Source organism: Perognathus longimembris, chromosome 1 (genome assembly GCF_023159225.1).
Source record: "Perognathus longimembris pacificus isolate PPM17 chromosome 1, ASM2315922v1, whole genome shotgun sequence".
In the NCBI taxonomy this organism is placed as follows: domain Eukaryota; kingdom Metazoa; phylum Chordata; class Mammalia; order Rodentia; family Heteromyidae; genus Perognathus; species Perognathus longimembris.
In genome coordinates, this window is record NC_063161.1 from 55,340,523 (window position 1) to 55,411,054 (window position 70,532).

Consider the following 70,532-nt stretch of genomic DNA (forward strand, 5'->3'; position numbering starts at 1 on the left):
CCTTTAGTTCAAGTTTCCCAATTGCAAGCAAGAGAAATGGCTCAGCTGCTGCTGCTCATTACCCTCTCATCACACAGAATGTCTGCTGTCCTTGGTGCTGAAACCCATGCTCCATATTACCAGGGCTCTTCCCTCATCTCAAATCCTTTTTTTTTTTTTTTTTTTTTTGCAGTCCTGGGCTTGAACTCAGGGTCTGGGCATTGTCCTTGACCTCTTTTTGCTCAAGGGTAGCACTCTACCACTTGAGTCACAGCTCCACTTCCAGTTTTCTGGTGGTTAATTGGAGATAAGACTCACATACTGTCTGGCCCTGGCTGCCTTTGAACCATGATCCTCAGATCTCAGCCTCCTGAGTAGCTAGGATTACAGGCATGAGCCACTGATGCTCAGTTCTTGACTTTATTCTTTTTAATTTTTTTTCAGGCCTTAAAACTCCATTTGCATATTAAAACTCATACTTTCCAATAATTAAAATCATTTGAACGATGACAACAAAAAACAATCTTCTGACTAAACTGCATTTTACAGCCTGCAAGATGCCTTGACTTCTTTCCACCCAGCTTTCTTCCTTCACCAACATTCAAGTTCTTTTTATTTTATGCCAGCCAGCCAGACAGGAGAGGTAGGCTCAATGTAGACCTTTATTGTCCACAGTTCACAATTCTTTGGTGCAAAACGGGCAGAACAGTCATTTAAACTTGATCCAACCTCCTTGCATCTTACAAAGTTAAACAGAAGTGAAATTAGAAGGCAATGTTGTGGAATATACAGTGCATAGTGGAGGTGCACACCTCATTAGGATTCACCGGCTCACATCTCCTGTCCAATTGTTTCTTTGGAAGGCGGAAGATTTTTTTTTTCCCTTGCATTCTGTCTTCTTCAATTTCAATGTATCCACTTTCTTTTTTTTTTTTTTTTTTTTTTTTGAGGTTATGAACCGAACTCACCGCCCAAGGGGCGGGGGAAGGTTTTTATTATGGTGGGGAAGGCGGGAAGGTGGGCTTCGCTAATTGGCTGAACTGGGCTGTCTCGGTCAGAGTGGCATCCTGGGACTCCCCCCATGGGCTGACGTCACGCCCCAATAGGACCGCCCCTTGGCACCGGCGGCGCCATCTTGGAGGCATCCACGTGGGCCTGAGATCGAGACGGGAGGCGGGCCAAGCCAGAACTACTCCTTCCGGTTCCGGACCCGGGAGGCGTAGGATCAATGTATCCACTTTCTTGATCTCAGCCATATTGGATTTGTCAGACTTGGTTGCAGAAGGAGCAAAGTGAAGTGTGCATGAGAAGGGACTGCTCTGTGCAGTTGCTACTGCTGAATGACTTGATGATGATGATGATGATGATGATGATGGCAGTTGTGGGGCTTGAACTAATGGCCTGGGCACTGTCCCTGGACTCTTCTGCTCTACCACTTTGAGCTAGAGTGCCACTCTGGTTTTTGAGTGATTAATTGGAGATAAGAGTCTCACAGACTTCCCTGCTGGTGCTGGCTTCCAACCTTGATCCTCAGATCTCAGCCCCCTGAGTAGCTAGGATTACAGGTGTGAGCCACCAGCACCTGGCTTTTATTTAAGTAGTTGTACAAAGGGATTTTAAGTCAACATGCCAAGTTATGAGAATAATGTATCTTGTTCAATGTCACCCCTTCCATCATTCTCTGTCTCTTCCAAGCCCACCTATCTGCTCAAGTTTTCAGTTCCATTTTCACAACTGCACATGGAATGTTATGACTACATCTGCCCACCCTTTCTCCATGCATATGTTTTATTGAGTGCTAGGCAAGCACACTACTACTTGAGCCACACCAACTCCTCATGCTTTTTTTTTTTGAGACAAGATCTTTCTAGGCTGTCCTTGAGTTTGTGATACTTCTGCCTCAGCCTCTTGAGTGCTGAGATTACAGATGTGTACCACCATGCCCAAGCTTGCTTCCCTCCCTCCCTCCCTCCCTCCCTCCCTCCCTCCCTCCCTCCCTCCCTCCCTCCCTCCCTCCCTCCTTCCCTCCCTTCCTTCCTTCCTCTCTCTCTCTGTCTCTCCTTGTTCATTTTCCTTCTCCTCCCCCCTCCCCCTCCCCCTCCTCCTCCTCCATGTTTAGTCTTGGTCATTCTTTTGGTTTTTTTTGGTTCCCACACCGGGAGTTGAACCCCAGGCCACCTGGGTGAAAACCAGGAATCCTAACTGCTAGACCATGTGGGAGCATTGGTCATTCTTAAAGGGCAAAGATTCTCTGGTAGAGGCAAAATTTCAAACTTTTTTCATTGTGTTTAGCCTTTCTTTCTAAAACAAAGCCTTCTTTCCTTCTACTATTCATTGGTCTAACATCAATGACAAAAGGACTGAGATCTTGTTCAGAAGTGGTCTAATTGGCTTCCTCGGCCCTGGGCATGAGTGGTTTGAGCTTCTGACTTTCTTCTAAATGACCCCCGCTTCCCAAGGCATAGATTTTGTTTCTTCTTCCTTTTTTTTTTTTCTGCCAGTTCTTCAGGCTTGAACTCAGGGCCTGAGCACTGTCCCTGGCTTCTTTTTGCTCAAGGGTAGCACTCTACCACTTGAATCACAGCACCACTTACTTGTGGCTTTTCCTGTTTATGTGGTTCTGAGGAATGGAACCTAGGGCTTCATGCATTCCAGGCAAGTAACCTACCACCAAGCCACATTCCCAGCCCCCTTGTTTTTGTTTTTGAGTCACAGCTTACAGATTTTTTTCTAGTCAATTGGAGGTAAGAGTCTCATGGACTTTCCTGCCTTGACTGAACTACAATCCTCAGATCTCAGCTTCTTTAGTAACTAGGATTCCAGGCATGAGCCACTGGTGCCTGGCTATTGACTAATTAATGACTTGACCTTGATCTGATCCCTACCCCATTACCATGGCAACACAAGTTGCTTCACCTTATTCTTCACTTATATTCCGCTCTTCAGTCTTTATCCTAGTGTTTCAAAGGCCACTTCCAGTTGACTTTGAGAAGGAATCTAGGCTGCGATGGAGGAGGAAGCCAGAAGCTGTGTGGTTGCCTTCTGTGGGCTATGGGCTAGGACCCACTGCCTCCAGTCTGTGCAGAGCCCCCTTAACTTCTTAATTCTTGAGGCTGTAGAGGATAGGGTTGGCCAGGGGGTGACGGCTGTGTAGAGGACAGAGAAAGCCTTTTGGAGCAAGGGGAGCTTGTGGTCTGTTGGGGCCACATAGACCACAATAAGAGTGCCTTAGAACACCCCAACCACACTGAGGTGGGAGGAGCAGGTGGAGAAGGGTTTCCGTCTCCCATGGACCATAGGTATGTGCCGCACAGCCCTCAGGATGAACCCAGAGGAGGTAACAATCAACAGGAAGGGAGCCAGTGTCAGGAAGCCAGAGATGCTGACCCCAGCTCCCCACAGGACCCCCATATCCCCACAGAACAGTCCCACAATTGGAGTGAAGTCACAAAAGTGATGGTCGATCTCCCTGCTGCCAGGACAGAGCGACGGGAGTTGCCAGAGCCAGGGGGAAGGCAGAGAAGATGATGCCACTGAGCCAGGCACGAGTGGCCAGGCAGGTACAGAGCCAGGTGCTCCTGAGGACAGGGTAGTGAAGGGGATCACAGATGGCCCAGTAATGGTCATAAGACATGACGGAGAGCAGGAGGGACTCAGTGGCCACCAGGGAGGCAAACGTAGAACTGGACCAGGCAGCTGACCAGGGAGATGACTTCCCTCCCTTCTAGAAAACTCCCTAAGAGCTGAGGCCCTATGTTGGGGGTGTAGAGGATCTCCAGCTGGGAGAAGTGGTAGAGGAAGAAGTACATGGGTGTGTGGAGTGTCCGGCTGGAGGCCATGGCCACCATGATAAGGATATTGCCACTGACTATCACGACATAGATGGCCAGAAAGAGGACGAAGGGGACACAGCTCCCCGAAGCTCACTAGGATCAGCCAAAATGGTCTGGTTCTCCCAGGGACCAGTGGGAGAGTTCCTCACCTGGAGCTAAGGACAAGAGAAAGAGACAAAAGTAACTGATGTGTGGCAATGTCCGCCTATGCTCACATATGCCAGTATGGGATATGCATTCATTCATTTATGTATCACAGCATCCTGGGAGCCAGGCTTTGCACTCTCTCCCTTTCTCTTTCAAATATTTATTTATTTATTTGCCAGTCCTGGGGCTTGAACTCAGAGCCTGAGCACTGTCCCTGACTTCATTTTTTTTTTTTCTCAAGGCTAGCACTCTACCACTTGAGCCACAGTGCCACCTCTTCTGGCTTTTTCTAAATATGTGGTGCCAAGGAATTATATATGTGGTGCCAAGGAATCGAACCCAGGGCTTCATGTATACAAGGCAAGCACTTTACCACTATTCCCAGCCCCTCAAAATTTTATTTTGTGCTGGTACTCAGCATTGATTTTTTTTGTAAGTACTGGGGCTTGAACTCAGGGCCTGGGCTCTGTCCCTGAGCTTCTCTGTGCTCAAGGCTAGTGCTCTATCACATGAGTTACAGCACCACTTCTGGCCTTTTCTTTTCATGTGGTACTTAAGGAATGGAACCTGGGGCTTCATGTATGCTAGGCAATAAAGAAGAGAAAGTGAGCCCCAATAAATATAAGTAATTATTCAATATTACTAGAGTAGAATGATGATTAAAACTCAAGTGGGCTTGGCTCTGAAGCTCTCACATAATATACAGTTCCACAGTGGTTCTGCATCCTTCCTTCAGTGATAGAAATAGAAGAGATCATGGACACTCTTCCCAACAGCAGGAAACTATTTACAGGGGGACCTGGCTAGGTACCGATAGAAGATCCCTCTGGAGAGGTGGGGTAGATCTCCTGGCTCCTCTGAGATGTCATCTGATTCTCAAGTCATGAACATCCCAGAGGCATCCATGTTTTCCCTTTCTACAAAAATCAGATTCAGGAATCTGGATAGCCCATCTAGATCCTATACTTCAGAGAAAGGCAGTATAAACAAAGAGCAGAATTAGCCCATCTTCCACTGCCCTGGGAGGCCATTCTTTCTCCTTGGACAAGTGGCTTGGTGACTTGGCAAATCCCTTTCCAAACATTTTCCAGTCTCTGGTCAGTTTGTCAGAAGATAAGGGTTCTTTTTCTTGGTTCTTCTGTCCTATCTTCCCCATACAGGTCAAATGCTTGATGGATCTCACTGATCGTAGGGTCTTCAGAAACTTCTACCTTAATAGAGGCTGTCTCCTCTTAGGTTGGCCAGTACTAGTAAACTAGTAACTAAGAAAACTAGTCAGAGCCCGGTGCCAGAGACTCAAGCTATATAATCCTAGCTACTTGGGAGGCCAAGACCTGAAGATTGTGGACTGACGTCATCCCCCGGCAGGATGTGAGATTCTTATCTCCATGTAACCACCAACAAGCCAGAGCAGAGGTGTGGCTCAAGTGGTAGAGCACCAGCCTTGAACAAAAAAGCTCAGGGACAGATCCTGCTCTTTGATTTTGAGCCTCCAGGATCTGCAGAAAAATAAACAATAACCAAAACCAGACAACAAGAAGAGTCAGAAACTAGTAAAACCAACCCAACCAAGTACTTTGATTAGTACTGATGGAAAGAATAAAGAGCTGAACCAATGAGTTAATTACAATGAATTTTTTTGTCAGTCCTGGGGCTTGAACTTGGGGCTGTAATGGGGACCCCCCAAAGGGACGGGCCCACAATGTAACGGGGTCCGAGGGTGGGGGAAATCCCCCATCTCTCCAAGAGTCCACCACTCAGAGAGAGTCTCAAGTAAAAAGATGGATTTATTGGGGAAGTAAAAAGTATACTGACTGGCCAGGGTCACGGCCCAGACTCGGGAGCTGGAACCGGAACTGCAACCGTAAAAAGCAGGCTGGCCGGGCCAGGGCCACAGCCCAGACTCAGGAGCTGGGACCGCGCGCCGGGCCACACTCAGTTATAGGCAAACACCACACGGTCAAGCCTGCCACACGCAGGTGGCCAATGAGGTTACAACACTCACAGAGCATGCCCGGTCACACGCAGGTGGCCAATGGGGTTACAGTATGTCTCACAGTATCTGTTTGAACCAACCTATCATTCTAGTTAGAATTGGCACATGGATTTGGCGGGGCTCACATGATGCAGGTGGATATGCCTACTCATAGGAGGGCACAGGTTTAACCTTGAACGTTCCTTGAATGTTCCACAACTCAGGTGGTCAAGCAGTTTACACAACCTTATCACAGCGAAGGGGAACTTCCCTGGATAGGGTGGGGTGGATCTTAGTGAAATGGAGTTGGCTTCTGCTCTAATCTGACCTGGAGTCAGTCTGACGCCCCTTCACAGTTAATGATGGCACTGGCCAGATCTGACCTCCCTATTACAGGGCCTGGGTGTTTGTTGTCACTGAGCTCTTTTTTTTTTTTTTGGCCAGTCCTGGGCCTTGGACTCAGGGCCTAAGCACTGTCCCTGGCTTCTTCCCGCTCAAGGCTAGCACTCTGCCACTTGAGCCACAGCGCTGCTTCTGGCCGTTTTCTGTATATGTGGTGCTGGGGAATTGAACCTAGGGCCTCGTGTATCCGAGGCAGGCACTCTTGCCACTAGGCTATATCCCCAGCCCCACACTGAGCTCTTTTGCTCAAGCCTAGCACTCTACCACTTGGAGCCACAGCCCCACTTCCAGTTTCCGGGTGCTTAATTGGAGATTAGAGGCTCAAACACTTTCCTACCTAGGCTGGCTTTGAACCAGGATCCTCTGATCTCAGCCTTCTGAATAGGATTATAGGCATGAGCCACCAGTGCCCAGCCAAGTCTTTACATTTTTTTTTTGGCCAGTCCTGGGGCTTGGACTCAGGGCCTGAGCACTGTCCCTGGCTTCTTCCCGCTCAAGGCTAGCACTCTGCCACTTGAGCCACAGCGCTGCTTCTGGCCGTTTTCTGTGTATGTGGTGCTGGGGAATCGAACCTAGGGCCTCGTGTATCCGAGGCAGGGACTCTTGCCACTAGGCTATATCCCCAGCCCCAAGTCTTTACATTTTTAAAGTGAACAAAGCAGACTTTCCACATTTGCTGATGGCAGCAGGATCAGCAGAACTGTCTTCTCCCTGCCCTGGCTTTGGGGTTACATGTTCAGTCTTGCAGTAGGACAGAAAGAACAAACTGAATGCCTACCTTCTTAGGCACTTGAACGTATTTGACTGTTATATACTAGTGACTTTTTTTTTTTTTTTTTTGCCAGTCCTGGGCCTTGGACTTAGGGCCTGAGCACTGTCCCTGGCTTCCTTTTGCTCAAGGCTAGCACTTTACCACTTGAGCCACAGCGCCACTGCTGGCCTTTTCTATATATGTGGTGTTGAGGACTCCAACCTGGGGCTTCATGTATACAAGGCAAGCACTCTTGCCCCTAGGCTATATTCCCAGTCCTACTCGTGACTTCTTAAAGAGCAAGAGGAGACTTAAATTGAGAGTGAAAAAGGACACTTGATTTATCAGAGACAACTAAGGAAGAAATTTATAAAACTAGCCAAACCAACCTACAAGTCAGCTGACAACAAACTTCTCCAGTCCAGATTCTGAGTCAATGCTCAGGATCAAGATATTACTATTGCTTTTGCCAGTCAGTCAATTTGAAGTTGGTCTCTGGTGGGATTTTTACTATTTTGGGGTGATGCTGGGGTTTGAACTCAGTTCTCTTGCATGCTAGAGAAAGCACTCCACTGGAATTTAAGCCCTGTTTCCTGTAATATGGAGGTCAGATCTGGCCAGCACCATCATGGGCTGTTGAGGCATGGCAGATTGACTCCATCTCAGATTAGTTAAAAAGAACAGAAGCTGACTGACTCATCTTCACTAAGATCTCCCCCACCCTATCCAGGGAAGTTCCCTTCACGGTGATAAAATTGTACAAATTGCTTGACCACCTGAGGCATGGAAGGTTCAAGGTTAAACCTGTGCCTCCCCTGAGTAGGCATATCCACCTGCATCATGTGAGCCCTGCCAAATTCATGCGCCAATTCTAACTAGAATAATATGTTGGTATCAAACAGATAATGTGAGGGCTGGGGATATGGCCTAGTGGCAAGAGTGCTTGCCTTGTATACATGAGGCCCTGGGTTCGATTCCCCAGCACCACATATAGAGAAAACGGCCAGAAGTGGCGCTGTGGCTCAAGTGGCAGAGTGCTAGCCTTGAGCAAAAAGAAGCCAGGGACAGTGCTCAGGTCCTGAGTTCAAGGCCCAGGACTGGCCAAAAACAAACAAACAGATAATGTGAGACAGACTGTAACTCCATTGGCCACCTGCATGTGACCTGGCATGCTCTGTAAGTGTTGTAACCTCATTGGCCACCTGTGTGTGGCAGGCTTGACCATGTGGTGTTTGCCTTTATAACCCGACCCTGAGCATGGCCCGGGCGCACGGTCCCAGCTCCCAAGTCTGGGCCGTGACCCTGGCCAGTCAGTATACTTTTTACTTCTCCAATAAATCCATCTTTTTATTGAGACTGTCTCTGAGTGGTGGACTCTTGGAGGGATGGGGGATCCCCCCACCCTTGGGCCCCATTACATTGTGGTCCCCTCCCTTGGGGGGACCCCATTACATCCAACACTTTTTGCATTTAGATTATTTTTCAGATAGAGTCACTATCTCTCTCACAGTACTAGCATAAAAAGGAAAAACAAGAAGGAGCTAGAAGGATGTGTTAAACTTTCAAGAATAGAAAAAAAATAACATTAATAATAGGAGTAAAAAAAGAAAGAAAGAAAGAAAGAAGCTAGTTGGGTGCTGGTGGCTCACGTCTGTAATCCTAGCTGGTCAGGAGGCTGAGATCTGAGGACTGAGGTTTGAAGTCAGCCCAGGCAGGAAGGTCACTGAGACTCATCTCCAATTAACCACAGAAAACCTTGAGCTATGTTTCAAAGTGGTAGAGTGCCAGCCTTGAGCAACAAAGCTCAGGGACAGTACCCAGTTCCTAGTACCTGAATTCAAGCCCCATGACTGACAAAATAAAAGTGAAACCCAAATTGAAAAACAACAACAACAAACCGAGAAGGAGCTAGTGTGGTTTCTCAGGGTCTTGGTTTCCTGGAGGTGATTCTTGAGGAGCTATTTTAATTTACAAAATTACTTTGGGACATGAAAATAAGGCAAGGTTCAGGGAACCAAGACAGAGGCGAAGGGAACAGAGCTCCTTCCTACAACTAGAATTTTCTCGGCAAATATATCCTCATGTATTGCAACCTCCTGGAAAACAAGCAAGACATTCAAGACATCCAGTAAGCTCCCATTCGGATCTGTATAGCTGGGCCTGAGGGGAGCCTCTGCTGGCAGAGGCCTGCAGCTATGGCCTGACCTGTGACGGAGCTGTCGTCACTCCTGGTCTCAGCCCCTCTGCCAGCTCTGTGAGCTCGCTGCCTCTCCCATGTGCATGGTGCTCACAGGAGACTGCTGTCATCATTCTGTGCATAGTGTAGACAGGATGGCCTTTCACAGAGCCCCCTACCACTGTTCCTTTGTGAGGACTGCAAGCGAGCATCCTTGGAGACCTATGGCCCTTATTGCTGGCTGGAGCAGCTGTACCTGTGTGTGTGCTTCCAGAGGAATGGCCCGTCCAAAGGGACATGTCCAGTTGTTTTTCTGGAGTCTAACCATGCCATCTTTATGCGTTAGGCAAAGACTGGCTAGACACAGAATAGCCATAATTAAAGCCAGTATTGATCTCTTATCTGCAGATTCATAAAGGAAATAGGAGCTTAGCATTTCCTAATTATTCAGTTCTCAAAATGAATCTTCAGGTCAACTGTGAGCCTGCTGTGATGTGTTCTTGTAGCCTTGGACAGATTTTTCTACTGAGGCATGTGTGAAGACTCCTGGTTCTGCTTTGATCTTTAGCAGCAGGGAGGCAGGAGGGAACTCTCACTTTGTTTGCTCTGAGGGATTAACATTAACAGAGTAGCCTATTTTGAAGGTCAGCTCCCTTCAAAATAATAGAGGTAGCTAGTAAAATGCAGATCCATGATAAACGTGAAGAAGGAAATTCTGTTGTAGAAATACAGTACCATGTCTCTTCCATATGAAATCAGAGAGCAGGTAGAGACTAGAATGGGACAACTTGAAGTCATCGGCTAGGCATTCTTAGTAAAGGACTAGATGGGTCCTTCCTGGGAGAATTGGGCCAGGGTCTCACCTTGACAGAAGACTGGTCGATTGGAGAGCCCCAACAAGGAATGGGAACTTGTAAGGAAGCAATTAGCATATTTTCTTTGAAGAAGGAGCTGGGTTTGTGTAAAGAGCCTAAGGGATCTACCAGCTGAAAGAGAAGTCTTTTCTTTTTGCTGGTACTGGGGCTTGAATGCTGAGTGCTCACCCCTAGCACTCTACTACTTGAGCCACAGTGCCACTTCTGGCTTTTTCTCTGATTAATTGGAGATAAGAGTTTCACAGGCTTTCCTGCCTGGGCTGGCTTTGAACCATAATCCTCAGATCTGAGCCTCCTGGGTAACTAGGATTACAGTTGTGAGTCACCGGTAACCAGCTAACAGAAGCCTTTTCTAGGGAGAAGGGAAGCCAGAATGTGTTGACTTAGAATTTATAATAGTAGCTGGGCGCTAGTGGCCCATGCCTTTAATCTTAGCTCTGGAAGCTGAGATATGAGGATTGTGGCTTGAAGCTAGCCGGGAAAGGAAAGCCAATGAGAGTTTTTAACTAATTAACCAGCAAAAAGCCAGAAGTGGAGGTGTGGCTTAAAGATTAAGCTGAATCTTAAGTGCATTAATGGTCCACTAGTACAAAGCCAAATTTCTCAAAGGAAAATAACAAAATCCAGACAACAACAGAATATCTATCATACTTGGAAAACACAAAAACAATCCGTAGAAATACCAAAAAAGCAGATGAATGTGCTTATTATCTAGAGAAATAGAAAAGGACACCAGCAAGATGATACAAGAGGAAATCCCAGGTTCATTCCCTCCATGTAACCACAGCTTTCACACCAGATCCTCTTTGAAAGATACAGAGCCAGGTTAAGCGTTTCTTCTACCCAAAGGTAGCATGAAATCAACCTCATTAAAGCCAAATAGGAAAATTAGCCGCATTCATTCTAACTCTTTTTTTGCCAGTCCTGGGGCTTGGACTCAGGGCCTGAGCACTGTCCCTGGCTTCTTTTTGCTCAAGGCTAGCACTCTGCCACTTGAGCCACAGCGCCACTTCTGGCCATTTTCTGTATATTTGGTGCTGGGGAATTGAACCCAGGGCCTCATGTATACGAGGCAAGCACTCTTGCCACTAGGCCATATCCCCAGCCCCATTCTAACTCTTAACTTCTTTTTGGGAAGAGGAGGGAATGATATTAACAAACAGAATTTTTTGTTAATTTCTCTTTTGGAGTGGCACTCAGGGCCTAGTTTCTATATTGCTTGAATCTAAGGGCTGAAAGGAACAGGACATAAGGTATAGGTTGCCATGATTATGAACAAATGAAAAAACAATAGCTTGGTCTGGATCAGATTTGTAGTACCAGAGCCTTCCACTTGGTGGCACTATAGTACTATTGTTTTCTACAGCACTAGAGACTGCAGTATCACAGAATACAGGGCAGGGCTCCTGAGCCTGCAGGAGCTGGTCTTCAATTAAGAGATTGCATGTACAACTAGCCAAGATGAATGCAAAAAGTGATTGAAAGAAGTCCAGATTCTGTAGTGTGGCTGTATGGAAAAAGCCTCTCAGTATGAAACCTACCATCAAACATTACAAGTGATCATTGGTTTTCTTTTTCATTCTTTTCTCTTTTTTTGCCAGTCCTGGGGCTTGGAGTCAGAGCCTGAGCACTGTCACTGGCTTCTTTTTGCTCAAGGCTAATATTCTGCCACTTGAGCCACAGCACCACCTCTGGCCTTCTCTATATATGTGGTGCTGAGGAATTGAACCCAGGGCTTCATGTATACAAGGCAAGCACTCTTGCCACTAGGCCATATTCCCAGCCCCTCTGCTGTTTCTTTGTATGTTAGTGTTTTATTCTGGCAGTTCAGCATTAGAAAACCAATGATCAGGCCAATTAACAGAATTCAGCCCAACCTTCAGAAGGTCAATTCTGGACAGTGATTCTTCATTCCCACAGGCAACCAGTGTCCTTTTTAAAATTTCTTTTTTTGAGCCAGTCCTAGGGCTTGAACTCAGAGCCTGGGCACTGTCCCTAGCTGTTATTGGCCAAGACTAGTGCTCTACTACTCAAGGCTACCTAGCACTCGACCACTTGAGCCACAGTGCTACTGCTGGTGGTTAATTGGAGATAAGAGTCTCACACACTTTCTCACCATGGTTGCCTTTGGACTGTGACCCTCAGATATCAGCCTTCTGCATAGCTAGGATTACAGGCGTGAGGCACTGGTGCCCAGCCTCTTTCCTTTTTTTTTTTTTTTGCCAGTCTTGGGACTTGGACTCAGGGCCTGAGCACTGTCCCTGGCTTCTTTTTTACTCAAGGCTAGCACTCTACCACTTGAGCCACAGCGCCACTTCTGGCTTTTTCTGTTTATGTGGTGCTGAAAGCTTCATACATGCTAGGCAAGCACTCTACTGCTAAGCCACATTCCCAGTCCCTCTTTCCATTTTTTAAAATTTTACTTTTTATTATCTTTAAATAGTTCTACAGAGAGGTTTTAATTCACCATGTCAATTAATGAGTACAATGCATGTTGGTCATTGTTACCTCTTCCATCATTCTCTCTTCCAATCTACCTCTGTTACTCATCTCCTCAAGTTTCTAGTTCCATTTTTCATATATGTACATTGAGTATTATGAATTCCTCTTTCCATTAATCCCCCTCCCACCAAGCCTCACTTCCCTCCTCAGATAAAGTAGGTTTCAGCTTCCTGGCATTCACTTGGATAAAAGTGCCTGTTAATGGCTATTAGGAATTACACCAAAGGAAGTTATCTACTTCCGTGTATAGCATACTTTAGTCAATTTGAGTATGCATATGGCCCTATATGTGTTTTTAATGTATGTTTATGTTTTAGATCTAACTTTCTTTTTCTTTTTTTTTTTTTTTGCCAGTCCTGGGCGTTGGACTCAGGGCCTGAGCACTGTCCCTGGCTTGTTTTTTGCTCAAGGCTAGCACTCTGCCACTTGAGCCACAGCACCACTCTGGCCATTTTCTGTATATGTGGTGCTGGGGAATCGAACCCAGGGCTTCATGTATAAGAGGCAAGCGCTCTTGCCACTAGGCTATATCCCCAGCCCCTAGATCTAACTTTCACATTTGAGAGAAAACGTGTCCTTTGTCTTTCTGAGCCTGAGCCATTTCTCTGCAAACGATACAATGTTATTTTTTCCTGATGGATCAAATCCTGCTGCGTAAATATACGCATATATCACATTTTCTTGATCCATTTGTGTGTTACAGGACACCTGGACCATTTTTATAAGTTGGCTTTGGTGACAATTGCAGCAATGAATATGGGTGTGCAAACGTCTTTATTGGATAAATGTCTAAGAATGGCATTGCTGGATCATAGTTCCATGTTTAGTTTTGTGAGTAGTCACAAAACTTCCATAATGGTTGCACTGCTTTCTATTCCTACCCATGGTGTATTAGAGTCCCCTCCACATCTCTTGCCAACACTTGTTGCTCATATTTTTGATGATGCCCATTTTTTTTTTTTTTTGGCCAGTCCTGGGCCTTGGACTCAGGGCCTGAGCACTGTCCCTGGCTTCTTCCCGCTCAAGGCTAGCACTCTGCCACTTGAGCCACAGCGCCGCTTCTGGCCGTTTTCTGTATATGTGGTGCTGGGGAATCGAACCTAGGTCCTCATGTATCCGAGGCAGGCACTCTTGCCACTAGGCTATATCCCCAGCCCTGATGATGCCCATTTTGACTGGAGTAAAACAATATAATGTTTTGATTTGCATTTTTATGGCTTAGAAACACTGAGCATTTCTTCATGTACTTATTGACCATTTTTATTTCTTTGAGAAGTGTCTGTGTAAGTCTTTTGCCTATTTATGAATTGGCTTCTTGATTCTTTGGGAGTTTGGTTTGATTCAGATGTGGAGCATGGCGATGGGCCCTGTCTGGTGAGGGGAGTGTGGGGAGCAACTTTTCCTCTATTAGCTGCTATCCTGACACTTCCTCTTTCAGTGCTGTGGCCATTGTTTCTTGTTCTCGTTTGACCAGCTCCAAGAATCTATACCTTTCCCTGAATGTTTGCACTTGTGTCAATCAGACACATTTTAGCCGCTTTTCCAGATGACCCAGATACCCCATTTTACAAACATTTCTGAGGAAATAATGGCTCCTCTTGCCTGAGACACATTTAGTTTCTTTTGTGGACTTAGCTATGAGTTTTGGCCTGCATGTTGCTTTTTATTGATTACAGGGAAGGGCAGAGATACAATCAAATTATAGGTAAGTAGGCTGCCGCATGAGGTCATGACTTGCCCTGGTATTTCTAAGACCCTGGACAATCACATTACTCTATCATAGATACTTAGTCCATTGCCCAGGCTAGAAGACCTTTTATTCAAAACTCCAGTATTGAAAGATCAGTCTTCAAGGTTAGCTCTTCTTCTTTTTTATTTTTATTTTATTTTGGTACTTGTCCTGGGGCTGGAACTCAGTCCTGGGCATTGTCCCTAAGCTTTTTGCTCTACTACTTGAGCCACAGTTCCACTTCCAGCTTTTTGTTGGTTTACTAGAGATAAGAGTCTCATAGATACTTTTCTGCCTGGGCTGGCTTCAAACCACTATCCTCAGATCTCAGTCTCCTGAGTAGCTAGGATGACAGGCATGAGCCACTGGTGCCTGGTTGAAGATTAGCTTTTCCCTCTTTCTAACTTTCTGTGCCCAATCTACACATTTCTTTACTGATGAACAAATTCATTACAAGTTACTAGTCTTGGGTTTAAATTGGGCCTAAATGACAACGTAGTGTCTAGTTATGTTTAGGAGTGGTGGCTGGGGTTGGAGAGTCTGCTAATAGCTCACAGGATAGCTTAATACTTTCAATGTGTTTTTCACATTACTCATCTTTCTTTTTTCTTTGGTAGGGTGCTGGTTCTGGGGCTTGCACTCAGAGCCTAGGTGCTGTCCCTAAGCTTTTGTGCTCAAGGTTAGTGCTCTACCCTTGAGCAACACCTCCATTTTGGTCTATTTTTGGTAATTAATTGGAGGTAAGAATCTCACAGACTTTGCTGCCCAGGCTAGCTATGAACTGTGATCCTCACATCTCAGCCCCCGAGTAGCTGGGATTACAGGTGTGAACTACTGGCACCCAGCCAAATGACCCATCTTTCTAAATAGGAAGTCTTGGGATTGCCAGTCATTGATTCTCAGACTATGTCCACTGCTTCTCAGTCTCTATCCATGAACTGCCATACCAGAGAACTCTTCATAGACTTTGTTCCATGGCTGGGTTGGTCAGACAAATTCCAGGTCTGATCATGGGTCATCACCCATGACCTACAAATACCCCATTTCTACCTTCTGTCTGTCTTTCAGGGAAAGAAGGGAGTTGGCTGTGAACCTTTATTATATTTTCTGATTGCCTCACTTGTACTGCCCCTAAATCTCTCTTTGTTCCTGAAGTAGGTTTCATTCATCCTGATTCCTAGAAGTAACCCTACAAGAAGCAAAGATATAAATAAAGTGAAAGGGGAACTGTGGGTCATACATGGGTTCTCTATGGGCTGAGAACAATACTTAGTATTGATTAGCTATTGGGGGCAGGGGAGGAAGAAAAATAAGGTAAAATGATGGAAGGAAGCTGGCAGGCTCAGTGCTTTTGTCTTGGCACAGCTACTCTTTCTTTTCTTCCTGGACATAAGGCTTGATTAGAGGGCCCCTGAGGTTCTCCCCATGAATAAAAGCAGGCGAAGCTGAGTGGTGCCCCCACTTCAGGTTCTTGGGAGAAGCCAGAATGATGCCTTTTGTTCTTCTGTTTCTGGTGAGCGTCTTGTTCCCTGCCACACAGGCCAAGCAGCTGACGAAGTGTGAGGTCCCCCACGCGCTGAAGGACTTGGATGGTTATGGCGGCATCACTTTGCTCAAATGTGAGCTCCCAACGCCCTGGCTTTGTCCATGTCTTATCTGTCTTTCCCTCTTCTGCTTTCTTCACATCTCCTGTCCTCCACTTTCACATAATTATCTCATGGTTTTCTCATAGTCTTGGATTGTTTCTCTTTCTCTTTTAAAATTTTATTATTAAGTAGTTGTACAAAGAGGGTTACAATTCCACAAGTTGGGTTATGAACATACCACATCTTGATCAGTGTCAAACCTTCCTTCTATTGTTCTCCCTCCCACCCTATAATTCAAGTTATGTAGTTCACTTTTTACATGCTGTACGGTGACTATAATTACAACGTTTCTTCACCTTTAGGGATGGATTTTTAAAATATTATTTTTATCTCTACTTGTACAAAGGAGTTGCCATTCAACAAAGTAGTATATAAATACAATTTAATCTTGATCTCTTATACAGTTTGCTTTCCCTTCCTTTCTCTGATCCTCTGATCCTCTTCATGGTTTCTCTTCATCTCATCAAGATTCTCTATGCCTTGCTATCTTTGGAGATTGACTAGAAAATAATAATTTTTTTCTCCTGTCTGGAAACTATAGTTCATTGTTTATGCAGATCCTAGCCATCTCTGTGATACTTCTTTGTCATCTTTCCCTCAGGGGCCTGTATCATATTTCATACAAGTGGTTATGACACACAAACCATAGTCAAAAGCAATGGCAGCACCGAGTATGGACTCTTCCAGATCAGTAACAACTTTTGGTGTAGAAGTAGCCAGCTCCCTCAGTCCAAGAATGTCTGTGAGATCACCTGTGACAGTGAGTAGCCTCCTTCATGCTATTTCTCTGCAGCCTTCCCTGGGGCGATGTCCCTTTCAGCCCCGGGTACATCTTGGCTTTACTGCCACAAGCACTGTGATTTGAAGTAACAGTTGTAAGTAAGAAAGTTGGGACTTTTCATCATCATCGATTATCATAGGCCTAGGCACCCTGAGCTGAGAGCCTTGAAGTCTGACACTTTGCAGTTTCAAAGTGTCATTTGATGGAGATGATGGCTCTTCTAGGGATGTCCCATAGAAGTGAAGAAAGATCCTCACTCTGGAGAGCTGTTACTATTATTTGCCTTTTCATATGGAAAGATACAGACCCACTAGATTCAGAAAATAAAGGCTCTCACAATCTTTCTGGATAATATGTCTTAATTCTCACATTTCCTTTCCTTGCAACTCCTGCCAGAGTTAGTGGATGATGACCTCACTGATGACGTGAAATGTGTCCAGAAGATTCTGGATATCAAGGGAATCGACTATTGGTAAAGCCTCATTCAGTTGTCTTCATTCCCTGTTTTCCTTCCCTCTTTGGCCCCTCACCACTCTGCTCTCTCTCTCCCTCCTGGCCATTTAATCTTGTATAAAGGCTTGAGAACAAATCTAATATAGCTGACTCAGGGGTCCATTTTCCCTGCCCATGATATATTTAAGTATTTGATGTTTTTTTGTTTGTTTATTTGGTGTTTTTTTTTTTTTTTTTTTTTTTGCCAGTCTTGGGCATTGGACTCAGGGCCTGAGCACTGTCCCTTGCTTCTCTTTGCTCAAGGCTAGCACTCTTCCATTTGAGCCACAGCGCCACTTCTGGCTTTTTCCTCTTTATGTGGTGCTGAGGAATCAAACCCAGGGCTTCATACATGCAAGGCTAGCACTCTACCACTAAGCCATATTCCCAGCCCAAAGTATTTGTTTTTTAAATTTAAATTATTATTGTTTTTGTATTGCTCTATGCCCATGTAATAACTTTCCTAGTAAGGAGTTCCCATGCTGAGCACTGGTGATTCATGCCTGTAATCCTACTTCCTCCTGAAGCTGAAATCCAAGGATTGAGGCTTAAAGCCAGTACTGGTAGAAAAGTCACTGAGACTCTTATCTCTAATTAACCAGCAAAAAAGCCAGAAGTAGAGCAAGTTGTACAGCATTAGCCTTGAATAAAAAGCGCCCAGACCCTGAGTTCAAGCCCTAGGACCAGCACAAAAATAAAAGGAAATAAAAAGGAAAGTAAAGAAAAATATAAAACTATATGCTATAAACCAACTGTACAACTGGGGGGGTGGGGAGAGAGGGAACCGGGAAAGGGGAAGGTAGGAGAAAAATGAGGGAGGAGGTAACAAGTTTGATAAGAAATGTACTCACTGCCTTATGTATGAAACTGGAACCCCCTCTGTACATCACTTTGATAATAAATAAATTAATTAATAATAAAAAAAGAAAAGGAGCTCCCATAGTGGATGGTTGCTATCCAGGCCTCCCTTTACCTAGCCAAGACCCATACCTTAAAGCAAGCCCTTGGGATTATTGTACATGGTTTTCTAGCTCTAGAACTTTGTTGATTTTTTTTTTTTTTGTTGTTCTCCACCCCACTAGATGGGCATGGTAGCCCTTCCCATCTATGCAGGGAAGTCTTTGTGTGATTCCCATGCGAACCCTTCTACCCTATCCCTCTTTGGAAGCAGCTCAATGGAACTTTGACCTAAGGCTCACTTATCCCGCCACTTGGTCCCTCTCTCCCTGAGCAGGTTGGCCCACAAAGCTCTGTGTTCCGAGAAGCTGGACCAGTGGCGCTGTGAGAAGTTGTAGGCAGCTGCGGACCTTGTCGCCCAGGCCCCTTCCTCGCTCCTGGAACCCCTCTTCCCCAGTGCTACCTCATTTGCCTCTTTCAACCTCCACTGAAGCTGATTTGTCTCTGAGTCCCAGACCTTGCAGTGACACCCCTGGTCTCCCGAAGACTATTCTCCAAAGATTCAAGGCTGGTGTCCTGGACTTCAGACCTTTGCTCAGGGTCCCTGATGGCACATTCATGACTGCAAGAGATTCCACTTGTCTCTTGAATAAAGGCACTTGAATAAAGGAAGCTAATTCGGAGTGGCTGGCTACCTTTTCTTCCCATAGGGAAAGGAGGTAGGGTGTGTGTGTGCAGGGGTGGGGGGGTGAGGATATGGAGGTCATAGGTCATAGCCGTAGTACATCTCTACTGATACCTTTGGTATCAACTCAACCAACTCTTTATTTTTATTTATTTATTTATTTTTGGCCAGTCCTGGGGCTTGCTTGACTAAGGGCCTGAGCACTGTTCCTGGCTTCTTTTTGCTCAAGGCTAGCACTCTGCCACTTGAGTCACAGCGCCACTTCTGGCTGTTTTCTGTATATGTGGTGCTGGGGAATTGAACCCAGGGCTTCATGTATACGAGGCAAGCACTCTTGCCACTAGGCCATATCCCCAGCCCCTCAACCAACTTTCATTGTTCATCTATTGCATTTAAGGAGCCACAGAATGATTCAAAGTTTTGGTTTTTTTGTTGGTCCTGGGGATTGAACTTTGGGCCTGGGTGCTGTCCCTGAGCTCTTCAGCTCAAGGCTAGTGCTCTACCACTTTGAGCCACAGTGCCACTTCCGGTTTTCTGGTGGTTAATTGGAGATAAGAGTCTTATGGACTTTCCTGCCTGGGCTGGCTTTGAATGTGATCCTCAGATCTCAGCCTCCTGAGTAGCTAGGATTACAAGCATGAGCCACGAGCACAAGACTTAAGGGTTTTTAAAACGTTTCCTTCCCAGAGAACTAATAGGAGAGACAGAAAACATTAACAAGCTGGGTACTGGTGGCTCATGCTTGTAATCCTAGCTACTCAGGAGGCTGAGATCTGAGGTTGCTGGTTTGAAGTCAACCCAGGCAGGAGAGTCTTTGAGACACTTATCTCCAAGCCAGCAAGCAGAGAGAGAGAGAGACAGACAGAGACAGAGACAGAGAGAAGTGGAGCTGTGGTTCAAAGTGGTAGAGCACTAGGCCTTGGGCAAAAAAGCTCAGGGATGGAGTTGGAGGTGTGGCTCAAATGGTAGAGTGCCAGCCAATGAGTGAAAGTGTTGGATACCAAGTTGGAGTTTCAGTCTCAGAAAAAAAAAAGCTGAGATCAAGCCCCGGGGGGGGGGGGGAGAGAGAGAGAGAGAGAGAGAGATAGGTAGATAGATAGATAGAGAGAGAGAGAGAGAGAAAGTAGGGGCTGTGCCAATCAGCCTCAACCTCATAGGCCTGGCTGTGTTAGTTAAATTTGCTCAGAAATACTAGAGTAACTTATAAAGAGAAATAAAGGTTATTTAGCTCCCAGCATTGGAGGCTCACCCCTCTCCCACCTATTGGTTAGCCTCTCATGGAGGCCAGCACACATGGCAGGAGTGCATTTAGCATCCAAGGGCTTCCATTTTTTTGTTAGGGAAGAGGGAGATGAAGTGGGAGGAGTGTAAGAAGAAGGAGGGAGGACAAGGAGATGTAGGGGGAGGAGGGAGATTAGCAAAAAGAAAGTGAAGGTGAGACAGGCACAGAGATGAGAAAGACACACAGAGAGATCCAGAAAGAGAGAGGTATCTCTGGAACCCTACAACCTCCCTTGAGGGCACAGCTTCAAAGACCTAAGGAGGTCTTTCTAGTCCCCACCTTTTACATGTCCATAGCACCCCCAATGCTGCTATCATGAGGACTAAGCCTTCAGATATGGACTGTGAGGGAGCGGGAGACATTCTGTCTCCAAACATAGCACTGGCCTTCATCACACTGAGACGAGGAAAGGACGGGAATAAGGACAAGCATACCCATATGGAAGGCCATGATCTTCAGTGACTGGAAGGAACCTGACAAAGATTTTCTGTAGTGAAGATGTGGGAGGATCAGGAACAGATACAAGCCAGATAGCTGATATGGAAGCAGTCTTTAAAAATATTATTCATTCATTTGTTGTTAAATAGGTTATTACATAAGTGATTATAGACACTCTGCTATGTACATGTCCTATGGGACATTTTATTTTGGGGTCTACTTTTACCCAACTCAAATTTAGTATGTTAAATGTTAAACATTTATTTATTTATTTATTTTTTTGGCCAGTCCTGGGCCTTGGACTCAGGGCCTGAGCACTGTCCCTGGCTTCCTTTTTGCTCAAGGCCAGCACTCCGCCACTTGAGCCACAGCGCCACTTCTGGCCATTTTCTGTATATGTGGTGCTGGGGAATCGAACCCAGGGCCTCATGTATATGAAGCAGGCACTCTTGCCACTAGGCCATATCCTCAGCCCCAAACATTTATTTTTTTAAATTTTCTGTACCTGTTTATTTCAGGTTTATAAAATGTTATCTTGCAAAATGCTCACAATATCAAATGGGTTGCAAGATGGGACATACATAGTACAGTCTTAATTTTGTTTAAAAATATTTTTTACACATATAGACACCCAGAGGGGGAACTAACAAAACATAGTAATGGTATTTAGCATCTACAAAATTGGAATTTCCAGTTGGGGTATTAATACATATTCATTATATCAAAAGTTTTCCTGTATCTTCTAATTATTCTATAACTTGTAGCATAATAGGAAAAGAAAGCTATTTTAAAAGCCACAGGGGAAAAAATGTTATTTGAAAAAATACCTCATATACTTCCCAAGGAGACTTTAAGCCCAAACATTTACATTTACTCATTTTCTTCTTCATTGCCAAAAGAAAGGAGGCTACTGTTTTTTATTTGCTTTTGTGAGTTCTTTTTCTCTGAGTCCTGCTTATTTCCTTCATTTTCATTTGTTTTCTTCTTTTTTTGAGCTTGCGGTTAAACCTGAGTATTTTTCATCTGAGGTGCGCTTCACTGGTTTTCCATACATGATTCTCCCATGGGCTGGAGCTGATTCTTCATCTGCTTTGGCAGCCTTTATTTCTGCTTTAATTTTCATGACTTCTTCGGCTGTCAGGTCTCTCTTTTTCAAAACTACCACTTGGGGCTGTTCGTCATCTTTGTCACCGTGATCGCCTTCTTCGTCTGGGACCCGTGGCTGGATTCTCTTGGTCTCCACGGTGGGCCCTTCCTTGTAACCAACCCGCTCCTTGAAGCAGCGGGACAGGAACTCGGGCTCTGCCGGCCGCACATACGGCACTTGATTCCGCTTGCTCATGGCCGCGGCGACCCGGTGGTTTAAAAACTGTTAAACATTTAATTTGCTACAGTTACAGCCTCAGAGATGTCCATGTGTGGGAAATATGAGGGATCAGCTCCGTCAGGCAGCTGGGGCAGCAATGCTCTTAAAAAGCACAGTTGGAGGGGCTGGGGATATGGCCTAGTGGCAAGAACGCTTGCCTCATATACATGAAGCCCTCGGTTTGATTCCCCAGCACCACATATACAGAAAATGGCCAGAAATGGTGCTGCGGCTCAAGTGGCAGAGTGCTAGCCTTGAGCAAAAAGAAGCCAGGGACAGTGCCTGAGTCCAAGGCCCAGGACTGGCAAAAAAAAAAAAAAAAAAAAAAAAAGCACAGTTGGCCCAGGTGCAGGTGGTTCTCACCTGTCATCCTAGCTACTCAGGAGGCTGAGATCTGAGGACCATGGTTCTGTGAGGGCAGACAAAAGGTGAGACTGACATCTCCAATTAAACAGTTAAAAAACCAGAAGTGGAGCTATGGTTCAAGCCAGAGAACACTAGCCTTGAGTGAAAAAGCTAAGGGAAAACACAAGGCTCTTAGTTCCAGCCCCAGTACTTGTACAAGAAGGAAGGAAGGAAGGAAGAGCACAGTTGGGGTTGGGGTTGTGTTCTAATACTCAACAAGTCAAACAAATTTTTGTGTTTTGGGACAACTGACACTTTTAGGTATACAGTCAGTATTTAACTCTTGTTCCTACTTGTTTTTTCCCCCCATTGGCTTATGTATTTCTTTCAGTCACTGTTTAACATGGTATCCATTGAATTATGAATTGTCTTGAGAAAATAGATAGGTTGGCTTCTTTATCTAGTCATGTGGAACTAGATTCATCTTTATAACATACAGAGTAATTGGTAGCAGATTCTCTGTTTCTTTTCCTCCTCTTCCTTCGTCTAAGTAAAAGTTATATATAACTAATATATACAAGTTGATGTTTTGATATATGTGTACTATGAAATGATTACCACAATCACATTAATTTACATACCCATTGCCACATCGGTTGATGGTGTTTGGTATGAACCACCTGACATGATAAAACAGAATGATGAAATGGTGGTGGTGCTGAGGATTGAACCCAGGGACTCATACATGCCAAGCAAATGCTCTTCCACTAAGCAATACCCCATACACTAACACAAGCAGTCTTAACCAATATAGACCCACTGGTATTTAGGTGAAGAAGAAAAGGAAACTACTGCTTTCTTCTTGAGAACTTTCTTGGGAACTAAATGTATTGGCTTTGCTCTCTCTAACTCCTTCTTTTTCCTCTAGGCCTGGAATGAGATCCTGAAGCAGGCAAGAACCTGAAGTGGTCCCTGTACGCTCAGGTGTGAGGTGGGGAGGTTCAGGAGCATGACTGTCAGTGTATGGAGCATTTACTGAGCTCTGGTGAAGTCTTCTTCAACGATAGGGAGCTTCTGGCTTGTCTTGATGTCTCCTACCTGCTTCTGTCTTCTTGTGTTATGGGAATTCGATCACAAGATGCAGATATGTTTTGACACAAACACACATTTTGAGGGGTCCAATTGAGCATCTTTATTAGAAATCTGGCTACTGCAGGTCTCAAAGACCTACATCCCAGAAAGTAGCTTGCACAAAGCTTTTAAAGGCAAAAACCCAACCAAAGCAGACCATCTAGGGGAATACTCAGGGGCGAGCACATCAAACCATCTGGGGAACTAATCAAGAGCACGCGTTCTCTGTAGGAAAGCTTTACTGGGGGTAAATAATATGACACATCTGCACATTCAAAGAATGGTCTGTCTCAACTGTAGGGTTTTCAGAGCTGGGTGAAAAGCCCCCACCACCCAGGAAGGCACCAGGATGGGTGGTTACCTAGGCATGTTATTTAGGTCCAGTATTCCTATTTCATTCTGACACCTATCTTGTTGTGAAGGTAGGACTTTGAGTGCAAACTACTAAATGTTCATTTACATGCATGGCCTTACTCTCCCTTATATCTGTTCCCTCATTTCCTATTTACCTAACACAGACAACTGGCAGCAGGATGTATAGGCATGGGGGGCATAGAAGCTATTAGACAGAAGTCTGCTTCTGTTCTCTCTCAGAAAACCTTCATTTTGTTTTATTATTTATTTATTTGTGTGCGGGTCCTGGAGCTTGAACTCAGGGCCTAGGTACTGTCCTTGAGCATGACTAGCACTTGAGCTATAGCTCTACTTCTTGGGTTAATTGGAGATAAGAGCTTCACAGATTTTCCTGCCTGAGTTGGCTTTACAGTGTGATCCTTAGATCTCAGTCTCCTGAGTACTTAGTATTTTATTTTATTTTTCTTTATTTTTGTCAATCATGGGACTTGAGCATGCAGTCTGGGCATTGTCTTTGAGCAATTTGTTCAAGGCCAGTGCTCTATACTTTGAGCCACAGTGCCACTTCTGATTATCTGGTGGTTAATTGGAGACAACAGTCTCACACACTTTTCTGCCTGGGCTGGCTTTGAACCACAATCCTCAGATCTAGCCTCCTGAGTAGCTAGGATTACAGGTGTGAGTCACCAGTACCTGGCTGGAAATTAATACTTTAAAAGGGGGATAATCAGCTAGGTGCCAGTTGCTCACACCGGTAATCCTAATTACTCAGGAGGCTGTGATCTGAAGATCATGGTTTGAAGGTAGCCCAGGAAGCAAAGTCCATGAGGCTTTTTTTTTTTGACAGTCCTGGGGCTTGAACTCAGGGCTTGGGCACTGTCCCTGGCCTTCTTTGCAAGGCTAGCACTCTACCACTGGAGAGCGTAGAGAATAAAATTGTGACCATTATGCCCCTAACAGCTATTTTGCTTCTGTACCTTTGCTTGCTAACCCCATGGGGAAGTGAAAAATACCAGCAGTCTTCCTACAGCTACTCTGTAACCACACTCCCCCCCCACCCCTCTGTGAACTCTGTACTACCCAAATCTGGGCACTAAAAGATAATGGCCATCTGGCCTGGGACGTGATTAATTGTCTGCGCCTGAAGCCCACTCAAGGTTGGACATAACTAAGTGTCAGCTCTCAGACCCCGGTCCGGACCTGGGCACAGGAGATAGGAACTGCCTGGCTCCAGGAATATGGCTACGTGACCACTCCTGGAGGTCCACCCCCAGGGTTAAGGCCATCTGACCCATGCTTCAGTGGGAAGACCCAGGCCAATCCTGAGGCGACCGGTAAACTAGGGCAAATGTCAACCAATCGTGTACTTGTAATCATGTACTTGTAACTCATCTTCCCTGTACTTGTCTATAAAAGTTGTGCTGGAATTGTGCTGGGGCCTCTCAGCGTCACTGACAATGAGTGCAGGGGGGCGGTGGGACCGGGTTTGAACTCGCAATAAAACGACCCTTGCGGTTTGGCTTTGACTGTGGACTCTGATGGTTGTCTTTGGGGGCCTTAAAATCTGGGCATTACACCACTTGAGCCACAGTGCCACTTCTGTTTTTTTTTGTGTATTCGGTACTGAGGAATCGAACCAAGGGCTTCATGCCTGCGAGGCAAGCACTCTTCGGCTAAGCCACATTCCCAGCCCTCTGTGAGATGCTTGTCTCCAATCAAGCAACAGAAAACCAGAAGTGGAGCTATGGCTCAAACTGGGAGAATGCTAGCCTTGAGTGAAAAAGTTCAGAGACAGCACCCAAACCCTGAGATAAAACCCCATGGCCTTCCCCACCCCAAAATAGGGGACACTGAATTCTCCCATTTCCTAGAATCATACAAGAGAAAGGCTCTTCAGACGAGCCCACTACTTATCCTTCATTCATTTCTTAAGATGTCCACATATATATTGAAGATTTACTTTAGGTGCTTTTTTTGGAGAGGGTGGTGGTGGGGAATCCTGTCCTATGGCTTGAACTGAGGGCCTGGGCGCTGTCCCTGAGCATTTCCACCGCCCCCCCCCCAGGCAAGATTCCAACTCAGTACCTGATGCTTTGCTCCTTAGCTGGTGCTCTACCACTTGAGCCATGCCTATAACACCTGTTATGGAGGTTTCCCTATTTCCCTTGAATCCCTTTAGGAAACCAGGTCTCTGTTTCAGAATTCTGTGATGGCTGGATGGTGACATTTCTCTTCTCTCTATAACTCTTCCTGGGGAGGCAGGGTGTCTGGGTTAGAAGGTCAGCCTCGACCTCTTGACCAGCATCCTCTGCAGAGCTGCCTTTACTTCTTTGTTCTTCAGGCTATAGATGAGGGGGTTCAGCATTGGGGTCACCACACTGTACTGTACAGATAGCACTTCCTCCAGGACTGAGCCAGATGCTGGAGTCATGTACCTTGTAGGGAATTACAAAGAGTAGCAAATGGAGCTAGAGCAATGGCTACAAAGCTATTGTCAGCAATGGTTTATCCCATCCCTGCAAATCCTGCAAAGGGTCAGTGGGAAATCTGTCATTTCTGCTTTCAGATGCTTGCAAACATGTTAAGTCTCACACAGAAAGTTATAGAACTGGCCTGAGGCAAAAAAGAAATCTTGGAGCACATTAGAACAAAACACAAACTAGTTTCATGCTCTTAGATAGCACCAGATACTCTTCAATGCCTCTTGCTGAGGCTATGATGACAAACAAAATGAGTTTATGCTTTTAGTCCTCAGCTTATACAGAAGTACACACACACTGTTCTCATTTTGTAATGATTGTTTCTTGAAAAATTTTGTGCTTAGATTCCAAAAGCTGCTACTGTTTTCAAGATTCATGACTCTGGAAGCTACTGTTAAGATTCATAGCATAAGCTGGGTGCTAGTGACTCATACCTGTAATCCTGGTTACTCAGGAAGCTGAGATGTGAGGATCAAGGCCCAAAGCCAGCTAGGGTAGGAAAATCCATGACCCTTATCTCCAATGAACCAGCTGGAAGTGGAGCTATGGCTCAAATGGTATAATGCTAACCTTGAGTGAAAAAGCTCAGGGACAGTGCCAAGGCCCTGAGTCTAAGCCCTAGTATCAGCACATGCAAAAACAGAAGTATAGAATGGCCTACCTGGACATTCCTGAGCCATAAAAGATGGTGATCACAAGGAAGTGAGAAGAGCAGGTATAGAAGATTTTGCTCCGACCTGTGGCAGAGTTGACCCTCAGGGCTGTGACGATGATATGGCTGTAGGAACCCAGCAAGAGAACTAACGTGCCAAGTCCCAGGACCACCATGGTGATCATGAGGGAGACAATACTAGTGTAGGGATCAGAACAGGCCAACACAAGGACTGGGGGAATCTCACAGGCAAAATGGTGGATGAGGTTGTGGCCACAGAAGTGCTGCTGAGCTAGGAAGAGGGTATTAGTGACTGCAGTAATGATTCCCACAGCCCAGGATGCACTGATCAGACCAGTACATACCTTCCTGTTCATAGCTGCCATATATACAAGAGGGTGGCATACAGCTTGATACCGGTCATAGGCCATGACAGAAAGGAGGCAAGCTTCAGTGGCCCCAGAGAACATGACCAGAGAAATCTGGGTGAAACATCTGACAAAAGACGTTGTCTTCCATTGAGAAAGAAGGTTCTCTAGCAATTTAGGCACAATGATGGAGGAATAGACAGCATCCAGGAAGGAGAGGTGTCTCAGGAAGAAATACATGGGCGTGTGGAGGTGAGAATCAACAGTGATCACCAGCATCATCAGCAAGTTCCCTATGAGGGTCAAGAGGTAAATAACCAAGAATAGCACAAAGAGTAATACCTGGGTCCTAGGGTTGTTGGAGAACCCTAGGAGAATAAACTCGTTGATAGTGGTCTCATTCCTAACTTCCATGGGCAATCAAGATTCCTTTCAGAGGAGGAGAACTAAAAGCAATGTGCACAAGGGCTCCCTCTCTCAGGTGTTAGTCATAAATCTTCGTGCTGGGCACCAGTGTCTCACACCTGCAATCGTAGCTACTCAGGAGGCTGAGATCTGAGGATGGAGGTTTGACATCAGCCTTGTCAGGAAAGTCTGTGAGGTTCTTATCTCCAGTTAACAATGGAAGTGGAGCTATGGCTCAAGTGGTAGAGTGCTAGCCTTGAGCTGAAGAAGCTGAAGGACAGTGCTTAAGCCCTGAGTTCAAACTGCAAAGCTTTGAGGCTCCCCCAGGCAGGACAGATTATATGGCAGAGGTAGCACTGCGACGTCAGAATTTAGCAGCACTTGGTAGCTCTGGGCTGGAACCTAGTGGCCAAAGTGGAGAAGATGGGGGAAGAACAGGTGATAGAGATCAGACCTAGAAAGGAAAGAGATGAGAACAAGATTACTCTGAGTGCAAAAGGAAAAGAAAGACGCTCAGAGCAGATTCCAGGACACTAGGAAGTATTCTTTGCTGATTACAAAGGATGATGGGCTCAAGCCACAGAAGGGATGACTGACATATTGCGTTAGCCACAACATTTGGCTGACCATCTATTTGACAGACTATGATGAATATTTGAATGATTGACAGAGATATTTTGATACTTGATGATGGTGCAAGTCTTTCTTCTTTCTTCTATCCCTGTAAGCTTGTATGCCACTTGAGGTTTTCATAAAAAAAAAAAAAGCAATTAAAACAAAACACAGCAAAAGAACAATCTAGGAAGGCGGGTGCCAGTGGCTTTTTGCCTGCAATTGTAGCTATTTAGTAGGCTGCGAATTAGAAGATTGTGGTTGGAAGCCTGCCTGGGCAGAAATGTCTGAGGTTCTGTCTCCAATTAGCTAACACTATGCAGGACTGGAGATGATCAGGTTGTAGTGTGCTGGCTGCGAGCAAGCAAGCCAAGCAAGAGCACTAATCCCCTGGTTCAAGCCCTGGTAGGGGTCTGTGCATATGTTTATGTCTATATCCCCCTGCCCCAAAAAGTACAAAAGCAATCTGGGGACAACTGGATTGTTTTCAAAATCTATGATCGAAGCTCTAAAGAAGGGGAAAATGATCTTCTTTGAGTATCTAGCTGCTAAGTAGACACTCCTCCGCTATGTGTGAAGCCAAGTTGATTGACCCAGGTACATAGAAAGCAGGACAGAGAAGCCCCCAACGTGTAGGTGAGGGCTATGCACATTGGTTCTGTGAATCTATGATCACCCCTGATTTCTCTATAATCTCAGGACTTGAGAATTCATGAAGATGAAGCTCAAACTTGGACCAACTTGGATGCATCACCCTCATGTGAAATTCTTCTCTGTGAGGTGAGAAGAGACAAAGGCACACCTGTATATTGGGCAGTTATAGAGGTTAGTGGCTGAAGGTGGCTGCCTTCCTTCCCCTTGAAGGGACAATTCTGATTTGTTTTCTGTTGTGTTTGTGAGTGCTACCCTCAGAGCTTACCAGAGCTGTTACTTTTAAGGACAGGATGACTTTAAATGAGAAGATTCTGAGAGGCCGCTGGAGGGCTCACAGGTACTGGGAATAAACCACCTTCCTGTCGGGAAATATTATTGGTATCAGCCTAGAAGCACAAGCCTGAAACCAACTGGAACCACCCAGATTTGCAGAACAAGCCACGTGCTAACTCCCATCGCTGACCAAACCACTTTTTGCCCCTGCCTTATAAACCCTGTCTAAGCCAGGCCCAGGCATGACCTCTCTGATCCTGACCAGAGGGGGTCCGCCCCGGAGCGCACCCCAATAAACTCTCTTTCAATCACCTCTACTTCTTTCTGAGTGCTCTCTTCTTGCCTAGAACCTTTCAGATTCACCTTTACCTGGATTCCACACACCAACAACCAATGCCTGCAGGATCCAGGTATGACATCTTTCCAACAAGAACAAAGGCAGGCCCACAGCTGTAGGGTTTTGTGGTCTTCCCTTGACATTTTCCCTTCCTTTAGAGGTCCTATGGAGAGGAGCTTTGCAGGCAGGAAATATCCCCATAGTCTTTCTGTCCAAAGGGAAGATCTTTTGTTTGACTCTGTTTTACAAATAACAATGGCCAGAGGGACTTGATTTCAGCTTCAGACCTGGGAGGCAGAGGAAAGTCCTTGGGGAGACCCTTAAGCAGGAGGCTGCTCTGGTTCTGCTCTGCTCCTGGGTCAACTCCTCCTCCCCAGTATTATTCTTATTTCACAAGGGTGCAAAACACAAGAGGGCTTGGGGTGACCAATCATCTATTTTTTTTTCACTGTGTGTATTATTTAAAAAAATATCTCAGGCTGAGTGCTGGTGGCTCACGCCTGTAATCCTAGCTACACAGGAGGCTGAGATCTGAGGATTGTGGCTCAAAGGCATCTTGGGAAGGAAAGTCCTGGAGTTGGAGCTGTGTCTGAAGTAGTAGAGGGCTAGCCTTGAGCTCAGAAGCCCAGGGACAGTGCATATGCCCTGAGCTCAACCCCACGACTAACACACACACACAAATCTCAGAAATAGTAATTTTTTTGTAGTTACTATTATCACAGCTTAACAACAGTAACCTCAATTTAAACACTATTCATACTGAACAATCTGGCAGCTCAATAAACCCAAATATAAAGTGTGGAAGCCAACATTATTCAGCTTTGCTTAAAGGAAGGTTGAGTTGCTCCATGGTTAACAAGTCACTCAAGTCATAGTATTCAATTTCTTTTCTTTTCTTTTTTTTTTTTTGGCCAGTCGTGGGCCTTGGCCTCAGGGCCTGAGCATTGTCCCTGGTTTCTTTTTGCCCAAGGATAGCACTCTACCTCTTGAGCCACAGCACCACTTCTGGCCATTTTCAATATATGTGGTGCTGGGGAATTGAACCCAGGGCTTCATGTATGTGAGGCAAGCATTCTTGCCACTAGGCCATATTCCCAGCCCATAGTATTCAATTTCTTTGATAACTGGATTATGGGTTGGTCAAATGTCAGACTTCATAGGACATAGTAACTTCTCAGAATAACATGAATTTCCAAGTCACATATTTCTTCAGTAACATTATGAAGAGAATTCAATATTTCTTGCATGATAACATACCATAAAAGTAAGGTTTATTTCTCTTCTGTCAGCTCTTCAATTTTTTTGTGGGTATGCTGGTCCTCCATTTTGAACTCAGGGCCTGGGTGTTGCCCTTGAGCTATGTGCTCAAGGCTAGTGCTCTACCATTTGAGCCCCAGTTCCTCTTCTGGCTTTTTGGTGGTTACTTGGTGATAAGAATCTCAAGAACTTTCCTGCATGGGCTGGCCTTGAATCACAATCGTCAGAACTCAGCCTCCTGAGTAGCTTACAGGCATGAACCAGTGGTGCTTGGTTTCACTAGGTTTTATCATTATTAATATAAAATATTTGAGATAACCTATAAAGAGAAAGGACTGATTTTTAGAATGCAGGTTGTATAGGTACCTCTATTGTATCCTGTCTTGTAGGTTTTCAGATCAAAGCCATTTGCTTCTTCAGCATCCAAAAAGGCGTCCTGGTCATAATAAAAAACAGTGAGCATCGTTGTGATTGTGAACTTTGTCGCTGAGTTGAGGTTTGGGCCTGTGGGCCTGTTCAAGGCAAAAGCTGTACACAGAAAGCTACATAGAGACTGCCACATGTCAGCTGGCTGCTGGTGGCTCATGCCTGTAGTCCTAGCTACTCAGTCTGAGATCTGAGGATCGCAGTTCAAAGCCAGCCTGGGCAGGAAAGTACCTGAGACTATTATGCCCAATAAACTACTCAGAAAAAGTCAGCAGTGATGCTGTGGCTCAAGTGATAGAGTGCTAGCCTTAAGCCCAAAGAGGCTCAGGGATAGCACCCAGGCTCCAAGTTCAAGTACCAGGACTATAAAACAAAAGCAAAAAAGAAAAAAAAAAGAAACTGCCCCAGGTCCAGGAAAATCTAGTTTCCCCCTGCAGTTCCATAGAACAGAACACAACAGGGGCTGATTACTCACTGGCTCGGGTTGGGTGCCTGGAAAACTTTTTTATTTTTAAAAATATTTTTTAAGAGAGGGAGAGAAGATGGCGCCGTCACAATAGGGAGGCACCCCAACTCGCTCCAACCAAATAGTGAGCTGGGAACTCCAACACCCAACGCCTCATCAAGAGACCAGCAAACCCAACAACCAAAACAAACAGAAACACAGGAAACAAAAATGAACAAAGAAAGAAAAGCCTATAACCTTCATGGACCCGGAAAATCTTCAGGGTACCCTCCCCACCCCAGCCCGAACAGGGCCAGCCTGGGAAAGCAGCCCAGCGCTGGTTTATGGGACCACAGACCGTCAGCGACCACAGAAGCAACAGCGGAAAAGTCCTACCACGAATGCAGAGACCAGACAGCAGGAGCTCCACGGGCCCCAGACTGCACGCAGACTGACCGAAACAGATGGCAGCCTGGGACTGGTGGCGCGGGACCTAATGGCTGGGACCAGACAACAACAACAGGGGAACCCGGCACTGCCCCCCGATGGGGAGAGCTGGGACCGCCACTGCCAAATGATTGATCGCCACACCCCAGCCTGGAAAAGCCCACAGCAGCGCAGGACACACACACAATCCAGGACCAGTAAGTTCCCCATTGCCCTCATCGCCCCCACCCCAAATGGGAGATCAGCTCTTGCAGAGACCCAAAACCTGATGTAGCGCTCATCACAAGGGGACAAGGAAGCTAGAGCTCCCTCCCTCCCCCTTCCTGCCTTGAGGGAACAAAAGAGCCCCATATCTGGTGGCTCTAGGACCCTGCAGCTCCTGGGAGGACACAGGAGCTAGCAGAGGCGGAGCAGCGCCCAACAAAGTGGCCAGGAGACACCTTAGGCCAGTATCCCCCAAAGCTCCAGCTGGGGAGCCTGAATCTATCCACACCAGACCCCCCCCCAGCAGGGACCCGGGGACTGGTAGGCATTTGAACACCACCTGAGGCGCCCTGGTCCGCGCAGACTTTTTGAACAACAGTCACAGGCTTGCCGGTGTGCAATACCAGCCCAGCAGGGTCACCTGGGCCCGAGCACACGCCCCCCCTCACAGTGGAAGTGCAGAGAGCCTGTGGGCACCAACCCACGCCCAGACACTTGATCCTGCTGGGGACCATGCATACTGCCCCCACAGTAGATTTGCAAGAAGGCACAAGCACTCTCCAACAATCTGGGGCAGCGCACCCTCAAAAGAAACACAAAAGTGCACACGTACGTACTCCTCAGAGGGCCAGCGTGGGTCAGCATGCTAGCCCTCCAGCAGGAGGATCTCGCGCCCCCCCCCCTGCAGGAGCGCACAAGTGGGCAAGCTGCCCCTCAGCAGCAACACCCGCTCTAATAGGCACAGTCTGCACAGGTGGGCAGGGCCCCCCAGCGGCAACGCCCACTCTGACAGGTGCACTCTGCACAGGTGGGTGGGCCACCCCTCAACAGCAACACCTGCTCTGACAGGAACATTCTGCACAGGTGGGCGAGCCGCCCCTCAGCAGCAATACTCAATCTGAGAGGTGAGCTCTCTTGACCCACAGCAACTAGAGGGGAAAGAATCAAAGAAGAGAAAAGTCTCTACGCCATGCTGAATCAGCAACCCGTGAACCCTCAACAGGGGGTTGACCCACAAGAGTCAGCACAACACAGTGGCAGAGCACAGTCCTGCAGAGAAAGACACAGAACCTACCCACCCCTAACTGCGGTGAGGGTAACTGCCTTGGCAACAACCGAGATGGTCATGCTCACCCATAGGGCAATAAGGTTCAACAGCCAAACTCAAACCTGGAGGCAGGATACAAACAAGTCCCCACTGAGGACCAGCAGGAACCAGCACAAAGCCAAGCCAAGGCCGCCACCTACAGGCCTCTGAAAGTGCAAAAACTTCAGATGTGTAAATCACAAAGAAATATTACAAATTTCATGAAAGGTCAAGCCAACTCGCCAGCTCCAAAAAGTAGAACAATGGAGGAGGAGGAGATGGAGAATAAAAAAAACAACTGAGGCTAAGATAGCAGAAATGATCGAAAGCCTCAGGAACGAATTCAGAAAACAATTCCAGGAGTTTAGAATGGAAGTCTCGAAGGACCTTCAGGAAGTCAAGAACGAAATGGAAGCAAAAACAGATACAGTCTACTCCTCCATTAAAGAAGACCTTAACATCCTGAGAAACAAAATACATGAAAAAATAGATTCAAAACACAACTCATTAAAAGAAGAAATTACCACAATGAGAGCTGATCTGGTAACCACACACAGCTCACTTACCTCACTTGAAGCCACATCACAAAGAATTGATTATCTTGAATCTCGAGTCTCTCTTTTGGACGGTGATTCAGCTGATAAGGACCAGAAGATTACCGCACTCCAAGAAACTGTCAAACTCCAGGGCAGACTAGTCCAGGAGATAGTGGACAGGGAGAAGAGATATAATCTGTGTATAATCGGAATAGATGAAGGAGCAGAGTACCAGAGCAGAGTTATACAGCACATATTCAATAGAGTTATTGCAGAGAACTTCCCCAATCTCACAAGGGATAATCTCACCCAAATAACAGAAGCATATAGGTCACCTGGCAGACCAGACCCTAGAAAATCCTTGCCTAGACACATAATTATCAAGGCCTCAGATCTCAAGAATAAAGAACAAATTTTGAATGCAGTCAAAATGAAGAAAGAACTATATTACAATGGAAAAAAGATAAGAATCATGGCAGACCTCTCCACACAAACTTACAATGCATGAAGAGCCTGGAAGAACACAATCCAAGTCCTCCAGGCCAACAACTGCCAACCCAGAATTAGATACCCAGCAAAATTAGAATTCACCTTTGAGGGAAAAACCAGATCTTTCCATAGCAAAGAGGAACTAAAGGATTACGTGAATAAAAAACCAGCCTTACAGTGAATTCTAAGAGGGGAACCCCACCCAACAGAAAACATACAGACCCCCAGACAAAAACAGAAAGAAATGACAATAGCCGGAGCCCAATAGGAAGAATAGCTCAATAAAGACAAAAAAGAAGGGAGAGGAAAGACAGCCTAACAGGAAAATGGAAGAGAAAAAAACCACACTTATCCATGATCTCTTTGAATATAAATGGTATAAATTCTCCAATAAAGAGGAGCAGACTGACAGAGTGGATCTGTAAACAAAAAATTGCTATCTGTTGTCTTCAAGAGACCCATCTTACAGCAAGGGACAAAAACAGGCTCCTAATAAAAGGATGGAGCAGGATCTTCTAAGCAAACGCACCTACCAAAATGGCAAGGGTAGCCATCCTGATTTCAGACAAGCTGGACTTCTCATTAAAATAAGTTCAAAAAGATAAAGAAGGGGCTGGGGATATAGCCTAGTGGCAAGAGTGCCTGCTTCGGATACACGAGGCCCTAGGTTCGATTCCCCAGCACCACATATACAGAAAACGGCCAGAAGCGGCGCTGTGGCTCAAGTGGCAGAGTGGTAGCCTTGAGCGGGAAGAAGCCAGGGACAGTGCTCAGGCCCTGAGTCCAAGGCCCAGGACTGGCCAAAAAAAAAAAAAAAAAAAAAAAAAAAAAAAAAAAAAAAAAAGATAAAGAAGGGCTCTACATTTTAATACAAGGAAAAATCCAGAATCAAGATATCACAGTAATAAATTTATACTCACCGAACAAAAGAGGCCCTAAATATGTCAAACAAATTCTCTCAGAACTACAGAATAAGATAGACCCAAATACAATCATAGTGGGAGACTTTAATACTCCACTCTCTCCAAGAGACAGATCCAACACAGAGAGGATTAGCAAGGGAGCCAAAGACCTAAGTAACACCATATCCCACATGGATCTGACAGATCTTTACAGAGTTTTTCACCCTACAGAGACCCAGTACACATTCTTCTCAGCAGCCCACAGAATATACTCCAAAATAGATCATGTCATAGTCCACACAAAGAACCTCAGCAAATACAAGAGTATTGATGTTATCCCATGTATTTTATCTTATCACAGTGGAATCAAGGTAACCCTCAATAATAAAGGATACCACAGAGGCTACCCAAATACTTGGAGGCTAAACCCCTTACTGTTATCTAACACTTGGGTCACAGAGCAAATTAAGGATGAAATTAATGAATTCATAAGTCACAATGACAATGAAAATACATCACAAAGAAACCTATGGGATACAGCTAAGGCAGTGCTGAGGGGAAAGATCATTGCCTTCAGTGCACACATTAAAAGAATGGAATCAGATCAGGTGAATAACCTCATGATGCAGCTAAAACGTCTGAAGAAACAAGCAAAAATTGAATCTAAAATGACAAGGAGGAGAGAGGTCACAAAGATTAAAGAAGAGATAAATCTGATTGAAAATAGAAAGACCATTCAACAAATAAATAAAACTAAAAGCTGGTTCTTTGAGAAAATAAATAAAATTGACAGACCCCTTGCAAGACTTACAAAAAAAAAAGAAGAGAAGAGACTCGTATCTGTAAGATCAGGGACTCCACCGGAAAAATTACAACAAATACACAGGATATTCAAACAATCATAAGGAACTATTTCCAGAACCTCTACTCACTAAAGAACAATAATTTTACAGAAATGGATCAGTTCTTAGAGAAGTATAAACTGCCCAAACTGAATCAAGAAGAAATAAATCAACTAAATAAACCAATAACTTACAGCGAGATACAGAAGGTAATCAAGAGCCTCCCAACAAAGAAAAGCCCAGGCCCGGATGGATTCACCAATGAATTCTATAAAACCTTTAGTGAGGAGCTAATACCAATACTCCTCAAACTCTTCTGTGAAATAGAAACAAAGGGAGAAATGCCAAACTCATTTTATGAAGCTAATATTATACTCATCCCCAAACCAGGCGAAGACCCAACAAAAAAAGAGAACTACAGAGCAATATCACTAATGAACACAGATGTAAAGCTCCTCAACAAAATATTAGCTAACAGGATCCAGAAACTGATCAAGAAAATTATACATCATGATCAAGTAGGCTTCATCCCACAGTCACAAGGATGGTTCAATATCTGTAAATTAACCAATGTAATTCACCACATCAACAGAGCTAAGACCAAGAACCATATCATTATCTCAGCCGATGCTCCAAAAGCCTTTGACAAAAATACAACACCCATACATGTTAAAAACCCCGGAAAGAACAGGAATAGAGGGAACATTCTTTAAAACAATAAAAGCCCTATACAACAGACCAACTGCTGATATCATATTAAATGGGGAGAAACTAAAACCATTCCCCCTAAACTCAGGAACAAGACAAGGATGCCTCTCCCCACTTCTTTTCAACATAGTGCTGGAATCCCTAGCCATAGCAATAAGGCAAGAGGAGGGCATCAAAGGGATCCACATTGGCAAAGAAGAAATCAAAGTATCCTTATTCGCAGGTGACATGATCTTATATCTTAAGGACCCCCTAAAAAATCAGTCCCCAAACTCCTAGACCTAATAAACCATGTTGGCAAAGTAGCAGGATACAAAATCAACCCACAAAAGTCGGCAGCTTTTCTGTATACCAGCAATGTACAAGCAGAAAAGGAAATTATGGAAATAATACCATTTACAGTAGCTAAAAAAAGAATAAATTACCTAGGGATTAACCTAACTAAAGACATGAATGACCTATTTAATGAGAACTATAAAAATCTAAAAAGGGAAATCAAAGAGGACACAAGGAGATGGAAAGACCTCCCATGTTCATGGGTAGGCAGAATACAGTGAAAATGGCCATATTGCCCAAAATGTTATACAAATTCAATGCAATCCCCCTCAAGGTCCCAGCTACATTCTTCACTGAAATAGAGAAAGAAACCCATAAATTCATATGGAACAGCAAAAGACCTCAAATAACCAAAGCAATTCTAGGCAAAAGAAGCAGTGCAGGAGGTATCACAATACCAGATTTCAAGCTCTATTATAGAGCCATCATGACAAAAACAGCCTGGTATTGGAATAAAAACAGACCTGAAGACCAACAGAATAGAATAGAAGACCCAGAAATAAAGCCGCATTCTTACAGTCAGCTGATATTCGACAAAGGAGCTAAAGACATACAATGGAAAAAACATAGCCTCTTCAACTACTGGTGCTGGGAAAACTGGGCAGCCATATGTAGAAAACTCAAAGTAAACCCTAGCCTATCACCATGCACCAAGATCAACTCAAAATGGATCAAGGACCTCAACATCAGACCTGAATCTTTGAAACTACTGAAGGAAATACGCTAGAACTTATAGGCACAGGAAGGAACTTACTGAATAGAGTCCCAGGGGCACAACAGATAGAGGAGAGACTTGACAAATGGGACTACTACAAAATAAAAAGTTTCTGCACAGCTAAAGACATAGCCACCAAAATAGAAAGACAGCCAACCATATGGGAAAGGATCTTTACCAGCACAGCAACAGACAAAGGCCTGATATCGGTCATCTACAGAGAACTCAAAAAACTAAGCCCCTCCAAGCCCAGTAAACTAATTATTAAATGGGCAAAGGAGCTAAAGAGAGACTTCACAAGAGAAGAGATAAAAATGGCAAAGAAACATATGAGGAAATGTTCAACATCCCTGGCAGTAAAGGAAATGCAAATAAAAACAACCCTGAGATACCACCTCACTCCAGTTAGAATGGCCTATATTCTGAACTCAGGCAACAACAAATGCTGGAGGGGATGCGGGGAAAGAGGAACCCTTCTCCATTGTTGGTGGGAGTGCAAATTAGTACAACCACTTTGGAGAACAGTATGGAGGTTCCTCAAAAAGCTCAGCATAGGCATACCCTATGACCCAGCCATACCACTCCTAGGCATCTATCCTGAACAACAGGTCTCAGGATATCAAAAAGACATCTGCACATCCATGTTTATCGCTGCACAATTCACAATAGCCAAAATATGGAAACAACCCAGATGCCCCACTACAGATGAATGGATCCAAAAAATGTGGTACCTGTACACAATGGAATACTACATAGCGATTAGAAATGATAAAATATTGGTATTCTCAGGGAAATGGTCAGAACTTGAACAAATAATGTTGAGGGAGACAAGCCTAGAACACAGAAAACAAAAGGGCATGATCTCCTTAATATATGACTGTTAAGGTGGGGCTGGACAGTAGAGACCAGGTCTGTGAAACAAAACACTTCTTGTCAAATGGTATTTACACAGGTTTGGGTCAGCGACCTTACATTATGTATCTAAAACCAAACAACTACTAAACATAAAAAGGTCTAAAATAGACCTCTCAGTGGATCACAGTAGCTCAACAGCTATTTATGTATGATCATATATGACAAGGATAAGCAAACCCTATTGTTGACGTTATATTTAAAGTTCTAGGTGGATTTCCTTTGGTGTATGCCACGTGGCTACTGCATATGATTTTGGTACACTGGGTATTGTATATATGCCTACCTGATCTAGGGAAAGTAAAGAAAAAAGAGGGTGTAAGATAGCACAAGAAATGTACTCACTGCTCGATTATATAACTGTACCTCTTTTGCACAACACCTTGTCAACAAAATTTAATTAATAAAAAAATAAATTAATTAAAAAAAGAAATTTTTAAGTAATTGTACAAAGGAGTTTCATTTAATCCATCGATTTATGAGTCTAATGCAAATTGATCAGTGTCACCCCTTTGAGCATTCTTCTCCCTGTCTTCTGACCCCACCCAACCCTTCAACGTACCTGGTTCCATTTCCAGTTATGTACATTAAACAGTATAGCTGTATTTGCCCTCTCTCCTCTTTCCATTCATTCCTGATAATGCATGCTCTAGTTTCCTGGTATTCATTCCATTAGACTGTAAGTTAGTGTTTTAAGAGTTGCACCAGCCAGATGTTGATGGCCAGGCCTATAACCCTAGTTACTTAGGAGGCTTAGATCTGAGGAACTGTGATTCAAAGCCAGACCAGGCATCAAAGCTGGAGACAGTTATCTCCAATTAACAACCAGACAGCCAGAAGTGTCACTGTGGCTCAAAGTGGTAGAGCACTAGCTTTGAGCAAAAATGCTCAGAGACAGCAACTAGGCCCCACATTCAAGCCCTGTGACTGACAAAAAAGAAAAAAAAAGAGTTGCACCACTGGAATTTTCCCTTGTTTATTCCATATTTTAATTAATGTTTGTCTAAATATGTATATGAGCACACACACACACATACACACACACACACACACACATATTGTCAGTCTTAGGGCTTGAACACTGTCCCTGGCTTCTTTCTGCTCAAGGATAGTACTCTGCCACTTGAGCCACAGCACCACTTCCGGCTTCTTCTGTATATGTGGTGCCGAGGAATCAAACCCAGGGCTTCATGTATATGAGGCGAGCACTTTACCACTAGGCCATATTCCCAGCCCCGCCCCCCATGTATATTTTTAATGTATGTTTATAATCTCACTTTAACTACTGCATATGAGAGAAAACATGTTTTTGTTTTGTCTTTTGGAGCCTGACTTCATTCTTGCTGAGAATTTCTTGAAATTATTCTTTCTTCTTTTTGTTTTTTGCTGGTCCTGGGCTTCAAGTTAGGGCCTGGCTGTTGTCCTTGAGCTTTTTTTACTCAAGGCTAGCACTCACTTGAACCACAGCTCCATTTCCCGCTGTTTTGGTAATTTATTGGAGACAAGAGTCTCACAGACTTTCCTGCCCAGGCTGATATTGAGCTGCAATCCTCAGATCTCAGCTTCCTGCATAGCGAGGATTACAGGCATGAGCTACTGGCACGGCTTGCTTGAAAAAACATATTTTTTTAAAAAATTGTCTGTCACGGGGCTCACACTCAGAGCCTGGGCTGTGTCCCTGAGCCATAATTCTACTTTGGGTTTTCTGGTGGTGAAATGGAGATGAGTCTCACAGATTCCTGCTTGAGCTGATTGAACCAGGATCCTCAGATCTCAGCCTCCTGAGCAGCTAGGATTACAGTTGCGAGCCACCACTGTCTGACCTTCTTGTAAAAAAAATTAAACTGAATTTGAGACACTGGTTCTTGCACAGGGTGATTATTTTCTTTGGGGAAATTTGGCCATGTTTGAAGATATTTTTGGAGCTAGTCCCTAGTGAGTAGAGGCCAGACAGACAGATGGACACAGCACCTCTACTGAGCTCTATTGGGTAGGAAACTTTATTGATTGACTGATTGATTTTTTTTTTTTTTTTTGCCAGTCCTGGGCCTTGGACTCAGGGCCTGAGCACTGTCCCTGGCTTCTTTTTGCTCAAGGCTAGCACTCTGCCACTTAAGTCACAGCGCCACTTCTGGCCATTTTCTGTATATGTGGTGCTGTGGAATCGAACCCAGGGCTTCAAGTATATGAGGCAAGCGCTCTTGCCACTAGGCCATATCCCCAGCCCCGATTGATTGATTTTTAATGACTTTGGAATCTGAGTCCTAGGCAGGTTAGCTTATAGACTGAGGCTGCTCAGGAGTGTCCAGTTGAGATGGTCCTGAAATCTGGAACTACAGAGACTGGCCTGATGTTGAGTTGTACCGCACCTTGAGTGCACAGGGCCAACCCCTGAACTGGAGCCAGGGGTGCTGGACTGAGTTTGAAAAAAGCCCGGGAAGTTGGTTGTGTGGTGCTGGCCAGGGCCTGAGGTTTCTGTGGCTATAGCACATCCCTGGCGAAGGGATGGGGTGGCAAGCCTGGAGCTTCTGGTAAGGCTGAGCGATGAACCGGTACTGGGGGCAGGTCTGGGAGTTAGGTCTATGTAGGCATAGAACATCTTTAGGCATGTCTCAGCAGTAGAGCATCTGCCTAGCAAGTGTGAAGCCCTGAGTTTGAATCCTAGTATCTGCAAAAAGAGCCCTATAAGGTACAGATAATGTATTCGTGATCATCTGTCGACAAAAACCAAGAATATAAATGAACCTGGAGAGAGGAAAATGTATGTGACAGAAGGAAGAGGGAACTGTCAGAATAAAGCAAATGAATCCAGGAGGTGGCTCATGCCTGTAACCCAATCTATTCAAGATGCTGAGATCTGGAGTATCTTGGCTTGAACTCTGAGCCTGGGCGCTGTCTCTGAGTTCTTCTGCTCAAGGCTATAGCTCTACCACTTGAGCCATAGCACCGGTTCCTGTTTTCTGGTGGTTAATTGCAGATAAGAGTCTCACTGGCTTTTCAGGCTGGCTTTGAACCTTGATCCTCAGATCTCAGCCTCCTGAGTAGCTAGTACTGTGGGCATGAGTCACGGGCACCTGACCAATCTGAAGGAACTTAATTCAAAGCTAGGCAAGGCAGAAAAGTCAATGAGACTCTCTTAAGTGACAAACAAAAATCTAAGCTGGAGGCATGGCTCAAGTGTCAGCTGAACAAGTGAGGCCCTGGGTTCAAATCCTGGAACCAGCAAAACAAACAAACTTGTAGTTTGTTATAGAGGTGTCAATATATTTTATTTTTTAGAGTTGGACTTTACAGAGAGATTTAAGAGTATTGTTTGACCTGGCATAGTGGTTTATCTTGTAATTCCAACTACTCAGGAGCAGAGTTTGGGAAGATTGAGTCCCAAGACCATTCCAGGCAAATAGTTACCAAGATCCCATTTAAGCTAATAAAGCTGGGCATAAAAACATGCAACTACCATTCCAGCTATGCAGGAAATGTAAATAGGTGGATTGTGGTTCAGGCCTACTCAGACATAAATGCAAGATCTTATTTCAAAAATACAGCAGAAAGGTAAGGGTGCATGGCTCAAAAAGTAGAGTACCTGCCTAGTATGTGCAAGACTTTGAGTTCAAACCCAGAACTCTCAAAACAAATACCTTATTCCTAAAAGGATAAAAGAAAAAAGTAGTTACTGGGAAAAGATCTATAACAGAGTAGACCAATCAGGCAAAAAATAATAAAGGTTGAAAAATAAGATACATAAATGATCAATTCAGGAGGTACAACATTTTTTGCAATCCAGGAAGAAACTGCTGGTAATTTTGGACGTGAGTAGAACAAAGAGAAGACTGATTATATGGAGCTTATATATAAAACATTTCTAAATATAATTTTGTTCATTTCAGTTTTCGGTGTCAGTATAGTGAGAAAGAGTGGTAGAGGGCTCCCTTTAAGTCAGTGGTCCAAAATTCGATCTCAAGTTCAAGCACTTGACCCAAACTCTTCCTACCCTTCCACATCTTTGTTCATTATGCAAATGAATGTAGGAATTTCCTCAATGTCCTTCTCATGGCTGCCTTTACTTCCTGGTTCTTCAGGCTGTAGATGAGTGGATTGAGCATGGGGGTGACAGCGCTGTACTGTAAGGAGGAGAGCAGATCGAGAGAGGATCCAGAGGTGGGCATGAGGTAGCGAACCAATCCTGACCCAAAGAAGAGAATCACTGCAATCAGATGAGAGGAGCAGGTGTTAAACACCTTGCTCCTGCTTCTGGTGGAGCTCATGCTCAGGATAGTGGACACTATGCGAGCGTAAGAGAAGAAGATGGGGAGGGAGGTGCCAAGCCCATGCAGCAAGGTGGAGCAGATCAAGATGTCAAGGTGGATGGAGATATCAGAGCATGACAGAGGAAAGAGGGAAGGCAGCTCACAGGTGTAGTGATGGATAGTCTGGGCCTCACAGAAGTCCAGATTAACAGCTAAGAGCACAATGACAACAGAATTAAGAGAGGCCAGGCCCCAGGAGATGAGCACCAGCCGCACACACAGCTCAGTGCTCATGATCTGGCCATAGAGCAGCGGGTGGCAGATGGCAGCATAGCGGTCATAGGCCATCATGGAGAGCAGAAAGGCCTCAGTCCCTGCAGTGATGAACACAAAGAAGACCTGAGCCAGGCAGCCCTTGATGGAGATGGTTTTCTTGTCAGACAGGAGGTCCTTCAGCAGCTTAGGCACTGTGACTGAGGAGAAGCAGAGGTCCAGGAAGGAGAGGTTACTCAAGAAGAAGTACATGGGGGTGTGGAGGTGGGAGTCAGCCTTGATCACCAGCAGCAGCAGCAGGTTTCCTGTCATGGTCAGGAGATAAATGGCCAGGAAGAGCACAAAGAGCAGAGCCTCGATGTGGGGGTCGTCGGACAGCCCTGTGAGAAGAAACTCAGTGATGGAGCTGTTGTGCTTCTTCCAGGCCATTTGGGGATGATGTTTCCTTGGGATAAAATAGAAAGGAGGTGAGATAGCTTACAACTTATCTTTCAAGTCATTGCCTGTTTTCCTATAACCCTATTTGCTTTGCTTGATGTTTTAGTATTTCTTTTCTTTTTCCCCGTCCTTCCCTCCCTCCCTCCCTCCCTCCCTCCCTTCCTCCCTCCCTCCCTCCCTCCCTCCCTCCCCTCTCTCTTTCCTCTTTCTGTCCTGAGGCTTGAACTCAAAACCTAGATGCTATTCCTGAGGTCTTTTGCTCAAGGCTAGTGCTTAGCCACTTAAGTGACAGTTTCACTTCTGGCTTTGTAGTGGTTAGTTGGAGGTAAGAGTCTCACCGATTATCTGGCTGGCTTTGAATCATGATCCTCAGATCTCAGCCTCCTGAGTAGCTAGGTTTACAGGCTTGAGCCACTAGTGACCAGCTCTGCTTTAGTATTTGAAGACTGCTCTCACTTGTACCTCAATTAAGAGTTCATTTAAATTTTTTTTCTTGGTGGTACTGGGGTTTGAACTCAGGGCCTTAAATTTGTCAGGGGTTCTACCACTTGAACCATGATACCAGTACTGGCTATTTTTCTATTTTTTGAGACTGGGTCTCACTTCCTTCCTAGATGAGTGTCTGGGCCAAGATCTGCCTACTTTAGGGATTTTAGGCACACACTACCATCGTGCAGATGCCACGATCGAGTCTCCTCCAGGCCTTTTCTGTCTCAGTTGGTCTGGAACGTCATTATCCCAAGCTCAGTATCCCATGTAGCTTGGCATGACAGGCACACACATCTGGGCCTAGCTAGGGGTGGAGAAAGGGCCTTACAAACTTTTCTGCCCAGGCTGGCCTTGAACAACAATCTTCTTGATTTCAGCTTCCCAAGTAGCTAGGATTACAGGTATGAGCCACTGGTGCCCAGCTCAGTTAAGAGTTTTGAATCTTCTTTTGTTATCATGGTTACAGTCTTCATATATTTCAGAATATACTACCCAATTCTTATTCCACTGGGATTTACTGGCAAAAAAAGAAGCGTTTCTGGTCACCTATACATTAATGTTATTTGTCTTCGATTCCATTCTTCTTATGGCTCACAAATCAAACTCTAGCACATATCTGCAGTGTTTTCTTAAACTTTGTCTTTTCTCCTCAATTTCTTTAAAAATTAAAAAAGTTACAGTTATATAAGTCAGGTAAAGTGTACATTTCTTGTTGGACACTGCCACCCCTTCTCTCTCTGTCTCTCTCTCTCTGTCTCTCTCTCTCCTCTTTCCTTCTCTCTCAGTTTGCCTTAATTTCTTAATTTGATTTTTTTAAATCTAAATTCATCAAGTGGCTCATTACCAGCACCAAGCATCAGTAAATGGGGCCACATTTCTTCTGCAACTGATGGAAATATATTTATTTTTTAAGGCTTAGCAGAAAACAATGAATGTAAACTGACTAGGTTTCATCTATTTCATTGACATTCCCAGGATTTGAACTCAGAGCCTTACATTTGCTAGACAGATTGCTCTACCACTGTAACTACTCTCCCCACCCTTTATATTGAAGTTATTTTTGTCCAATAGGAACCTGCGGTTTTGCCTGAGTTGCCTGGAATGTGATCCTCCCATTTTCTCCTCCTGAGTAACTGGGATAGTAGGCATGGTATCCTATGCTGCTTACTGGTTGAGGTGGAGCCTTGAAAAACTTCTACTTAGACTGGCCTTGGACCAGCATCCTTCTGATCTTCAACTGTTGGGTAGCGGTGAGTCCAGGTGAGAACCACTGTACCATTAATTTTTTTTGGGGGGGGGCAGTCCTAGGCCGTGAACTCAGGGCTTGAGCACTGTCCCTGGCTTCTTTTTGCTCAAGGCTAGCACTCTGCCACTTGAGCCACAGTGCCACTCCTGGCCATTTTCTGTATATGTGGTGCTGGGAAATCGAACCCAGGGCCTCATGTATACGAGGCAAGCACTCTTGCCACTAGGCCATATCCCCAGCCCTGACCATTAATTTTTAAAATGGAAAACAGGACCATAAAAGCAATATGCGCGATGCCTGTGGAAGCCATGCTGTCTCTGCTCCTTACTTCACAGCACATTGAACTTTAATAAGACCTCAGTTTTCACAGAATATTTTCCTCCACTTCTTTCTGAAAATTCAGTGAGAATTATTGGGACATTCTTAGCTAAGGGATAAGGAATTTTATCCCCATTTTTTTCTTGTAAGAAGTTGGATATTTCTGGGCACCAGTGGCTCATGCCTGTGATATTAGATGCTTAGGAGGCTGAGATCTGAGGATTGCAGTTCAAGGCCAGGCAAGAACGTCTGTGATACTTTTATTTCCAATTAATGACCAAAAAGCTGACAGTGGAGGTGTGGCTCAAGTGGCAGAGTGCCAGCCTTGAGCAAAATAAGCCAACCCCAGTACCAGCACCACACACAAAAAAGTTGGATATTCAGGGATATTTTGTAATCATATGTTGACAAAAGCATAGGAACCAGAAAATAAATGACACAGTAATTTCTGCTTCTCATGTCTAAGTGTTGGCTTGATCCACAGTGTTAATTAATATTTTTCTTTGATACTCAAGAGTTCTTCCTCATCTGTCATCTTGTTTGTCTGTGATACCTGACAGGCCTTCTTTCTGGGCCATCGTGCACAATTATCTCTATTTTAAATGCCCTAATTCCACTAATTCAAACTTTTGTTGGCTTTCTACTCCACAATCACCTGTGAGCATTTTATTTTTTGTAATCGTGTGTGTGTGTGTATGTGTGTGTGTGAGAGAGAGTGTGTATGTGTGAGTGTGTGAGTCCTGAACCTAGTAATTAAGCCTGGATGCTGTCCCTGAGCTTTTTTGCTCAAGGGTAGCATTCTACTACTTGAGACACAGCTTCACTTCTACTCTTTGCTGGTTAATTAGAGATAACAGTCCCTGCCTGGGCTAGTTTTGAACTGTGATCCTCAAATCACTGCTTTCTGAGTAGTTCAGATTACACTTATGAGCCACTGCTGCCAGCCCCCCCCCCCCCCCCCCCCCAGTTCTGGGGCTTAAAAGCAGGGCCTGAGCACTGACCCTGATCTACTTTTGCTCAAGGCTAGCGCTCTATGCCTTGAGCCACAGCCCTACTTCTGGCCTTTTCTGTTTATGTGCTACTGAGGAATCAAAAAACCCAGGGCTTCATGCATGCTAGGCAAGCACTTCACCACTAAGCCACATTCCCAGAGTCATCTCTTAGTTTTAGTTTAAAACCTTCTTGCATCCTTTTATTCTAGGTATAAACTAGGACCCGAATAATGAATAGGATAGTTGAATGATGATATTGTACTTAAAATAATTTTAAACCCTTATTTATGGTTCTACGTAGTAGTTCTTTTTCCTATGTGAAGACTTTTGTTTCACTTGTGAGTTTGAGTCAGATTTACCAGCATTCTGCTTTTGTTTGATCTCTACAACCTGTTTCCAGAAAAACATGGTTTAATCTCGCTGATTTAGACAGCCTTGATTCATACCCTCCCAGCCTTACAGCAATCTGTAAGATGTTAATTCATCAAGAGAAGTTTACATTTGGATTCCAATAATAAATCCATTAGCCCAAGCTCAGGTCTACCTTACAGCTAAGCCTAGGTTACCTGTATTCTTGGGACAAACAGGGCAATGCTTGGCTTTGTGTGTCAGTGGGATGAAAGTTGAAGTCCAGTGATGATGAAGCTCGGCCACGTGGAGACTTTACTTTTTGGGGCCCTGTATGGGAAGATGGTGAATACTGTTGAATGCAAATACTTTATTTGAAATCCATATAAAGTCAAAGCTTTTTTGTTGTTGTTGTTGGTCATGGGGCTTGAACTCTGGGCCTGGGCACTGTCCCTGAGCTCTTCAGCTCAAAGCTAGCTCTCTACCAGTTGAACCACTGTCATTTCCGGTTTCCTGAGTGGTTTATTGGAGTTAAGAGTCTCATGGACTTTTCTGCTCAGGCTGGCTGTGTTGGCTGTGAACCACAATTCTCAGATCACAGCCTCCTGAGTAGTAGCTAGGATTACAGGTATGAGCCACTAGCGCTCGGCATATAAAAATGATTTTCTCCAAACATATGGACATAGCAAGGTTTTTGTTTGTTTTGTGCCAGTCCTGGGGCTTGAATTTGGGCTTGGGTGCTGTGCCTGTACTTAAAGCAATTGTTTCTGTTGTTGTTGTTGTTTGGTCTGAAGGCCAATGCTCTACCACTTGAGCTGTACTTCCACTTTTGGCTCTTTGGTGGTTAATTGGAGGTAAAAGTTTCACAGACTTTCCTGCTTGGGCTGGCTTTGAACCAATCTCAGCCTCCTGAGTAGGTATAATTGCAGGTGTGAGCCACTGGTGCTGGGTGGTGACAAATTTTTTTTACGGGTAGTGCTATCCTGAAAATTCCTTTCATCTCATTTCACAAGGGGAACATGGACATATTGTCTATTGGGGCTTAGATATGTCCTGTTCACAACACAATTAACATTTCTAGAGAATTCCTTTCTGTCCTGCTCTTTATCCACATTTTGAATGAAAGAAGGGAGCAGTGCTTCAAAGCACCAGCCCAGAAACCACACGGACACATAGTCATTTCGAAGAAGAAAGCATTTGAATATCAGCTGAGGCCTTCCAGGCTAGCTCTCCCGGGGTAGAGAGTAGCAGTCTGCTCTCAGGTATAGTTATACGGTATCAAGGAGGCTGAAGGCAGAAGGGGCTGGGAACAGGACATCTTCAGTGGTCACAGCTGGGCGCTGGAGATATCAGACAGCTGGGGCAGCATATTCTACAGGTGATTTATAGCTGGGGAAAACATCCTATATCTGGCACATAGCCGGGACAAGACCTTCTGTAGCTGGGCACTAGAAATAGCCGTTGGACCGGGAATGGGCATCCTGACTGTGACAGACATATGTTGCTGATGCATTTTGGATGGGAATAGCCGTGGGACCGGGACAGAACATCCTGACTGGGAAACAACATGTTGTTGAGCTGCTGGGGCTAGGTGGGGGTACATGCAGTTTGGGTGGGAATGGGCCACTGTGACAGGGCCTGGTTTGTGGGTAACCCAAGATGAGGGCTGTCAACCTAAAATAGGGGTGAACTTCATGCTAACAGAACTTCTCTCCTTTGACTTTACAAAAGTTATCACAAGTGAAGAAATTTCCCCACTCCCCCACCTTAGCAGCACCTCCAATAAATATCTAAAATGTCTAACAACTGAGATAAAGTGTTTTCATTTATGCCCTAAATCAATTAAGAACTGTTCAAAAAGAAATGTACTCATTACTTTTCTTATGTAACAGTAGTCCCTCTGTACATCACCTTTACTATAAAAAAGAAGTATAAAAGCAAGTTAGGGCTGGGGATATAGCCTAGTGGCAAGAGTGCCTGCCTCGGATACACTAGGCCCTAGGTTCGATTCCCTAGCACCACATATACCGAAAATGGCCAGAAGCAGTGCTGTGGCTCAAGTGGCAGAGTGCTAGCCTTGAGCAAAAAGAAGCCAGGGACAGTGCTCAGGCCCTGAGTCCAAGGCCCAGGACTGGCCAAAAAAAAAAAAAAAAGCAAGTTAAACCCCTAGTCTCTCATCAGAAAGGATGATATTGATTCAGTTAATGCTGGGGTATAAAAGATTGTGCCAGATTTTGAATATGGGGTAAGAAGAGGGAAAAACTACAGAGAAAGATAGGGATGTTGATGACAGAAAGGGAGATGAGCAATGAGGATTTCACATTGTGTTAGATAAACATCTGTGTTCATTCCGTCAACCCAGACACTTTATTCCAGTTGCATACTTGATTTTCTTTTACAAAGAGACAAAGCAGGATATGAGGTATGTGTGTCTATCTGTGCCTTTATGGCTTTTAGAAAGTTCACTGAAATAAACATCTTCTCTAAATCAGCTACTAATACAGAAAGTCACAGATTTGTTTCACTGATTAAGAATCAAGCCCAGGGCTAGGGATATAGCCTAGTGGCAAGAGTGCCTGCCTCGGATACACCAGGCCCTAGGTTCGATTCCCCAGCACCACATATACAGAAAATGGCCAGAAGCGGCGCTGTGGCTCAAGTGGCAGAGTGCTAGCCTTGAGCGGGAAGAAGCCAGGGACAGTGCTCAGGCCCTGAGTTCAAGGCCCAGGACTGGCCAAAAAAAAAACAAAAACAAAAACAAAAAACAAAAACAAAAAAAAAAAAACAAGAATCAAGCCCAGCTGGGCCCTGATGGCTCACACCTGTAATCTTAGCTACTCAGGAGCCGAAGATCTGAGGATTATGGTTCAAAGCCAGCCCAGGCAGGTGAGACCATGAGACTTGTATCTCCAATTAACCATCGGAAAACTAGAAGTATAGCTGTGTCAAAGTGGTAGAGCACTAGCCTTGAGCAGAAAGGCTCAGGAACAGCACCCAGGCTCTGAGTTTAAGTCCTGCTGTGGACAGCAATAGCAACAGCCAAACAAGAAACAAAACCATGCCCCAAATGAAGAACAACTCTGATAAAGGTAATAACTGAGTTTGTCCAAAAGGTCAGCTATTTGACAACAGGTTTCTATAAAATGAGATGTATTTTAGGTGCAAAATACATCTTTTTTTTTTTGGCCAGTCCTAGGCCGTGAACTCAGGGCCTGAGCACTATCCTTGGCTTCTTTTTTGCTCAAGGCTAGCACTCTGCCACTTGAGCCACAGCGCCACTTCTGGCCATTTTCTGTATATGTGGTGCTGCGGAGTCGAACCCAGGGCCTCATGTATACAAGGCAAGCACTCTTGCCACTAGGCCATATTCCCAGCCCTGCAAAATACATCTTATATTCTCTCTCTCTCTCTGTGTGTGTGAGTGTGAGTGTGTATGTGTGTGTGTGAGAGAGAGAGATAGAGAGAGAGAGAGAGAGGAGAGAGTACTGGGGCTTGAACTCAGGGCTGTGCACTGTACTTGACCTTTTTCTGCCTAAGGCTAGTGCTTTACCACTTGAACTACAGCTCTACTTTTGGCTTTTTGGTAGTTAGTTGGAGGTAGGAGTCTCATGGACTTTCCTGCATGGGCTGGCTTTGAAACACCACCCTCAGATCACAGACTTGTGTAGCTAGGATTACAGGCTTGAGGCACTGACACCTAGCTCATTTCTTACACTTCTGCTAAAGATGTTCTTGGAATGAAGAGATGAGGGAAGTATGTGTGTAGAAGGCCAATCTAGACGAGGTGACTAGAGGATTCTGGGGGCTGAGGGTCAACATACAGACCTCAGCTACATGGTGGAGGGTGTGGGAGTGGGGAAGGATTGGGTCTCAGTGCTGGAAGCAGGGGTTGGGTGGTTATTCTCAGAGTTGATTTCCCCTGGGCTCCCCTACACTGCTCTGTGTCTCTATGGTGAGCAGATTGGAAGACGATTTCAATAGCAGAAAAACTTTACTGCAATTACCCTGGCTGCGCTTCTGGACAAGTTGGAGAATAAGAAATAAACTCCAAAGCCAGATGCCAGTGGCTCACACCTGCAATCCTAGCTATTCAGGAGGCTGAGATTGAGGTTTGAAGCCAGCCTAGGCAGACAAACCTGAGAAACTCTTATCTCCAGTTCCAAAAGGAAATAAACTCCAACAATTTAATATCTATCTCTGATAGTCTCATTGCATTGGAGGTGATAGTGTTCTGCCATCTTTTGGAATCCTCTTTAGCCATGAAAAGCTGTCTGCTCTGGCTTTAAGGCATCAGCATCCTCAGGGTTCAGCAGAGAGTGAATGAAGTCCTTCCTGAGGAAGGGTTTATCTAAGGCTGTTGGTACAAGCGCAGCATTTGGAACTGCAGAGTCCCATGATATCTGCTCAGGATGGGGAAGTTTCTCTCTGTAGCTCAGGAATGAAGGAAGAGGAAGGCAGAATGAAAATGAGCAGGAAAATTGAAACATTTACACATTGTCATCGGCAAATACGGGGGGAGCACAGAAAAAAGCAGAGAGGTTCTTACCGTTCTCTTGGATTTTCTTGGAGGTGACTGCCCAAGCCCCATCTTTTCTGTCAGGATAGACACATCACTGGTGCAGTCTTCACAGAAAAGCATCTCAACAGCAGGAGTCGGGTGCTTGAAAGAGCAGGCAAACTTTCCTCTTTGGTCTCAATGGGTAAAAGATGTTAGAATGAATACCAGGAGCTCTGGAAGCGCTGGATATACCACTGAATCAGGATTATTTTCCTGAATACCTGCTCAAGTGTGGAGCCATCCTGCAAAGCAGGATTCTATGTGGAAAGTTAAGCACATTTGTGCTTAAGCAGCTCATAATTCTGAACAACAGCCTTGAAAACTTTCTCATGTAATCACATGGTGGTGATGTGCTAGCTTGACTTTTTTTCTTCTGTGATTTTGACTATTCCTCTAGTAGTGGCCCTTAATGAAAGACCTCTGTCATGGAACCAATCAGAAGGTTGCTGAGTTGAAGGAGGCACCTGGGAGAAGCTGGCCCAGTGCTTGCAATTCCCAAAGTTAGAGTCTGGAGCCAAGTTCTGAATTCACAATCCCGTGGTTTCCAGTTAGCTGGAAAGTTCAACTTCCAGGCGCTGGGGACTGACTATCTTTAGGGCAGAGGTTGAAGTCTCTGGCTGAAAAGGATTACTTAAATCCTAGAAGAGTTTGTTGATTTTTTTTCCCCCCATGGTTTGGAGATGGTGTTAAAAGGAAAGATAAAGAAAGGGATTTTTAAGGCAAAAATTACTCTCAGGGGCTGGGAATATGGCCAGGTGGTAAAGTGCTTGCCTCGTGTACATGAAGCCCTGGGTTCAATTCCTCAGCCCACATATATAAAAAAAAGCCGGAAGTAGTGCTGTGGTTCCAGTGGTAGAGTGCTAGCCTTGAGCCAAAAGAATCCAGGGACAGTGCTCAGGCCCTGAGTTCAAGCCCCAGCACTGGCAAAAAACAAAACAAAACAAAACAAAAAAATTACTCTTAGAATAAAGACATGTTTTTCCTTATGGCACCATAGAGGAACACTTGCCCTTTAGGAATTCACAAGGCAGAAGAGCTGTGACATATTTTACTGACTCCATGTCATTGTCTAATGCATAATTGAGTTTCTAATGTGTGTGTGCGTGTGTGTGTGTGTATGTGTGTGCTAGTATTGGGGTTTGAACTCAGGGCCTGGGCATTGTCTTTTGGCTTTTTCATTCAAGGATGGCACTCTACCACTTGAGTTGCAGCTCCACTTGTAGGTTTTGGTAGTTAATTGGAAATAAGAGTCTCACAGACTTTCCTGCCCAGGCTAGTTTTGAATTGTGATCCTCAGATCTCAGCCTCCCAAATAGCTGAGATTATAGGCATGAGCCTTGCCAATGAATCACTTTCATAGTTCATTAAAGGAAAAATAATGCAGTGAAATGGTCTAAATTTAAAAACAGTATCTTATTAGTTGAGGCAGAAGAGACATTACTATGTATCTCAGGCTGGCTTCAAGTTTGCAATCTTCCTGCCTTAGCATCCCAAGTGCTGGGATTACAGGCAATGTCTCCAGGCCTGGCTTTGAGTGATCAACATTATAGTAAGGTTTGCATTACAAACCGAGGATATGTTACTCTGAATTAATTTCAAGTGATGCAAAATTCAATACAAGTTTATAGTCACCACTTCTTCAGTAAGAAGTGAGTATTAGGCACTGAGACAAGTTTCCAAAACAAAAGAAGTATGTTTCTCACCATCTGTCTAAACCCTCTTAGGAGTAAATAGGCATTTCAGTCATTGGGCTTGAACTTGGAGCCTGGGTGCTGTCCCTGAGCTCTTTTGCTCAAGGATGGTGCTGTCCCTCTTCGAGCCACAAAGTCATTTCCAGTTTTCTGGTGATTAATTGGAGATAAGAGTCTCACAGACTTTCCTTCCTGAGGTGGTTTTGAACTGCAATCCTTAGATCTCAGACTCTTGAGGAGCTAGGATTACAGGCATGAGCCATCAGTGCCCAGCTTGTCAATAGGCATTTTATTGATGGATGTGGTGCTAGAGATTCCATCCAGGGCCTCATGAATGCTAGCTAATTGTTCTACTACTAAGCAACATCCCCAGCCTAGACTTATCTCTAAGCATAATCTTGTGGGAGGAATTTTCTTTCTTTAACCAATCTTTCCTTCCCTCCTACTTTCCTTCCTTTCTCCCCTCCTTATCTCACTATCCCTTCCTCCTTCCTTCTTTATGTGCTTTTTCCTTTTTCTCTCCCTTCTTCCTCCTTCCCTTCTTTCTTTTCCTCCCTCCCTCCCTCTGTTTCTCCCCTCCTTATCTCTCCATCTCCTCCTCCTTTCTTTGCTTGCTTTTTCCTCTCTCTTCCTCCATCCCTTCTTTCCTTTTCCCTCCCTCCTACCTCCCTTCCTCCGTCCTTCCTTTGTCTCCCTCTCTTTTTTTTTAGGGGGGGGGCACAGTGATGGCTTTATTAATGAAAGCAACCTACAAGAGTCCACTCAGGCGCGTGGATGAGACAAAACCCGAGCCTAGGTTTTATGCTTCTCCTCAGGCCCCTTGTGGCAAACTTCTCCGGCAGCTTCTTCCATGTGCCTTTATTTGTGTCCTTTATCTTTGCCAAGGTGTCTAGGACAGGATCAGCTTGTACTCTTTCACGGACAGGCTGTAATGCCCAAGTGGAGAGAAACCCACCAAGAAGACCACCAAGAGCCAGACGTTCTGAAATGCAAAAGCAAGGCTTTATTTTGGTGAGCTGCAACTCGGGCCTTGTCCCTTACATCAATGCAGAGGAGATAGGGAGGAAGCCCTGAGTTGGATTTTTACATGGCTTATAAAGGCAAAAACTACGAAATTTACAGCAACCAGGTGTTTGGGCAGAATTAGGGTACAGACTGAAGGCTGATTGGCTCGGGGCTAGGGGCATTCTAGGATAGTGAAAGGTTATCCAAGGGTGTTTCCTGGCTGTCTGGGATTTTACAAGTTGTCCTGCCAAATGGGGTGATTGACAGTCTTTCCCAAGGCCAGGCATAGCACAGAGTGGGGCCTGACTTTAAGATAGCTTTGTTCTAAGAATTTAGAAGCTTGGCAGGGAGTCTGACTTTAGGGTTGTTAAGGAATTTGCTGCTCAACAGCTTCAGCCCAAACAAGCCTGGGTTTTATGCATGCTCAGGGTCATTTATATTTTAATGTAAACAACAAACTGACTAACACCTCAGAACAGAGTCACTTTAATTTAACCCTTCATTCCCCCCTAAATTTATGGACATGAAGCACAATCCTGTGGTTCAGGCCCGAAACTTAGCTCTAACAGTTCTGTCTGGGAGAGGTGTGTACTTGCTTCGCTGTACTTTTAGCTGTATAGTGTTTATCCTAACCTTAACAAAAGCTGTAAACGTATTAATATTACAGGGTCCCACAATCAGGACAAGCATAATCACAAACAAGGGTCTGATCACAACTGAAAGTAAAGTGCTGTTGCCAGGGGGAATAATGGGAGTCTATGCTCTCTCCCTAGTTACCAAAGCACCAACCATATATAGCAGGCCTGGCAAGGTAAAGTTAGCCAAGTCCATGTTTTGGTACATGGCCTCTGTTGTGGCTAATCTGCCACCGGGGTAGAATGTTCTCTCTCACTGTGAATGAGTCCACAGACTCCAGTCATTTCAATGGCGTGGGTGAAGAGAATCCAGGTCGCAACTCCGTCCACCCTGAGTGTGGTGGGAGTTGTCAGCAGCAGGCTGTAAGGTCCCTTCCAACATGGTTCCAGGTTCCCTTGTCCATGGTGTTTTACTTAGTTGGTAGCGAGTGTGGCTCAGGAGGAGGTCCAGTCTCATAAAGGGCCTTCAGCTTGGGCCAGATCTCTTGATGGACCTGCTATAGGGCTCTGAGGGGGGATAAAAGCTCATAACAAATGCGATTGCAAGTTAGGAATTATGGGAGGGGATTCCAAATCTGATCCTGAGGCTACACATGAGCACATCCAGGCTTTACCTACAAAACCATCTCAGCGAGGGAATCAAGCAGTTAAAGATATTTACATGAGATTTTTCTGGTTAATATTTAGATGACATCACACAAGTCCCTTAGCCCTGCATATGCAGGTACAGATAGACATAGTTTACACCAAAGCCCTAATTTTGACCCTATTTATATTATAGCCAATTTGATTACAAATCAACTTTATTTATAAGCTCTAATTTTAAAACATACTGATACCATTTGCTACATATGTAAACTTTCTAGGGATTTTTTTTTTTTTTTTTTTTTTTTTACTTTTAACATGCCAAAACCTTTTGATTTAAAGGAAACTTTTTTTTTTTTTGCCAGTCCTGGGCCTTGAACTCAGGGCCTGAGCACTGTCCCTGGCTTCTTTTTGCTCACGGCTAGCACTCTGCCACTTGAGCCACAGCGCCACTTCTGGCCGTTTTCTGTATATGTGGTGCTGGGGAATCGAACCCAGGGCCTCATGTATACAAGGCAAGCACTCTTGCCACTAGGCCATATCCCCAGCCCCTAAAGGAAACTTTTTTGTTCCCCCAATTTTTTAAAGTCTTTTTTATACTGTTTTATAAGCTGTGTCTTATAAAACTTAACATATTTTTATTTACATTAACATCTACTTTTTTCATCAGTGACTTACTTGAACATTCTGTGACAATTGACAATCCTTATATTTTAAATCCCCTTTTTATCCAGAGGAAACTATTTTGTTTTCTCTGTCCCCTTTTTAAAGGCTTTTTATATTAACTTTTTTTTGGAGGGGGGGCTTCTTTGCTGTTAGAGTTTTAAACTGTATCTCAACTTTAACAAGGCAATTTACTGTGGCTTTTCCCACAGGCTGTTCCCACAGGGAAAACAAAGATGAGGCAAGGGTCAGTCCAATGGGACTGCTGTTCCTAAGAAACCAGACCAGAGCCAACTATCATGAGTTAGAGTGGATTTCTCTAGTTTTCAGCGCCTCTGAGTGCCTAAGGTTGGCCAGTGGCATCTGTAAGATCCACCCCCAGGAGGGATCCATGAAGATGTCCCCAACAGTTTAAATTTTTGTCCAGTTACCTTGGTAACTGGTACACCTGATGGCAGTTACCTCCCTCTCTTTTTTGAGGTCACACCCTAATCCATTTGGACACACTCTAATATGCTTGGACACACCTACCACCCCAGGCATTGCCTGGAAGTGACTTTCTAGCCTGTTATACATGGTTTGGATTTAGCAGCAGGCCATCAGTTCCATGGAATTGTCTACTTGAAAATCTCTTACAATATCCAATTTTTTTTTAAATAGAGCTAGTTAACTCCAGTCAACTCAAGAATGTCCCCCGAAAATTTAGTTTTAGCAGATCCAAAGCACTTTCCAGCAGAAATCAGTTGCGTGTGATCGAGTCCCATCTGTTTTTACCATGATAGGGCTGCATAGGGTGAAGAAGTAGATTTTTTCAGATGATTGTTAGGCAGGGGGCATGGCAGCAGCAGGCAACAGTGTTTTTTAGTGGCTCCAACAGAAAGTCACACCTCCTGCTGGGCTACCTGCAACTTTCTTTATAGACTGGTTAGAGAATCGTAACCTAAATTAACCTAAAGCCTAATTTTAGTCGAATCTCCTAGTATTTTCCTAGTTTCTTTTTCCAGGGCTTGATAGTTTTAACAAAACATTTTTGTACACCAAATAATTTTCTGCTTAAGAAGGTTGGGTGGGGGTCCCCCAGAGTTCTTTTTGCGGACACTCACACTCTGATTGTGAGCTGTTGCCTGTACATCTTTCCAATAAGCTAAACATAAATCCAGGGGGCTAAAGGAGTCTGTCCCATTTCGTTCGTCACAGTCAGGAGATACAGAAAACAGAGAAGAACAAGACCAATCCTGTACCAATACAGGCAATTTTTTTTTTCTGCAACACAATCTTTTCTAGTTTCCGATTGGCTTTACTTTTACTTCCTTTTTTAATTTACCACCAGACCTAGTCTCCTCAGTACTCAATCTCATCCTAGGCCCTTTGGCTTTTAAGTTCATTTTTTCTTTTACATCAAAGTTTAATTAACCACATAATTTAGACAACTCAGAGCATTTGACATAAACTGAGGCAAACATGCAAAAGTGGCAAAAGTAAAAGCAGTTTGACAAATCTGGAAAAGCAACGCTGCTAAGAAAAGGAAGGGAGGAAAATTCCACTGGGGACATAAAGAGAAAGAGAAGGAGTCACTCCTGGAAGTCTGTTTGCCACGTTCTCAGTTCAGTCCCCATGCCTAGGAGGAGTTTCTCGGCCAGTGTGGAGGAGGTTAGACACATACACAGATCACAAACACCTAAAGGAACTAAATATGCCATAAACAATCTACTAACTTATAAACTGAAGGCGCCAACAAACACGGGACAAGATAACAAAGCAGGTTATGCAGGTTTGATACAAAAGAGTGTCAGACTCACCAATAACACAGAGACGACAGCACTGCTAGGTGGTGGGGTCACTCCCCCTGCGGGTGGCTTGGGCTGGCCCCACATCCGCCCCTTCTGGTGGCGGATGGAAAGTGGGCCACTCAGAAGAGTAGAGGGTCACCCACTTTTCTTTCTTGATCTCTACACTATTATTGTGAGTAACTTCCTTCCAGTGGGCTAGGGTCAAGTCTAGGGGGCTAGATGGAGGTCCCCTAGATGAAATGTTACCCGTAGCTCTGATCAGGTGTTTAATGCACGTGGCTACAAAAAACAAAACAATTATAACACTACAAAAATAACTATATACACAGGCCTGAGAAAAAGAAAAGTTACTAGTATGAGTTGGAGATCTCCCAAGTCGGCCCACAACCTCCTGCTGTTCCTGTAAGGGTGCGGAAGGAGTGGACCCAAGTTGGCCCCCAACCTCCTGCAAGGGTGCAGAAGGAGTGGACCCAAGTTCAAGGTGGGTGGGTTGAGCCTCAGTGAGGAGACCCTCCCGGTCAGTGCCGGCCAGAAACCAAACCGATTTGCGCCCTACAAGGCGAGGTTCCAGGGGTCCCCCTTCAAGGATGGAGGGCCTGGGGTGTCCCCCCCCCCCAGTCCCTCCAGGATTGCGGTGCAAGCATCCGCTTCGACAATCCTTTTAGGAGTTTTGAGTCGGATCGGCTGTACTCAAGGAGAAGATGAAAGCAAAATAGACAGACAAATGACAAGACAAAAAACAGACAAATGACAAGACAAGACAAATCAACAGCGCTGTTTTCTTACCTTCGGGGTCTGGGGTCTTGGGAGTCTCTGGAGGTATCCCGGGCGAAACCCCAAATGTAATGCCCAAGTCAAGAGAAACCCACCAAGAAGACCACCAAGAGCCAGACGTTCTGAAATGCAAAAGCAAGGCTTTATTCTGGTGAGCTGCAACTCTGGCCTCGTCCCTTACACCAACTCAGAGGAGATAGGGAGGAAGCCCTGAGTTGGATTTTTACATGGCTTATAAAGGCAAAAACTACGAAATTTACAGCAACCATGTGTTTGGGCTAGGGGCAATCTAGGAAGGTCAAAGGTTATCAAGGGAGTTTCCCAGCTGTCTGGGTTTTTACAAGCTGTCTTGCCAAATGGGGTGATTGACAGTCTTTCCCAAGGCCAGGCAAAGCTCAGAGTGGGGCCTGACTTTAAGATAGCTTTGTTCTAGGAATTTAGAAGCCCAGCTGGGAGTCTGACTTGAGGGTTGTTAAGGAATTTGCAGCTAAACAGCTTCAGCCCAAACAAGCCTGGGTTTTATGAATGCTCAGGGTCATTTATATTTTAACGTAAACAACCAACTAACACCTCAGAACAGAGTCACTTTAATTTAACCATTCAAGGCCACTGGAGCTGATTGTCTTTGGGGGGAGGGAACTTTGGAGTAGTTTGAATGGAGTCACAGCAAGCTCTCATACCTCTGATCACAGGTCTCAGGCTCTGCAACTTGTGTGTTCGCTCCCTCCCAAAGGCCTCTGCTATCCACTGACACAGGTAAGTGCTCAAGCCCTGGCCTCCCTCAACTGGTCTCCATGGGGCCATTCCTCACAGAGCTTAAGGAAATGCCAGTACTGGCTGACTGCCATTTTGCCCCCTCCTTCTTTCTTTCTCCCCTCCTTATCTCTTTCCCTTCCTCTCTTCTTCTTTCCTTCTTTGCTTGCTTTTCTTTCTCCATTCCTCCTCCATCCCTTCTTTCCTTTTTCCCTCCCTCCCTTTTTCTTTTCTTCTTTCCCTTCCTTCTTCCCTTGTTCCCTTCCTCCCTTCCTCCCTCACCCCTTCTTTCTTCTTTCTTCACAGGAATCATGCCTCTAATCCTTTCATTTTTATTATTATTATTACTCTTATCATTTTTTTTGAGATAGGGTCTCACTAACTTTTTTCTTAGGTTGCCCTCAAACTTGTGATCTTCCTTCCTGGTTTGTAGCAAATAAATATCTCAATTTTAGGAAGCAAACATACTTTTAGTAATAGAGACCAGTCTGCTATGACTTTGGAAGAGTTTAGAATATGTTGCTCCTAGAGAGACACCGAATGCCTAAAGACCATAGATGTAAATAACGCAAGAATCTTGAACACTTCTGGTAGTTTAGGACTTGATATCATCTGGTGAGGGATGAGAGCCATCTTGAAGCTGGGTGCTGCTTGTTCACATCTGTAATCCCAGCTACTCAGAAAGCTGAGATATGGAGGATTTTGGTTCACAGCAAGCCCAGGCAGAAAAAGCTTGTGGGACTCCATCTCCAATTATCCAGAAAAATGCCAGGCTGGAGGTGTGGCTCAAGTCATGGAGTTCTAGCCATGAGCAAGCAAACCAAGTGAGAGTGCAAGAACCCTGAGTTCAAGACCCCTCCCCTGGCCCACACTACACATTATCTTGCTGACTGAGCAGTAGGGAATTTCCTGAAGCTCTAGTGAGAGACAGGGAAAAGAGAAAAGGTGTGTGAGGGGGTCATATACATGGTCTCAAGCCCCAGTCAATCCAAAGCAGTTCTGCTTAACCACATTTGTTTATGCTTTCATGTAAGGGTTGAAGGCCTAGCTCAAGCAGTATGATATCTGCCTAGTAAGTATGAAGTCCCAACAAACAACAACAGCAACCACCACCCTTGGGCCCCAGTGGCTCACTTCTGTAATCCTAGATACTTGGGAGACTAACATTAGGAGGATCACAATTCAAGGCCAGCTTGGGCAGAGTTCAACCCATGTCTGGGTGCAGTGTCCTGTCCTGCATCTGTTAGCCAAAAGAACATGTGAGGCTGAAACCGGGAACCTGTGGTCCCAGGGACAAAGGGAAGCCTGGACTAAGTGGATCTGCTCTCAGGAGCATGCCCAGATGGGAAGTAAGAACTTACCCTGAAAAAACACCAGCAGAAACCAGGGCTGGAGGCATGGCCCAGTGGCATCAAATTTGGCCTAGCAAACTCAAGGCCCTGAGTTCAAACCCTTATTACTATCGCCCCTCCCCCCAAAATGTAGTCAGGTCTAAACTATGTTTGAGAATCTTATACTTCTTGTCATTTATTTTACATGAGCAAATAAAAGTGATTTGTGAAGATGACACTGATTAGCAAAGTATGATTTTCATGTGATAAATTTTTCTGATATTAGTAATTAATTTGTGCCACCCATTGGTGGCTTGCACATGAGGACTGTGATAGTGTCACAGTTATCTGTGAGAAAAGGACTGGAGGTGGCACTGTAAATATAGATTTCAGCCAGTGTTTGATTCATAGTAGATATTTTAGTAAATAATGTTTTTTGTGAAGGCATGAAAAATGTACTCAATTTTACACACATTGCTCTTGATATATATGATGTTTATAGATTCAGGAGTCGTTACCATATAGGTGATGATTGATTCTACAGAGGGAAATAAAGTAAGGCCAGGAAAGAATGTAAAGTACAAAGGCTCCAAAGGACAGAATTGTAAGAACAACAGGACCACTGCAAATGGACTGTTTGCTAGTGGCTCAGACCTTGTAATCCCAGCTACTCAGGAGGGTGAGATTTGAGGATCACAGTTGGGAGCCAGCCTGAAGCAGTAAAGTTGTGAGAGCCTTATCTCTACTCTGCTACCAAAAAGCCAGAAACGGAGCTGTGGCTCAAGTGGTAGAGTGCCATCCTTGAGCACAAAAGCTCAAGGATAGTGTCCAGGCCCTGAGTTCAAGCCTCAGGACTGTACTGTCCCTCTCCCGCCAAAAAAAATGCCACATTGAGTCACAGAAGTTAAGGCCTAAAGAACCCAGAGGCACCACTGCCAGGTCATGCCTTATCATTATAAACCCATTGCTTTGGCTGAGCTTCTACTCAAGTGCTTCCTATGGTATCCCATGTACAGTCAGAAACTGAGGTTCCATTGTTATGCTATAGTTATCTGTTGTTCACCTTAGACATACTGTGTGAAGACACTGAGTATATCTATAATAATCTTCATAACTTGACAGTGTCTGGGCAGAGAACCAGTGGTTTATGAATACGTGAGCATGGTTTTTTAATTTCATTTTATTTTGCAAGTCCTGGGGCTGGAACTCAGGGCCTAGGTGTGGTCTCTAAGCTTTTTCTTTTCCTCTCAAGGCTAGTGCTCTCTCACTAGTGTCACAACTTCATTTCCACCATTTTGGTGGTTAATTGGAGATAAGAGTCTCATAGACTTTCCTGCCCAAGTTGGCTTTGAACCACGATCCTCAGATCTCAGCTTCCTGAGTAGCTAGGATCACAGGTGGAAGCTTCTGGCACCTGGCTCATGACTATTTATTTTCACTTTTTATGAGCATGACTTTAAAGATAGAAGAGAGAGATTGGCTGAAGTCAGTGAAGTTCAGGGAGAATTACTGTTTTGTTTTCATTTTTAGGATGAGAAAAATTATTGCTAGATTGCCTGGGCAGGAAAGTCCCTGAAACCCTAATCTCCAATTAAACATCAAAAAGAGCTGGAAGTGGAGCGGTGGCTCAAGTGGTAGAGTGTTGGCCTTGATCAGAAAAGCTCAGGCACAGTGTCCAGACCCGGAGTTCAAGCCTTAGGATTTGCGCACGCACACACATCTTTATATTGTGGTTAGGAAGTGTCTCGATTCACTAACTAAAACACAGATACTTCCTCATTGTTCTGTTGACAGCTGCCTTTACCTCCTTGTTTTTCAGGCTGTAGATGAGAGGATTCAGCATGGGTGTGACCACACTGTACTGGAGAGACAGGAGCAAATTCAGGGAGCCACCAGAGGGGGGCATAAGATAGCAAAGAAAACCCGAACCAAAGAACAAGCTGACTGCGATGAGGTGGGAAGAGCAGGTGGAGAAGGCTTTGCTTCTGCCTGTGGTGGTGCTGATCCTTAAGATGGTGGAGACAATCCTGGCATAGGAGAAAAAGATTGGGATAATCGTGCCAAGTCCATGCATTAAACTGGCCCCCAGCAGGATATTCACAGCAATGGAGGTATCTGAACAAGACAAAGGGAAGAGAGCAGGCAGCTCACAAGTGTAGTGATGGATGGTGCGGGCCTCACAAAAGTCCAGATTAACACCCAAGTTGACGATGATGAGAGCATTGAGGGAAGCCACGCCCCACGAGACTAGCACCATCCCCACACACAGCTCAGTGCTCATGATCTGGCCATAGAGCAGCGGGTGGCAGATGGCGGCATAGCGGTCATAGGCCATCATGGAGAGCAGGCAGGCTTCAGTCCCCGAAGAGAAAAAGACAAAGAAGATCTGAGCCAGGCAGCCCTTGACGGAGATTGTTTTCTTGTCAGACAGGAGGTCTTCTAGGAGCTTGGGAAGACTGACTGAGGAGAAGCAGAGGTCCAGGAAGGAGAGGTTACTCAAGAAGAAGTACATGGGGGTGTGGAGGTGGGAGTCAGCCTTGATCACCAGCAGCAGCAGCAGGTTTCCTGTCATGGTCAGGAGATAAATGGCCAGGAAAAGCACAAAGAGCAGAGCCTCAATGTGGGGGTCGTCAGACAGCCCTGTGAGAAGAAACTCAGTGATGGAGCTGTTGTGCTTCTTCCAGGCCATTGGTAGATGATGTTTCCTTAAGATAAAATAGAAAGGAGGTGAGGTTATTTATGATTTTCTTCATTTTTCTTTTTCAGTTGTGGGGCTGGCTCAGGGTCTCAGTGCCTGGCTGATGATCCTGAGCTCCTTCACTCAAAGCAAGTGCTCTACCACTTTGAGCCACAGCTCTAATTCCATTTTTCTGGTGCTTAATTGGAGGTAGGAGTCATATGGACTTTCCTACTCAGGTTGGCTTTGAACCACAATCCTCAGCTTCTCAGCCTCCTTAGTAGCTAGTATTACAGGTGTTGGTCACCAACACTCAGCTTTGTTTCTCTCGTTCTTTAAGGCATCTTCTTGTCTGGTCTGTATTTTTCCTTGTTCTGTCCGAATGTGAGAGGTGACAATTCAAAGTCACTTCTAATATATCTCAGAGTTTTACACTTCCACATTGGCAACACTCTTACCAAAGTCTTTATGTATTTCAGTACATAATTTACAACATAAACAGTATTGTAGGAACTCCCAGATTTAGGACTCCTCCTCTCAATAGAGTCTATGCTGTATGATACTTTTCCCATAGAATAAACTTGCTCTTTCTGCTTTAAAAACAAACTAATGCCATCTGGGTTCCAGTGGTTTATGCCTACAATCCTACTTATTCAGGAGGATTTGAGAATCTAAGTTTGAGGCCAATTCAGGCAGGCAAGTTTATGAGACTTTTATCTCCAATTAACTACCCCAAAGCTGGAAGCAGCGCTGTGGCTCAAGCACTAACCTTGAGCACAAAAGCTCAAGGATATGCTCGGGTCCTGAGGTCAAGCCCCAGGACTCGCACACACATAACAAAAATTAAACAATATTATTAGGTCCCTCATACATTTATGTTATTGAGTTTCTACTGTGTGTTCTAATGTCAGAAACCCATATTCTCATTAGTTTCAAAGAACATTAAATCACATATCTGCCATGATGGTTCTAAATCTTTTTTTCTCTTTTTAGACTCCCTGTTCAATGTAATCCAACGATTCTTACTAATAAGTAATGCAATTTTTATATATTTTGTATGTAGGACACTTTGTACACTTACTGTTTTTTATTATTCTCATAGAAATTCTATGAACATTTCAGCCAAGCTTTTTTGTTTACTCATAGGGCTGAGGATTGAACCCAGAACCTTAAACATGCCAGGCAAACATGCTATTACCGACTTACATCCATCCTTCTATAAAGTATGTCAGGTCTGACATTTATTCCCAGTTTACTGTGGAGGGATATGTTTATGATAACATATATGATTTGAGGCCATGTTGACATCAAATAGAAAAATCAGGAAAGAATTCCATTGTTTCCCTCTAACTTCTCAGTCTAATAATTTATGTTTGTTCCTTAGGTCTAAAGATCAGTTTTCCTGTCCCTCAGCCATTGTTCTCTTTTTGGTAAGAAAAAGGCTTACTTATTATTTTTTAATCTTTGATCACATTGGCCTGGTTCAAATATTTTTGTCTCTTATTCCAATAATCAAAATTCTCATGAAACTCTCATCCTTAAGTATAGCTTACATTCTGATTCTAGTAGTAAATCTTATCAGCCCAAGCTGACGACCATCCCAGACCCAGGTGTAGAGTACCTGTGAGGTTGAATACAACAATGTCCTCCTTAGTGTGACTTGAGCTAGATCCAGGGATGATGGAGCACAGACTTTTGTAGCAATTATTTTAGAAGACTTTGTATGGATAAATTTGTAAATACTGTTGAGAGTAAACATTGTGTTTGGGTTCCACACAAGCAAAATGAGATGATAAATCTATTTTCTTCAAGAATGTGGGCATTTTACATTATTTGTGAAAACAAGTCTGCTGAGATTGCTTCCTGTCTTCCACGCTTACTCATAAGGAGAATCTGACCATAGATTCTTGGAGGAACATGCGGAAGGACAGTTTAGTATTTCTTCTCTCTCTTTTTTATTAGCATGTACTAATAATATACTTTAAACAAATTCACCCTTTCTGTTACTCTTCTCTATCCCTTCTCATAGTGTAGCTTTTACATTTTCTTCCTCCCTCCGTCCCTTCCTTCCTTCTTTCTTTCTTTCTCTCTTCCTTTTCTTTTCTTCTTTCTTCATTTATTTCCTTCTCATTTCCTTCCTTCCTCCCTCTGGAAAGGGACATTGAGGAAATAAGAAATGGTTTCCTCTGGACAAGAAAGGATTTGGAAGTAACAATTGTCTTAAAGGAATGTTCCATGGGAACAAACTAGCACACTCACTAGCCACTGCCCTGCAGCAAGAGGAGGCCCAGATCCTCTTCTAGACAGCAGTGATGAAAAGAACCAGTGAGAAAAAATGTTAATTTAAAAAAGTTAGTATAGAAATGAAGGAACACATTGACTTAATTTCATACTGACACCTGAGAGGCTGATGTCAAAGCTATAGCTGAGTGAGAAAAATAAATAAATAAAAGAGGAGTTGATTAAAAGTGGAACAGGCATAAAAAAGGATTTTTACAAGTGCCCTATATATACCTTGCCCATATTGTTTATAGAAAGATATATTTTGAATGAATAAAGAAGTGATGACTTGAGGCATACTGAAGACTGGGTTGTCAAAAATGGAGAACCTAGGTGTAAGAAGAGGAATTTGAATCTAGGAGAAGGAAATGGCCTCCTTGCATACACTAAATTCCTGTAAGCAATTCCTTTGCCCAATTCCAACCTTTGTGTGTGTGTGTGTGTGTGTGTGTGTGTGTGTGTGTGTGTGTGTGTGTGTGCTCGAATCTCAGCTCCTAAGCTTTTTTGCTTAAGGCTAGCCCTCTACCACTTGAGCCACAGCTCCACTTATGGCCTCTTCAGTGGTTAATTGGAGATAAGAGTCTTATGGACTTTCTTTCCTTAGGCTGACTTTGAACTTTGACCTTCAGATTTCAGCCTCCTGAGCAGTTAGGAGTACAGAGGTGAGCCACTGGCTCCCAACAATCCCAATCTTTTTATGTAGCCAGGGAAGGTGAGGATTGCTGTTAAACAGTGGCAGAAGCATAGATTTTGCTATTAGTTATGATATGTACCTATGATATTCTCATCTCCTTCAGGTGTCAGCTTCCTGCTGTCTTTTAGAACCCTGAAGCATGAACAGATAGATGTATGCCATGCTTTAACATGCCCCCATTATTATGCAAGAAGTCAGAGACCTTTCTGAGAAGATATCCCAAGAAGCTGGACCAAGTACAACGTATTTGGAAAGACAGGGGCTCATCCAAGGAAGTAGATGATCTGCCAAGGATCGAGAAGTTTCCATCTCCAGCTCAGAGAAAATGATGAGTAGAGTAAGAGGTTCAGGATCCATCAGTAATGGGATGAATTATGAAGTTTGGGGAGCAGAGGGAATGGGGGGAAGGAATAGGAGAGGGTGATCAGCAAAAGCAGAAGGTATAAAGCCTGGTGTTGTGGCCACACTTTTATATACAGTCCTATCTACTAAGGAAGATGAGGGAAGATTGTGGTTTGAAGCCAGCTGGAGCAGAAAAATCAGAGACTCTTATCTTCAATTAAGTACCCAAAAGTTGGATGTGGAGGTATAGATCAAGCAGTAGAGTGTCAGCCTTGAGTATAAAAAGTTAAGGGACAGTTCAAGTCCCAGTGCCAACACACACACACACACACACACACACACACACACACACACACACACACACACACACCTACCAAGAAAGAAAAACAGTAGGAGGAATATCAGCTATGGAAAGATGTTATCATGATTCTGGATTTTCCTGGAGGCAGCTCCCTCTTGTTCTGGCTCTCTCATTCAAGTAGCTACATCAAAGATAAACTTTTCTTACAAGAGGACCTTTGTCACAGGAGTTTTACTCTGGGAGAAGATAGTTTGATTATCCTTCTAGAGTAAATAATTCTGGAGTAAGCAGGGTGCTAGTGGGTCTTGCTTGTAATCCTACCTACTCAGGGGGCTGAGTTTTGAGAACTGCTGTTCAAAGCCAGCCTTGGCAGGAATGTTCATGAGATTCTTTTTCTTTTTTTTTTTTTAATTAAAAAATGCTTTATTTAAAAATAGGATCTTTTCAAAAATAGAGAAAACTTTTATATACAGCTACTTAGCTTAGAAACAGTAAAAACCACAAAAAATAAATCCAGATTTAGAAATTATGATTTGTAACATATACAATTCTAGTACTGAACAGCAGTTTAAATGTAGAATTCTTTTCATCCCATCCCATTTTAATAATTTCACATTTATTAAAACCAGTGCTTGGGACTAAAGAAATGTTTTGTCTGAATGCCTTCTTACATTCCACCCTTCCCAGAAGATACAGAAATGGCAACAGCTATACTCGCGTGCCTATGATTAAAAAAAATACATCTGCACTTTTATTCTTTTCCTATTATCTTCTTTGATATTTATTCATATGAGACAAAAAGCCTAATCCTGTTTTCCCAGCCTTCTTAACTTTAAAAAATGGAAGCTCTCTAAGGGCAGGGAGCCTGTGCTACAAGGACAGCAGCACAAGCCCCTGAGTGGTATTAGGTTACCAACACTCAACATGATTTCGCTCTCTAAAACAGCACAGCTATCAGCCAATTTTTGTCATATGGTCCTGAATTATTTCAAACCATTTGAACATCTAATATAGGTTTATTAAGCAGGGGAAATAGCTCATCAGATTAAAGTACTATTAGCAACTATATTCAAGAGGCAGTTGAGATTTCATAATCTAAAACTTTTCAACTATCATTGTCATTATTGTTACTTTTTTTTTTAAAAGCACAGTCATTGCCTGTTCATGAGATTCTTATCTCTAATTCACCAGCAGAAAGCTGGAAGTTTACGTGTAGCTCAAGTGTAAGCCTTGAGCAAAGAAGCTAGACAAAGCTCAAGCCCTCAGTTCAAGCCTCGGTACTGGACACACACACACACACACACACACACACACACACACACTGGAGTAAAGCCATAAGGATATAATTCTGTAATGCAGGACACTATAAAGGAAAAGAAGGCTAGTTTCTCTCTAAAGAAAAAGCTCATATTCTGACCTGATCTACTTCTTTAAAACTTCATCACATGGCCTCAGATGCAGTAAATGATAGTCTCTTTTCTCATTTCCTCTGTGATGCTTTGAATAGGATTTTAAGAATGTTCTAGGGAGAGGGAACTCTCCAAGTGAACCAATCAGGAGGCTATCTGTGCTCAAGCAGTTATTTGCTGTTTCTGACACCCAGGGGAAGCTGGGCCATTATTCCCTGAAGTCTCAGACTGAAGCCAACCTCTGGACTCACCAATTATACACGTCTCCATTAACTAGAAGCATAAACAGAAGCACTGGGGAGTATTTGAAGTTTCTGGATTTAAAACCATTATTTAAAGCCTAATGGTGAACTGATGGGGATTAGGAAGGAAAGAATAAAAGGTCATCATTTTCCAGAAAAGTTGATGTTGACCCAAGGTTGTTTTCATGGCCATATGGGGCTGAAATGCTTTTACGTCTTTTCTTCTTTCCCTCCCTCCCTCCCTCCCTCCCTCCCTCCCTCTGTCTCTTTTCTTTGCCAGTCCTGGGGCTTGAAATCAGGGCCTGGATGCTGTATCTGAGCTTTTTTTGCTCAAAGCTTGTGCTCTATCACTTGAACCACACTTCCACTTTCAGCTTTTTGGTGTTAATTGGAGATAAGAGTCTTATGGACTTTTCTGCTTACGTTGCCTTTGAACCATGATCCTTAGATCTTAGCCTCCTGAGTAGCTAGGATTACAGATGTGAGCTACCAGTGAATGACTATTTTCAAGTGAGCTGAGTTGTGACATATTGCAGAGCTCCATATTATTTTCCTGTGCAATAATGTCCACATTAACTTTTCTTGTTGGGATTATTATCTGATTTCTCTTATAGAATGAAGGCATATAAGCTCAATGAAGATGATAATTTTTCTTTTTCTTCCTTTTTTAAAATTTCAATATATTCATAGCCTGACACAAAGAAATCAAGGTGTTTTGTGTGTGTGTGTGTGTGTGTGTGTGTGTGTGTGTGTGTGTGTGTGTGCGTGTGTGTGCTGGTATTGGGGCTTGAACTCAGAGCCTAAGACTGTTCTCTAGCTTTTGTTGCTCAAGGCTGGTTCTGTACTATTTGAGCCACACATAACTTCTAGCTCTCTGCTGGTTCATTGGAGATAAGAGTCTCACAGATTTATCTGCCTGGGATGACTTCAAACCTCAGTCCTCAGAACCCAAGAAAAAGTTGTTGAATAAAGAAATGAATCAAATGGAGACTTGTCTTCCTTGATGTTTTCTGTTCAACTGATGGTAGCTGTGAGGTGGATTCTGTGTAACATTGCTTTGCATTTTCCTATCAATAATTCAATTTATTTTCTTGTGTTTATTGGCCACAGACACATCTTCTAAAAAATGTTGATTCAAATCCTTTGTCTATTTTTGAATTGAATATTTTTTGCTATAAACGCACCAACTTTGTAGGTTACTTTGAGCAGTTTTGATTTTGTAACAAAATTTAAGGGCTGCTTGCACTTATTATTATTATTATTATTATTATTATTATTATTATTATTATTATTGGCAGTCCTGGGCCTTGGACTCAGGGACTGAGCACTGTCCCTGGCTTCTTCCCGCTCAAGGCTAGCACTCTGCCACTTGAGCCACAGCGCCCCTTCTGGCCGTTTTCCGTATACGTGGTGCTGGGGAATCGAAACTAGGGCTTCATGTATGGGAGGCAAGCTCTCTTGCCACTAGGCCATATCCCCAGCCCTGCACTTATTATTTTTATTAACACATGTGATTTGTACAAAATAGTGGGCTTCAGCAGGACTGGGAATATGGCCTAGTGGCAAGAGTGTTTGCAT

General features: G+C 44.3%; 4 protein-coding genes, 1 non-coding gene and 2 pseudogenes across 5 annotated transcripts; 1 reads left to right on the forward strand and 6 right to left on the reverse strand.

Annotated features, from left to right (window-relative positions):
* Positions 1–2,126: 2,126 nt before the first annotated feature.
* On the reverse strand, positions 2,127–2,199 carry Trnae-uuc. Its single transcript has one exon. It is a non-coding gene; the product is annotated as a tRNA-Glu (tRNA).
* An 829-nt stretch (positions 2,200–3,028) lies between these two features.
* Positions 3,029–5,971, reverse strand: LOC125348730 (annotated as a pseudogene).
* A 9,884-nt stretch (positions 5,972–15,855) lies between these two features.
* Lalba (lactalbumin alpha) lies at positions 15,856–18,583 on the forward strand. Its single transcript, XM_048350739.1, has 4 exons — positions 15,856–15,988; positions 16,617–16,775; positions 17,193–17,268; positions 18,523–18,583. The coding sequence occupies exons 1-4, from the start codon at positions 15,856–15,858 to the stop codon at positions 18,581–18,583; spliced, it is 429 nt and encodes a 142-aa protein (XP_048206696.1).
* Positions 18,584–21,234: 2,651 nt separating this feature from the next.
* LOC125354847 lies at positions 21,235–21,932 on the reverse strand (annotated as a pseudogene).
* Positions 21,933–26,058: 4,126 nt separating this feature from the next.
* LOC125348737 (olfactory receptor 8S1) lies at positions 26,059–27,700 on the reverse strand. Its single transcript, XM_048342248.1, has 2 exons — positions 26,928–27,700; positions 26,059–26,221 (listed from the first exon to the last, which is right to left on the reverse strand). Exons 1-2 carry the CDS (start codon positions 27,698–27,700, stop codon positions 26,059–26,061), a joined length of 936 nt encoding a protein of 311 aa, XP_048198205.1.
* Positions 27,701–42,637: 14,937 nt separating this feature from the next.
* On the reverse strand, positions 42,638–52,141 carry LOC125354852 (olfactory receptor 8S1-like). The gene is made up of 3 exons (XM_048350764.1): positions 51,771–52,141; positions 47,443–47,554; positions 42,638–43,838 (listed from the first exon to the last, which is right to left on the reverse strand). Exon 3 carries the CDS (start codon positions 43,820–43,822, stop codon positions 42,884–42,886), a length of 939 nt encoding a protein of 312 aa, XP_048206721.1. The 5' UTR covers positions 43,823–43,838; positions 47,443–47,554; positions 51,771–52,141; the 3' UTR covers positions 42,638–42,883.
* Positions 52,142–62,762: 10,621 nt separating this feature from the next.
* Positions 62,763–63,698, reverse strand: LOC125348742 (olfactory receptor 8S1-like). Its single transcript, XM_048342262.1, has one exon. It carries the CDS (start codon positions 63,696–63,698, stop codon positions 62,763–62,765), a length of 936 nt encoding a protein of 311 aa, XP_048198219.1.
* Positions 63,699–70,532: the final 6,834 nt, after the last annotated feature.

What these genes read in the sequence shown, in the direction of transcription:
- Lalba (XM_048350739.1), top strand. Translation starts at nt 15,856, where the DNA reads ATGATGCCTTTTGTTCTTCTGTTTCTGGTGAGCGTCTTGTTCCCTGCC. An exon ending in CGGCATCACTTTGCTCAAAT is followed by an intron (nt 15,989 to 16,616) that starts GTGAGCTCCCAA and finishes TCTTTCCCTCAG; the next exon opens with GGGCCTGTATCATATTTCAT. An exon ending in ATCAAGGGAATCGACTATTG is followed by an intron (nt 17,269 to 18,522) that starts GTAAAGCCTCAT and finishes CTCCCTGAGCAG; the next exon opens with GTTGGCCCACAAAGCTCTGT.
- LOC125348737 (XM_048342248.1), bottom strand. Translation starts at nt 27,700, where the DNA reads ATGGAAGTTAGGAATGAGACCACTATCAACGAGTTTATTCTCCTAGGG. An exon ending in TATGGCTCAGGAATGTCCAG is followed by an intron (nt 26,222 to 26,927) that starts GTAGGCCATTCT and finishes ATTCCCTACAAG; the next exon opens with GTACATGACTCCAGCATCTG.
- LOC125354852 (XM_048350764.1), bottom strand. Translation starts at nt 43,822, where the DNA reads ATGGCCTGGAAGAAGCACAACAGCTCCATCACTGAGTTTCTTCTCACA.
- LOC125348742 (XM_048342262.1), bottom strand. Translation starts at nt 63,698, where the DNA reads ATGGCCTGGAAGAAGCACAACAGCTCCATCACTGAGTTTCTTCTCACA.